At 38.8% G+C, this 64,078-nt stretch overlaps 1 protein-coding gene across 1 annotated transcript; it reads right to left on the minus strand.

The window, feature by feature from the left end:
* Positions 1–17,591: 17,591 nt before the first annotated feature.
* On the minus strand, positions 17,592–60,513 carry LOC141946822 (vitellogenin-1-like). Its single transcript, XM_074877203.1, has 35 exons — positions 60,474–60,513; positions 60,141–60,161; positions 59,766–59,917; positions 57,079–57,330; positions 54,743–54,904; positions 53,906–54,057; positions 51,026–51,176; positions 50,769–50,926; positions 50,504–50,669; positions 49,317–49,439; positions 47,524–47,742; positions 45,215–45,432; positions 45,032–45,129; positions 40,786–40,910; positions 40,598–40,699; positions 40,392–40,511; positions 39,943–40,132; positions 39,761–39,854; positions 39,465–39,650; positions 34,307–34,448; positions 32,500–32,716; positions 31,452–31,618; positions 30,031–30,783; positions 29,891–29,947; positions 28,802–29,035; positions 27,546–27,752; positions 26,347–26,489; positions 25,693–25,831; positions 24,362–24,497; positions 23,460–23,646; positions 22,935–23,032; positions 22,275–22,369; positions 22,014–22,173; positions 20,669–20,830; positions 17,592–17,710 (listed from the first exon to the last, which is right to left on the minus strand). The coding sequence occupies exons 1-35, from the start codon at positions 60,511–60,513 to the stop codon at positions 17,592–17,594; spliced, it is 5,745 nt and encodes a 1,914-aa protein (XP_074733304.1).
* Positions 60,514–64,078: the final 3,565 nt, after the last annotated feature.

Here is a 64,078-nt window from a genome sequence, read left to right on the forward strand (position 1 = left end):
CCAAACTGCTTCAATAAAAGAGAAAAAAGTATGCCTGCACTGTGTCATGTACAGAGACACATACCTCGTGGCATTCAAGCTGCTGCAGAACTGAAATAATATAGTTGCATCAGCACATTGCAAATAAGGTCTGCCAAGAGGACTGGCATCATTACCTAACCTAGTGATTATGGAGCTTGGCCAAGAGTGATGTATTCTTGGTCCCACTCTCTATGTCCTTGATTATTTCTGGCTTGTATTTGTTTTTTAATCCAGATGCCATCTAATGTTAGATGTTTGAACATCCCACAGAGCAGAAACTGGGTCCCAGATCTCTTCCACTTGGATCTAGGTTTGTGCTTCTTTGTAGGCTCTGCCTGGCCCAGTCCCTCCTGCGTTTTCCTGCAGGAGGTGGAAGCCGTAGTGTCAGCCCTCCTCAGCAGGGAAAAGCCTGGAATCCAGGTCTACCACTTCCTAAGCAAATACTCTACTCGGGTATTATGCAAAGTGCCGTGGCTGTGAATAAAAACTTGGCATGCATTAAGACTGCTCAAAGCATACCAAATAAATCAGACTCTTCAGGAGGGACAGCTAGTTTGTAAATCCCAAACAGCCTTTGTTGACAGAGAAGTGCTTAGAATGTCAGCTCAGCTTGGATTTTTCAGAAATCTAGTGCAAAATCCCTTTGTGTCTCCAGTTTTCATTACCCCCTGAGCTGTGAGGCAGAGTATTCGTGTTTGGCATTCAGGATGAGGTGCATTTCAGCTCTTTGCCTGTCCTGTGCACCTATAGCAGCTGAGCCCCAGAGCCCCATTTCTGTAAAAGGTTTTGTGCCCAGAAAGCAGGACTGGACTGAGAGCAGGAGTCACACTAGTACTGTTAGAGGACACAAGCCTGGCAGTGTGCAGGACCCAGTGAATCAGGATTCAGCACAGGAGGCTGGTGAATGTTTCAACAGGGAAAGCACAAACAGATTCCTAGTCTGCTTGCGTGTTCAAAAGCTGCTTCTGAAACAAAAGGCGAAGAAAGGTTATAGATAAAATAAAGAAGTTAGTTTTAAAAGAACTGTATGAGCACAAATGGGTGGTCTGAATTCAGCTCTGAAAGGAAATAGCCTTTTAATACATACTTGAGCAGTTAAGGTCTGAACCTTACTAGTTTCCCGAAAAGTGATGCTTATTGCTTGCAAAACGAGTGCTCAGAGCAACTGTCCAGGGGCTGTGGCCTATACCTAAGCAGCCAGATAACTTAATAAAAGCAACAGCAAGTTCGTTTGTGCAGCTATGCTGCATTTGTCTAACTGCTCAGGATGTCCTGGAAAATGATGTCTAATATCAACAGCATAGGTGAGACATTTGTGTCTTGGTTCTTGTTCAGAAATGTGAAATTAGAAAGCTTGACATGGCTGTCCTGGGTACTGTTCACCTCATGCTACTAAGAAACTTCTTACTATGCTGGCATATCTTTTCCTGGACAGTATGTATTCTCCAGTTGAGCTACACAATGGCTTACATATGCTAAATCTATTTATGTGTTCACAGTATAAAGCTTGCCAGGCCTTATTTGCATTTGTGGTTTATAAAACCTGAACATGATTTCCTGAATGCATGACGGTGCCATATATCGTCCTGATATGCTCTGAAAACCAACCTCCTAATGACTTTTAGCCTATTCCTAAGGCTGCTTACATTATTGTAATGTTGTTGAGTTACCTCTAACAGAGCCAGCATCTCACTATAGAGATTTCATTCCCTTATGAGATGGCAAAGCAACTCTTTTTCTCAGCTGCATTAGTTGTCTCACTGCGGATAACTCGGCCCAGATTTGCATAGGTGTTGACTGTCACAACTGCATGTCCCAGTGGCTGCAAAAGACACTGGGGAGTGCTCAGTGCTTTCTGAAAAATGAGACTATTCAGATTTCAAATTTACCACTGCAAATTAGAGGAGTGGAAAGTATGAGGCAATGAAGGATGGGATTTATTTGCGTTCTCCTGATTCCAGTGTACTGGTGTGACTACTAAATATATTTTGAGATCTCCTGAGTCTTTGAGAGCATGTAATATTTTTGTCTTAACAAGGAAAAGAAGAAAATGATGGATGAAATCGGATCGTACAAATTTTATTTAAACATGCTGTCATTGATTTGCATTTGATTTCTTGGTCCAACTGGAGCAGGAAAATCCTGCTTTTTCAGCTCTGCAAGTTCTATGATTACATGAGAACCCCCTAAAGAGCTGATAAAACAAGTGTGACAACTCAAGATAAGTAATTGCTTCTGGCTAATTGTTTCCAAACTACAGATGCAGTCATATAGTCAAAAATCATCATGGCCAGCTCATGGAACAGCTGTTTCATATAGAAATGCTGTGATTCATTTTGTATTCCTGTCCATTATGTGCTTTTGGTGAATTTAGTGCAATTACATGTAGAAAAAGGTCATTGCTGTTTTTGAGGAAGGCATTGGAAGCTGCCATTTTTCAACAGTGTATTTCTGTGTTGCATTATTCCCCCTGACAAAAAGCAGTCAGAAAGGTGTGTCAGAAAGACAGATTATCTTCAAAAACATATGAAAGGTGGCAGTCTGGTTTCAACACAGTTCTGTGTAATTTATATTTTTTTTTGTGTCACGTTGTTAATTGTCCTGTTTGGTAAAGGTGCATGTTAGTAGGAAAAAAATCCAAATGAGAAGCAACAGGATATTCTGAAGAAAATTGCTTGAGAGAAATTTTGCTGGGGTGTTCCTTCTATAGCCACAAATAAATAAAATACCACACCAGCAGAAGAGATTCTGCCCAAATTTGGCTCTCCACCCATGGGAATGGATGTGGATCTGCAGCTGCACTGATCCTGGCTGTTAATTTTCCTGGGTGTTTGCTCTGTTATCTCACTTTTCTCCCTATAAAATGGGATATTAATCCCTCCTTCTTTCAGAGATTTAGTTAGGTTTTGTACAGTCCTTTGGCACTATTAATAAAGGATTTCCTCTGCAATTTAAGTTGCCTCTCCCCCTTTGCAGAGATACTCCCGGCCACACCAGGAACCTTTCTCTGCAGTCAGATTCTCTGTTTTGCATTAGGAGCTGATGAATATAAAGCTGAGATTTTCCCTGAGAATCTGGAAGAGAAGCTGAAATCACTTCAGTGAAAAGTGAGCCAGCGTGGTGAGTTTTATATCCCTAAATTAGCACTGAAAAGAAGGATAAAACTTAAGAAGTAATTTCACAGTAAAGCCTCAGTATGCTGTTGAGTAGGAAAATAAAATATTCTTCATCCATGAATCATGCTCATTCCTGGGGAGGAGAGATAGATACTTATTGCTCCTGCCATTTACCCTCTAGCCAGCTGTCTGAAGAAGTGTCATGCACCTCTAGCCACATGTTGAAAGAATCTTCTCTGCTCTCTCAAGTTGTTATAATGGTTAGAACAGAGAGGAATTTTGAAGGACTTCATTATTCTCACCATTTAATTTTGCAGGATGCCCTTTGGTGCTTCTGCTCTGCGGTGCAGCACAGTCATTGTGATTGATGTATACATCTGGTGGACACCAAAATAAGGCTACCACTGCTAAGAAATACTGACTTTGATGTCATGAATTACAAAAAAAAAAAAAAAAAGCCACTAAGACCATTTTGGAAATATGAAGTAGCAATGCTTATTTATTTAGCAGCTATAGCACAGAAAGAGAACACCAAAAAGCAAATAAAAAAACCCTAAAGTATGGGAATCTAGTGCTAGCAAGCACCAGTTCAGTCTTTTCTCCTATGGATACAGTTGGATGCAGCAGCAGGAGTGTTATTTTCTCCCTGCATGATATGAGTCACTTCCACAGGAGACAATATGCAATCCTAAGAGCTAAGCACTAGGTGTTTCATATTTGCTGAATCTCTTGCTTTGAGTCATTGATTTCTTCACATCGAATCTCATCTCTGGCCCAGTTAGTGAGCCATTAAGTGAGGAGTCTACTGTGTTGATGAAATAATAATTCTGTTTACAGAGCGCCTTCTCACCAAGGCACTGTAGGTGCAGCAGAGTATCTGCTTAATTCACACTCTTTAATAATTAAAGCTTTTCTACCTAATGCCTTTGTGAAAAACTGAATTCTTGTGCTGTCTTCAACCAGAAGCAATTGCAGAGAGACTGCTTGGGGAGCAGTTCCTAGAAGGTTGCCCATTTGTTTGGCACTGGAACATCCTTTTCTATAGAATGAAGAAAACATTTCCTTCTTTTGAGGAAGCACATCAGCTGAGAAGCAGAATGCAGTGGTACTCCATTTCTGCCATAATGTTGTCCCATTAGGGACCACCATACTCTGAAAATTCATGTGACACTTTGAAGTCTTTTTTCCCCTTCTAAAAATTTAAGATATGCTGAAATTATACATATCCCTTAAAGAATAAACTGGCTCATGATAACAGAGAAAGATACCAGAAATGTAGGAAAAAATAAGGACTAGGATGACTTGTTGCAACCAGTCCAATGCAGAATGGTGGGAGTTTGCCCACTCAGTTGAGAATTCCCCTAGAGGGGAGAAAATCTTGTTCATATAGTTTCAGACAATCACCTTCTACAGCACTCACCTTTTCATTTTTATTCTCGTGTCTAAGTAGGGAAAGAAGGAGAAAGGAAGGAACTAAGGTGTGCTGGCTAAGCAGCCAATGTGCTGTCTCATCCCCTAATACTTGCACACTGCTGGCTTAACAATGAACAGTTCCTCTGTGCTCTGCTTAAGAATCCACAGGGGCACTTGCAAAACCTGTCCAGAGATTTGCTTCCCTGGTCCACCAAAGCACATTTCTGTATGCTTAGTGAATCAGTTCAGGAGAGAATAAAGGTTAGTTACAAAAGCAAAAAAAATCCCTTTAACCATAAAGGCTTGGTTCTCCTTTTTTTTCCCTCTGTGAACATTCACGAAATTTTTGTAAAAAGACACATTAGGTTCCTGTACATACTTTGTGTAGGTGTAAAAATGACAAAAAAAAGGATCAGATGTCATAATCCTAAAGTGCTATCATTAGTGATATGCATCTGTAGATCTGCTCTAGGGCTAATACAACATAATTAATTAGTTATATTGTCTAGATACACCTCTGAAGTGACCATCTGCAGTGGGATGTGAAAAATCAACCTGAGGAACCAGCTATGAAACGTGGTGACTCTCATACCTGGCTGACATGACTTCCCTTTACCTGTGGGAAGGGCTCCTGGAAGCTAGAGTTCTTGTAGCAGAGTTTAGGCTTTAGGTCACAGTACTGCTTGTGTTTGAAATGTGCTTTGAGCAAGAAGAAAGACTAGCAGGGAAAAGATGGTACTCCATGTTGGCAGGAATGAATTAATTCACCTCTTGTGCCCATTTGAACACTGGCTTCCAGAAGAGGTGTCCATTCCCACTGCCATGGCATGTCCCTTGATTGCCATGTCACGGGACTGCCAGCTTACTCGATACATTGCACTGGTTAAGCTGAAACATCTTGAAAGTGTCCAGCTTTCTCTTAATGTTCTTGTATTTCTGTGCCCTCCCTTCCTATGTTTGAAGGGTCCCTGACTAAGGAAGGGTGTAGAGATAGACAGTCATTTCAATTCACATTGCATCATCTCAAAGACTTTTTCTGAAGGTAATAAGCTGTAGTAATAGGTGAATAGTTCTGGTGGCATTAGCCCACGTCTGAGTAGTCTCTTTCCTGAAAGCCATTGTGTGTCATGGTGCCTGGGTGCTGACAGAGGCCTGGAGCTCATGGGGGAAGGTTCACTAGACCCCTGGGAGAGGTGGTGGCTGAGAGCAAACTGTCATTGGCTAAACTGCACTCAAGTAGCACTATTGCTGGTGTGAAGGCATGGGAACAACTAAAACTTACAATCTCCTCAAACAATGTCTTTGAAAATATTTTCCTAAGATTTTTACTTTGCTTCTGTCACAAAAAGCAAGACTGGAAAATAGTTTGAGAGCTCTTTTAAGATAAATCCTTTTGTGCCTTTCCTACAGATGCAGGTAATTGCAGAGAGATTTGGGATCTGTCTAAGTCAGATCCTGCCCATTAAAAAATATATCTCAGGGCTGGATTTGACATGCAGTGTTGACATCCTTCTTTCTATAGTAAGGCAGATGATATGTTTAGCAGACAGCTACTTTGACAACTTCCCTTCTCAGGAGCTGAAGGAAAATGCTGAAAATTTCCTGTGGCTTTTGATATTTTATGTGCTTGCTGGGCTAATCTTTATAAAATCCTGATGCTGGAGGGGTCACACTTACTGCTACCAGAGGCAGATGCAACTCCAGAGACATCAGTGGAATTGCATCTCATTGCAGTTATGAAGCTGGACCTCCTTTTGAAGAAAAATATTGCCTTGCTTACGTTAAGGGGAGAATGGACTTGCTAGATTCTGAGCTTTGATACCAATTCTGCAGGCTTGTATGACTGCAGGATCTTTCCAAACCTATAATTTCTTTCCATTAGGAAAATCACCTGCACAAACCTTTCAAGAAATTATCAAATAATATTATTTCCTCCTCCTACTTTGAATTACATCTTGAGTTATTCCCCAGGCATTGTGTGTCATTTTTACTTTCTTCCTTTCACTTTGTTACACTAGAAACTACCTTCTGTATACTAATGTTGAATAGCTAAATGCCCATATTATGTGATAGTGACTAACACCAGAAGCAGACCCTGAAGCCATTATAAAGAGCTATTGGACGATACTTGAACTGCCAAAATGCTCATTCAGAATGAGGTGAAAGCCAGACAAGTGTCTTGTAGAGGAAGTCAGTCTAGATGTTTCCTTGTATCACCTCCTTCTTTAATAGGAGATTCCCAGAGTGAGATCTCAACAGTTTTCTGGAAACCTTCCGACTGGTTACTGTGAATATATTTTTCAAAATAATTATTTTCCACAAGGTGAAATGTATCTAGTTTGTTTTCACTTGTATTGATTTGAATCATATCAAGATGTATACCAGATTTTTACTTGAATATTTGAGAAGACTGTTTGACCTGCATATTTATACAGTTTTTAAGGACATATGTAATGAAGTGGCAATGTGTTTGGCACAGTTGCAACTGTGAATACTTTTAGTGTGTTTGATATTGGTGTGTCTGGTAAAAGATGTAATTACTGTATCTTTTCTGAAAGTACAGTTAGACAAAGAGGCTTCTTCTCACACAATAAGCCATAATTAAAATTAATTATATACTAATGTAGAGAGATATTTCCTTTGTTAAATGGCTTGGTCACGTTTGCCCTCTAGTGGCAGCGAGTTTGCAAACGACGGACCCCCAGGAGCCAGACAAGAAGGGCCCTCTACAGAGAACATAGCTAATGGGTTTTTATTTAACTCTGTGGTTTGATTTATGGATCAGCCTATTTATCAGCCTCTACTGTGAGCATATAACTGTACAAGGAAGGCTTCTTCTCATCTAAAAGTCAGGGTGAAGTGTGAGTAAGCCTGCTTTCCCGCTGCTCCATTCCCGCAAAGGCAAGGCCATAAAGGAGCTCACCAAGTCTCTTGCCTAGAAGATAAGCACAGCAGCAGCTGGTAGGAGTGGAGGGGGCTCCAGTTAGATTTCCTGGGGGTTTGCTGTAGGAATCTGTTCAGCTTGTTGAGACACACTTGATTATGTAGCGCTTTCATTATGACCCTGCTTTCTGCCTAACAAGGGAAAAATAAGCCCTACAAATAGCATAATGAAGTATTCAGGCAAAGAGAAGAACTTAAAGTAGGAAGGGTCTTTTCATATGAAGGAAATCTTTTGGGGAAGGAAGGGGGTAATGAAAGCCAGTAGCTGTGAAATTGCTGTGTGATAACCAAATAAGCAACCTCTCAGTCTGTCATTCAGAAAAAAATATTGCAGTTTTCAGACTTGAGTCGCTGGAATAGTATGGCAGACTATGACACATATTTTATTTCTCATACACTGTTTTAAAAGATCTACCAACGTATTTGCAGCACAAGGAACTTTGTTTTTTCCTAGAGTGAATGTGGATGTGGAAGGAAACAGAGAGGTTCAATGGTTTCAGTGCTATTAGTGTAACTATTGAGGAAATGGTTGAAATTCAAGGATGATGTAATGTGGAAATTATCAGGTATCTTCCTGAGGGGGCCAACCCTGGGTGATCCCACATCATTTTGTATTCCAAACACCCCCTGCTTGAGTTTGTTGGTTTTAAAAAAGTACTATTTTTTACCATCTTGATTGCCTTAGGATGAAGTACTTGTAGAATGGTGGAAGTGTAATGACAGCCTTATTGGATGAAGGATTTTCTGTGTTAAGATATGAGTTTTGGCAGCTTGGCTAAACATACATTTACAGCTAGCAGTGGTGAAAATCTCACATTGTCTACAGCACAGAAATTATTGGAGGTTATGCAAATGTAAGCTGTTGTGGTAGTGTAATGCTTATCTCTTGTGCTCAATATAGAGCTGCAGTTAAAAGGGGACTTGACGACTGGAACAATGGTGAAGGGGTGGACACGATTACAGGAAATATTTATATTTCTGTTATACATGGAGCAGTTCAGGTATACAGTCCTGATCACCTAATCTCAAAACAAATCAGCTGCATATATAAATAATTGAAAAAAAACATTTAAATGAGACTTTTAAGGAAGGAGTATTGTCCAAAAGGATGCTAAAGATAAGGCAAGGATTCAAGAGGAGCAAAAACTTATACATTTCAACCACTCCTCAGTGCCATGCTGAAAAAGTGCAGCAGTTGAGTGAAGGTGACATTCAAATGTTTGTACCATAAAGAATTTAACCTTAGAATTGGTGGTGAAAGCTTTGAAAGATATGAGAAATCCTTCTTAATTGTATTTTTATTTATATTGACGTGATATAAATCAATACTATAGTCTGAGCTATGACTCTGCCTTGGCCAGGCCAGGATTCTCTCTGTAGGTGTTTGTTCATGTAAAGCTACAGATTTGGTAGGACTGAGTAGCACACAAAGCACAGAGCTTTGCCTGTGTCAGTAACCTAAACCTTGGCCTTTAATTCAGCTAGTCTGTGCCTACCCACCAAGAGAAAGTTGGAATGGGATGCCAAATGATGTACAAAAATTTAGTGCTTTGGGCTTCAGATCCTTTCAAAAATATAAATGAAATAACCTCATCATAGCACACCTGAAAAGCTCCTCCATCCCCTGCACAAGTGAAGAAAATGAGGCAGAGAGCAGCCCGTATGCACTGCGAAAAGGAACTGCGTCTCAGGGGAGTTTCAGGCTGTCACATTGCGTCTCACTCTGCACAAGAGGGAGGGGTCAGCATCCCAACATTTCTCATGAGTGGAGCAATCCATTTTGTCGATCCACCAGCTGGCCAAAAAGTGGGGGGAGTGCCAGGTTCCCTGTCTGCCTGGTGCTAACCAGCTGGCCCTGGGCACGCTTTGGAGCCTGCAGAGCCAAGCTGAAGGCAGGAGGCAGCACGGGGGAGCTGGCTGGTTGCTGGACCTGGAGCTGGCAACCTTACCTGGCCCAGGAAGCTGTGTAATCTGTATGGCTGCAGCTGGGGATCTGAGGACTTGGCAAAGGGGGCAACCTGTCTGCCAGATTTATTCTGGTCTGTCAGGCAAGGTCACCAATTAATTTCTCTGGAGCATTTCAGTTTGGTTGCATCAGGATTTTCCAATGTGAAGCTATAGCATTGTAGAGACTGATGTCCAGCTTCACAGAGGAAAGTAAAAGACATAGATAAAATGTAGGTTCTTATACTCAAGACTGAAATCCTTAATACTCCCTTCTATGCCTTTAAATAGCAAAGTCTATTGGTGCCTAATTTTCACAATCTGTGCAGCTCTCCAGCATCCTAAAGAACAGCCTTGCTTCTGCTCAGAAGTGCTGGAAAAGCCATAGGGCTCAGCCCCTTCTCACATGTAAGAATGAAAAGCCTCACACAAGACGTTTTTTCCTCTACACCCCTTAATCCTATCACTGAGCCCCACAAAAGCACAGTATCTGTGATTATGCTCATTCAGTGATACAACTGTGGTTCCCACCTATTTTCATACAATGATTTAATGGGCTGAACAGTCACCTGAGATGTGAGACTTCTCCCCCTCCCCACCATCCCCCAGCTATGTTTCAGAAGGGGCAAGGTAGCTGCCAGAACCCAGAAGATGATTTCAGGTACAGAAACCTGTTGCCAGGGAGCCTAGGGCCTTGGGGAATGGGATGTGTATGATGACCTCTTCAGCATTTCCTATTGAATAGTCTAGGTAGCTATCAGACTGGATGGGGAAGATACCTTAGATCCTACCTAAAGTGCTTAACTCTCCTTAATATATGGAATTTAATACATCACTCTAGGGAGAAGATTGTACTCTGGCTTCAGACACATGAAAGTCAGGTCTGGTAATACAGTGAATCGTAATATCAGAGACAATAAGGGCACTATGGATGATGGTGTAGAGACGTCCAAGTTAGTATCAAATGGAAGTGGTATAGCCACCTTTCACAAAGGTGGAATGACATTCAGGGATACCGGTGTATCTGCATTGAGTCTGAAGTAATGTAAACAGGTTAGTGTCGCGATGAGATAAACATTTGACTGCCAGTTCTAGCCTCAGCCTGAGCCTGCATCAATCTCTCATGCCAATATTGAATCTACTGTATATACCATCCCCCAAGTGTCATGGTCATGGACAGATCTTGAATATTAATAGTCTTGTTTTGACCACATAAGCAGGAATCTAAGTAGAATTCTAGCATGTTAGCTTATTCAGCCCGAATTCTTGGCTTTATTTCTTTTACTATAATTATCGTTTTAACGGCTGGCAAGAAAAGAAAGCATCAAAGCAGCTCTAGCTAGAGTAAATTCTCAATCGCATGAGAGACAGATATGACCACTATTAAACAAGGCACTTAAATATTGTTTCATATAATTATGAAAAATGTTGAGTTACTTGTACCTGCAAAGGTTAAGATGATACATGGAGGAAGTAATGTAAAAATATAATAGGGATAAGTTTGAGGGGAGCTAGTCACAACATTTCATGCATTTGTCACCACTTACTATGTTTTGAAATTCATTTCATTACTGAGAAGAAGATTTTAAGAGTCATGAAAGTGCCCTGAAGCTTCAGAATGAAAAGAGACTGATCCTTTTTCCCAGTGAGACAAAATAAAGATGTGGCAAAAGCCTGAGGATTGTTATTTCAGCACTGTGGTTTACCACTATATTTTAGTGACCCTTGAAGAGTTCATGGAGGACTTGGGGTTTGATGGTGCAAATCTCCAATTAGTATTTTTCTCCAAAGCACTTACAATTTACCTAGAGACAAAGTGCATCAAAGATGATGGAGAATGTGGCTATCCAGTAACTGGATCCAAGTTTATTTGAACTATTTGAACCAACAGTATGCACAACCTAAAGAATAGCTGCTATGGTAAAGATTTTGATTTAATTTTGCCTCTATTATGCAGATGGAAATTGGAGTATGCCAGGATAATCCACAAAGGTCTTGGATGTTCAAACTCCTTCTGGGCCCTGAACTCCAACCTTGCCTAACATCAACAACTCACCTTTACAACAACTACTGTGTCACACGTGTCCCTGTCCCTTAGCCTGTTTGTAATCATAGATGAGTGAAAGATACTGCAGAAATAAAGCACAGAGAGAAGAGTGAGCACAAGTTTGTAAAGCTCCAAAACCTTCATCAGGCTGATGTTTTAACATGGGGTGCAATGTGAATTTTGAAGCTGCCTGAATAGCTTCTAGATGGGGCGTGGTGCACAGCTGCACGGCTGCCTGCTCCCCCCAGGAACTGGGTGAAGGTGTGCTGTTGTGTCACATTTGTCCTGCTAAGAGAAGCTGAACAAGCCAGTGGACACAGATAAATAGGGAAGGGAAACTGGGACGTCAGGAAGAAACAGGCTATAGATAATGAAGAGAAGTGCTGTGATCAGATCTGTCTATATATAATTCCTGCTTCCCCAAACCCATCTGAAAGTAAACTTAATAATATTAGGACATGTAAGTGTTCAATGTGAATTACAGTTAAGTGAACTGCAAGGGAAAAAAGAGGGAAAAACAGGTATTTTTTTGTACATTAAAGCATTTTCAGGTACCAAAATAACAACCTTCTCAGACTGATTGAAGAAGAACCATAAGTGCTATTTTCGAACAGCTTTGGATTTTCTTACTAAACTGTTCTCCCAGCCCTGCTTGCAATGTAATTACTGCCTATCCGGCAATAACAGAAATGAGAATGTCTTAGGCAATGTCTTTTTCCTCCAGAGACAATGTGAAATGGTGTTCAGAAAGGTACAGAATTGTAATGTACTTACAGGAAAAAAACACATAGTAATCAAGTGTGGAGGTTAGGGGGAAAAAAACACCCCAAACCTTGATTAGAATTTATATAAAACTGCCTGGAATGTATCAGACCTATAAATAAACCTGGAGAAAAAAGATTTAAACCATTGTTAGTAAACAAAGCCGCCAGTAGGTGGCATGAGAGACCTTGAGATTCAACATAAAGCTCAGATGGCCCTAATAGCTACTCTCTTCTTCAACCTTCTGTGCTGTCTCTGGTTTTAGCCCCAACTACTGAATTTGCTAGATTCCCGAGGTTTCTTATTCATCAGCTGCACTTAGATCCACACAGTACATTTATTTTTAGGGACAACTAAAGTTCATTTAATAACTCATTCAAACATGCTGAGTAAAAGCCTAGCTCTGTTGAGTTTAACCATTGACTTCAGTGGGGTTAGAATTGTACATGTTATTTTTTTCAATGCTCGTGCTGTGGAGCAGGCATTTCATTTCCAGGAGGGGTCTGATATTAACAGTTTTCTCCTTTCCTATCATGCTGCAGCTCCTTTCTCTGGAGCAGAATGACCATGCTTTCCTGAAAGTCACTGTGTCATTTAAAATTAGTGAATCAAAAGAGTCAAGTCTGATGGACAAAAGGTTTGTTGTCTTTGTCTAGGATACAAAATTGCCTTTTGTCTATCCCACTGTAATAGCAGGATCCAATTCTAGGATTTTATGAATAATCCACTAAGGTTTAACCAAAGTTGACCATGAACAAATTAAGTACATTGTTTTGATTTTTTCCAAACGTATACTTATTTTACAGTTGGATGAATTTGAAAATGAAAACCTTCAACTTAGCAATAAAATATACTCATGTGGTTAGGAGGTCTAGTGGAAAAATTTACTCTTCATCTCTAGAATCACTGAAGAACTTACAAAAGACATACGGGACTATAAATTCATAGGCATTTCTGACTCCATCAACTAGGTGAGTAGTCATATCCTTCTGATGCAGAAAATGAGGCACAGAAATCCCCAGACTCATGTAAAACCACATTACAGAGCTGCAAAGGCAGGATTAGGACTCAAGCCTGGCTGATGCTTAGGCCTGCATCTTTTTGCTGACACTCATTTTTTTTAAACAATACTGGAGTACTATAATTGCAAGGTCATATTCCTTGATTACTACAGTAAAATTCAGAGTTCATTAATTCATATCATTGAAAAGCACTAAGAATGAAAAGTAGAGTGCATAAAACCTCAGCTTGCGAAGTACACAATACTCCGTAGGCTATATAACTTTGGTTTGCTTTATAAGATAGGACAGGCATGATTTCCAAATGAGGTTTAAATCTGGACTGCAGATATCCTCCCAGATGGGTTGGAAATGTCTGTGTGGTGCATTAGAAACTCCAGAAGGGCTTTTTCACACTTGTACTGCTAATGCTCTTAATTCCTTTGGCAAAATGAGCTGGTTCTAAGTGTTTTGCTTTGCTGTGCCCACTGCCAACCTCAGGCTTTACTAACTTTCATTATATTTGGATTTTACAGCTGCAACATCAGTGGAGTCTTTCAGTCAGTCAAAGGCATTCAGCTGTCTCAGCAAGAGGGCACTAATGAACATGAACTGGACAGAAATGAAAGCTGCCCCTTTGAAATGGAAATAATAAGAGCCATGTCTCACCCATGCCCTGTGCAGAGCAGTGAAAGCAATGTGCCTGGGTGTTGCTAGTGATGGTTTTCCCCTCTGGCTGAGCCTGGACCCTAGCCTGGTCTGCGTTATTGGTAGGGTGATGGTGAGCGAATCCCCTGGCTGTGCTCTGACATTGTGGGGCATTTTTACCTTTCTTTCCTTGTGTCTGGGACAGTACGTGAGCTAGGAGTTTCTTTAGGACTTCTGGGATCAAGCCATCACATGCAACATTTTGCTGTTGGGACCTCTGTTGTCCATGAACACCACAGATAGTGGAAAGTGCTAACCAAGGCGCTTCTGCTAGGGAAAGGCACACGTGTATGGTTTTAGCATGGGTAGAATACCTTTTTCCAGGCATGACAATTCAGCAGAAAGAGATGCGTAGCTGTTCTGGTGGCTCCCTTTAATTGGGGAACTGGAAGTACCTTCTCGTTGGTGCAGGATCCGAAGTGGGGCTTCATCAGGGAGAGGCCTGACCTGACACACTTACTGTTTTTTAATGCTGTACATTATGTAGTATTATTATATATCATCACTGTAGAATAAACTAATTTAGGACTGCTGAACAGTCACTGCCTTCAAGTTTTTTCCAGTGACTTTAACAGTCTGTAAATTGTTTCTGGGAGAAGGCATTTGCCTTTATGAGCTGCTTGTATTTTTTGTACTGTACATCCCAGCTTGATCATTGTTAATTAGTGTCATGCTTCTGTGTAGATGACTGTGTTTTACTGCCAGCAGAATTACTTCTCTTACTAATGGCTCTTTGCTGTTACTAAATTCCCGTTCTAGTAGTTGAGCATGAAAGTTCATTTTTCTTCTCTCACTACATCTCTTTGCTACCTTTGTCTTATCTGAAGTGGTTGACTCGCAAAAGTTTCTCTTTTGTAAACAGTGGATTAAAGAGAAAGGTGTTGTTTTAAAGATGACAGTCTGATCCTATGAAAGTCAATGGCAAATCTCCCATAAGCCACAGGGAAAAAAATACGTTAAAGAAAAGTGGAATGCAATGGTCTTCATCTCCCCTCTTGTCTGGGGCTACCCTTTTTTGCAGTGTAGCACTTCTGATGAGTTAGCAAAACACAGCTTTTGTACAGGGAATTTGTGAATGCTTTATTACAAATAAAAACATAGCACAAGAACTCATGTTACTGGCTTTAGTTTGAACATACTGTTGAATAGAGCACTGGCTAACTGCATATAGACCCAGTACACACAAAGGTTCGCAAATACAACATATAGACTAAATTAAGGTTGGGGAAGGGAAAGAGGTGGGTAATCCCCTTTTGTTCTCTGTAGGTGTATGGGGTTTGTGTGTGGTGAGGTTTTAGTAGCAGGGGAGGGGCTACAGAGGTGGTTCCTGTGAGAAGCTGCTAGAAGCTGCCCCAACTCTGACCTCTGGCCAAGGCCGAGCCAATTAGTGACAGCAGCTGCACCTCTGTAATAGCATATTTGAGAAGGGGAAACTGAGAGGAGGAAGAGCTGTGAGAGAAATACCTATGCAAACACTGAGGTCAGTTGAAGAAAGAAGGAGCAGGAGGGGGAGGTGTGCCAGACATCCTGCAGCCCCTGGTGAGAGGGCAGGCTGTCCTCTGCCACCTATGGAGGTCACCAGTGGAGCAGAGATCTGCCTGCAGCCCACGGAGGAACCCACGCTGGAGCAGTTCATGAAGAGCTGCAGCCCATGGGAAGGACTCACGTCAGAGAAGTTCATGGAGGACTAGCTCCCATGGGAGGGACCCCACGCTGGGGTAGGGGAAGAGTGTGAGGAGTTCTCCGAGGAGGAGGAAGGAGCAGCAGAAACAACAGGTGATGAACTGACCGTAACCCCCATTCCCTGCACCCCTGGTGGGGAGGAGGTAGAGAAATTGGGAGCAAAGCTGAGCCCTGGAAGAAGGGAGGGGTGGGGGGAAGGAATCTGAAGATGTTGTGTTTCTCGCTGTCCTACTCTGATTTGATCGGTAAATTGGTGGTGGTGTTCAAATTAAATTGATGTTCTTTCTTCCCAAGTCGAGTCTGCTTTTTGCCTGTGACCATAATTGATGAGTGAGCCCTCCTTGTCCTTGTCTCGATCCCCAAGCCTTTTGGTGTATTTTCTCTTCTTCATCCCATCGGGGGTGTGGAGGATTGCGAGGTGGGGTGAGGAGTGAGCAAGCAGCTGCATGGGGGTCGGTTGCCCTCTGGGCTTAACCCACAACATTAGGTTATCCTCAGGAGAGAGGCTTAGGGCCAGAGGCAAACATGGTACCACAGCGTACGCACCAGGCATCAGGGCTCAGCCCACTGAGCCCTGGTTTGAACAAACTCATAATAATTTACTTCCTTCTGGAATTAAGGAAGTAAGTGCAGTACACAGATTAAAACTGGGTCTTTTCTAATTTCTAGTTGGTGTCAAGCTGCAACTTGAGAGAGACCGAGAGGAGTACTATACATTACTCATATTTCTGCTCTTGAAAGAAAAGCACTGAGAAATGTTATTCTGTAATTGTTCAGCTATTTAGTCTTCAATCATCTTTCTGATAGCTCAGTTTTTAGTAGAAAGAAAAGTATTTTCTTTAATGACAGTTTCCTGACAGCATTTGGGTTCTGCGGTACCTCGCCCAGGCTGAGGCTTCTCTTGGAAGAGCATGCTGGCTGCTATTGACTGTTACAGAAAACATATCATGGTTCACTGCATGGCTGATTCATGTACAAGGTGAAGAGATATTCTGCCGTTGCACAGGGTTTGAAGGTGCCACCTATTTCTGGTACCCTGGGGTGGGAGGGAATTGCCTTCCTGTATAGGCCTAGTGAAAGCTAGTAGATTGACACTCCCCTGGTTAAACACAGTCTAACTGTCTTGCTTGTACTTTATTTTAGCTTTATGATGTTATTGATCTTATATAGTTTTCTACATACTACTTTTTTGGAGTATTTGGAATGCTACCTGATGTATTACTGTTCCCTGAAGTTTTTTAAGGCATCATTTTCATAGATATACAATAGGAGATGGTAAACCATAAAAAAAAGTTCCTATTCATACTTTTAGCTCATGAAGCAACAGCGCATCCATTGAAATTTAAATGAAAATGGGGACTGTGTCACACACTATAGCTCTCTGGAAAGCTACAGTGGGAGTCTAGCAGTCCAATTCATTCCTTTGTAGAATGTACTAAGGCTAATGGTCTTGCTGGGAGTAAAATGTATTTTTTTGCAGAACAGTTCCAAGAACAGACTTTGCTCTTTACCAGAAAACATAAAAGAAAACAAATGCTTACTGTGTCTTTAGTATGCTAAATATGAAATTCTTTGCACAATGGAATGTTAGCAGTAGCTGTAATCATGTTTTTCTTTCATCACCTAGTGAACATAATTTTAAGAGAGGACTGCTGTAATTATATTTCAGATAAAAGGAAGCAGAATTTCTGGATAATATTATAGTTGGTCTGATTGTTGTGTTGATAGGGAAAAATAAAGAGAGAGACCACATGAATACTTATTTAATGAACAACATATTTATTAAGCAGTGCAGACTGTACATAATGCATTTGACTTTGGATGCAATGCAGTAGGCTTATTTTCTTCAAGCACATTTCTTAATATTTTACTACAGCTATTACGTTCCCTTCTTATCTGTCCAGCTATTCAATTATTCATATAGTATGTCTATAGCACAACACTAAAGCGTTTAGCTTAACTACAGTCACCAGTGCAGGTACAATCAATGTCAGCATCCACAGACTCCACAACATCCTCAGATGCAGATTTCTTATCGCTGCTTCTCTGCCATTCCAGCAGGCTTACAGCAGTATCTGTCAGAAGAGCAAAGCCATTGTTAACTAACATGAAGCAAATTAACACATTTCAAGGAAATACTGTTTTGATGGCTGCCAACTCCCTCATCAAGTAAAGAATAAAATCCTGCCCCCACAACTGACATCTAACTGACTCATTGACTTAGAGCAGGATTTTCATCCATGATATAATTACTATAATACTTCCCTAAAAGCAAAATGAATAACATTTCATGAAGCACAAAGACAACAGGCAGGAGGCTGTAAAAGTACTGAAAGTAGCCACCGTCAATGTAAGACCACCACGTACCAATACACATCAGCAATCCCTTTTTATGTTAGTGCTGCATATCACTGCGTATTTCAGCTGACTATTTGTCGAAGTTCATTCTGAAGGATAAGCCCTTTGGAGAATTTTCAGAGGTTCATAAACTTCTAATTAAAGTTTCCCATATATTGTGAAATCTGGCAGAGCATTGTCAGTTGCAGTATTAACCTTACCACACTGCTTTATCAACAGCAGCTTGAATAAGCCATATCCCTTAATGCTGAAATAATCTAAATAGAATAATGATATTCATCCTCCCAATAAATATTCTTAGCTAGTTGGAGGTTTATCATTGCATCTGGAACAATATTAGGACATTCATTTAGATTAAGTTTGTATAATGAGAATGGGTAAAGCTTTCATAATTTTACCTCCATTTGTTTTATCCCTTAGTTGGACAATACATATATAACATGCCATCTCTCATCACAGAGAAACCTGGAGACCGCTGTATGAGTTCAGGTTATATCAGTCGCTTATCTCCTGAAATGCTAGCACTCTCCCTTGGCTAAATTACTGTACAACCTGAGCGCAGGTTTTGCATAATATACTGGATAATAAATATTTCCTAGAAAGTTGCTGGAGATGCTTTTTAAAAATATATAATATTTTCAAGCTGTGAAATGAGAAATTCTACAAAATGTCTGAGTTCTGTTTTTTATGTACATTAATTCTTGTTATGTTTCTTACTCTTGGGCACAGTGTGGGTCTGATCACATTCACATCCATGTAGGAAATAGTTTCCTCAGCAAACTGGATCATGGCTGAGTAACTACAGTCCCTATGGGTAGGGCTTGTGGCATGTTTGAAATGTAAACCAATATGTGGACTTAAACTTGGAGCAATGTCTGCCTCAGTCAAGATCCTAAGACTACAGTCTCACTGATTTGAGCACAACAGGGGAAATTCTGCATCCCTGTACTTCATTTTATCCTTGCTCCACTGGTGACAGTGATGGAGTCCCTTCTTTTGAAACAGCAGACTATCAGGTCTGAGTTTTCATATAAAGAGATGAGAAAATGTCTTTGTCCAGTGTATGCAAATACATGTTCTCAGCTTGAGAAAGACGAGGATTTTGCTTCTGCTGCTTCTCCAAGTCATCAAAGAAAGAAAGAAAAAGAACTATTTTTAAGGGCTTGCCTTGTATTCCTATTGATCCTTAATGTGAAGAAAAGCAATCATATTGCTAAAAATTGCAAATGGCATCTTTTTCCTTCCTCCTCCTCCTCCCCCTTCTCCTCCTTCTTGTCAGGATAAATAAATAAAAAAAGCCCTTGATTAGGAGTGCTGCTAGCAGACTTCCCCGTCTCTGGTTCAGTAAATGAACCAGGAAAGCCTGAAGATGCTGTAAAAGCAGCAATGGCTGCGACAACTAATATATCTTTTTTTTTTTCTTTCTGATTTTCCTCTTTTCTCACACATTTTTGTGGGAGAATGAGACAGCTTTATTATAGCCTAATATTCTGAGGCAGTGAGTGGCCTGGGGTGATGACATTTCAGAGATACAGATTGGACACACAAAAGAAATCTGTGAAACATGGATATGACAAGATTTTGGAAGGTTTTTTGTTGAGGGTGGGTTTTTCTTTTCATAAAATGATGCATCTATTCACATCTCAGGGAGCTGTCAGAAAACTATTATCACTCTCTCTGTGCTACTTGTTGAATAGACTGTTGGAGATGGTTGACTATTATAGAAAGATACTCATTGCTTTCATGGGCTGATTCAGCACGTTGCCGATATTAGTAACACAAGCAAAGTGCAAAGTTCTACAGAGATGTTGTTTAAAATCAGACATAAAATACTCTGTTCCTCCCCAGTATTACTCAACACAGGGGTCCATTGGCTTCAGTGAAACTCACAGGATTTTCCCAGCTATCCCAGTGGATTTGGCCAACAATGGTTAACACACAGAACAGATCACTTCTGTAGATACTCCCTAATGGTAGGTAATTCATTACAAGATTTGGGAAGGGATGCACCAGAAATATCTGTAGGTGCCAGGCTGGATTCTCCTCTCATGCTTATATAACTTCAGTGTGGACCTGTATTAGATAATGCATCACATCCATGACAAATTGGTATAAGTGAAAGGAGAAAAAGGACCAGTATTTTTAAAAATCTGGGGCACGAGTGTGTGTGTATAAAATACCTTCAAAAACAAACCATTTTTTGGAACAATCTAGAGAACATTTCATCAATGTGTTTTTTGCTGATGTATTGCACAGTGGCATAGCATGGCAGCCTAAACACAGCAGTCATGTCACACTATTTGACTGACTTTCAATTGCCTTACTTGCCCTGGTCTACACAAAATTGCAGGCTGTACTGTGCATAAAAGGACTCAGTGTTGCTTATCTCAACTTTATGGAGATCCTGAAAATGTGAAAAAAAAATTATCGATCATTGCTGTCCCTTTTACCACCTCAAATGTTTTTCTCAGATGATGCTACCTGCCATCATCTAAACAAGCTTTTAGCTGGCCAGTACTGTCAGTGGTTATAGCAAACACTAATGGGATTAAAAACAGCAGCTCAGAGAGGAGCCAGAGCAATACAGGTCTGTACGTGGTTGTGCTGTGTTTTGTTCTTTTGAGTGCTCCAGCAGAGCTCCTACAGTACGTGACAGAGAGAGAAAAATATCATACCTTTTGGGAAACAGTGGAAGCCAACCTTAACTGAAGCTTTTTCGATTGGAGTACAGTCTTTCATACATTTCAGTACTGGGTCAACAGAGTAGCACGTAGATTCCTCTCCATCAATAGTAGGATTTCGATTCAGCTTCACATAACTGCGCTGCAGCTTGCACCCTAAGAGGAAAAGGAAAAGTAGTTAAAATTATAGAAATAAATCCCAATCGATCCTTGTAATAATAAAGGTCCATATTTTCTCTTCAGCTTTTATTAAAACACAGGTGCCTGACAAACCATTTTCACAGTAGCGAGGTTATCGAGATAGGATGATAATAAGTTGGGGGATAGAGGAAAGAGTCTGAAAGGGGAGCTATTTTTAAAATCTAATTGCACAATATAATCCAAATGGAATCATGTATACCCAGTTTTTTAGAACTACATAATACACAGAAAATAACCTCTCATGTCTGAAAGCTATTAAGAATAGATACTGCAAGCACAATGGCTACTTCATTGCATTAGGAAAAATGTCAACTGTAGTGAATGGATTAAAAAAAAAGGCAGCATTTATATAATAACATCAAGGATAATTTTTGTATTGGATGATTTTTATAATGCTGCAATTATCTCACTAGAAAGGTATAATGTAACTTAACAGGATCCCGGCTATGACTCCGTTTCCTGACACACAGATAAGCACAATTCTGCTGCCACAGAAGTCAAGGAGAAAACAACCATTAACTTCAATAAAGTTATCTCAGGTCCAAGGTAAATGGAGACCTACAGAACACAACTGTATTGATGTTATGGGACATCATCATTATTTTTCCAGATACATGTGAGAGGATGCTCTTTTACTTTAGGAGTATTTCTAAATATTTCCCTGAGATTGCACCATCAGATGGTGCAAAACAAAAATTAAATTTTGTGCACTCTGAAAATTTACATAAACTTAAGATCTGACTGATAGTCTGCAACTTCTTTGATTAAATTAAGTCTGCAGACAACAGCTGAAACTGCTTTCATTCAGTGGTCAAAATCACACTCATTTCAGTGGGAGCAAGATTAGGCCTGATTTTGATTCTCCAAGAAAAAAGCTACTCAGTGTAAGAAATTATAGTAGAATCAATTACTGAACTGCACATAAGACAAAGACTTTTGCTATAGTATATAGTGTCATTATTCGCAGGCAGTGTTTTAAACAGTCAGTGGTTAATGAAGTTAAAATGGATATATATTGCCATTATCTTTTCTAAGTAAAAGTTATCTGCTGCTTTAAATTTTTTTTTTTCTAGCTATCGGCAGAGGAAAAGTGAAATCGTATTCTCCCCAAGCATAAAGTGTTTTCAGATCTACTCACCACCGGAGCAAGTTTCTTCTAGCAATACCCATGAATGAACAAAAGCAGAACAGCTGTGTGCCAGCTTATGATTTGGCATTAGGAGTTCATTGTGCTTTTCTCTGTCATTATTTCCACAAACTCCACAGGTCTTTCCTCTCAACCATGAAGCAACGGTAACCTATAAAATAGCACAGCTTTGTAGTGAATACTGAAGTGTTGGTCTGTTACATTGCCAAGGTACAAAACAGAAAGAAAGTAGTAACCTTGAAAGCCCAATACCTTAAGGATCACGCCGTCAAAAGTCACATTCTTCAGTCCGTGCGTTGGAACTTCCACAATAACTGTTGTTCCATTTCTATAAATTTTAACACTGTCTGTAAAAAGATAGTGAATCATAAGGTGATCTGCTTAAATTCAAATTAATGGAGAAACTGAGTAGCATAAAATATACCATAATGTATTTTCCATCACGATAATTTTGCTGCTACAGTTGGATTTTTTTTTTTTGGTGGAGAGAGAAAGCAAAAATAGAAGAAATTATCTCTTTATCTGTAAAAATTTTGGTACTGGTGTTTCCTATAGTTGGAACTGACTTTTGTATTGAGTCTGCTAAGTCTTGAAATGATAATGATATTGGTGGTCCTCCAGCTAAATATCTGAACCAAAGCATCTAACTGTGACTACAAGAACTTTTTTTCTAAACAATCACCAACCTGGACATACAATTTATGCTGGAGGAAAGTAAGAGTGTATATACTGTAGGAAACAGGGATGTAAGTCAATACAAATCTTAAGAAAGTAAAGTCTCTATTTATTTATTTTTTTTTAATTAATCCCACTTGTGGTTTTTTTACATTGGGATTTTTCTGTGGAGTTTGTAAAAACTTCTTGATATTTAGTTTCCAGGTCAGTCCTGGAAAAGTGGGTATCACAGCTTACCTTTTGCATACTCAGAAACTCCATTGTGTGATAGAACTGGTTCTTCATTGCATGCCACAAGGAGAGATGAATTTGCGGCAGGACAGATTGTGATGTTCCTTCAGAAAAAGGAAAATATGAAGAAAATAGTGGTTAATTTCAAATGTGCAAAGTAGAGATATTTGTGACCAAAGCTAGCAGAGAACCAACTTGAATATCTGAATTTTGAATGAATGAATGAATGAGCTATTTTCTTTCCAAAGTACAAACTTCATTGGGACTTTGGGTTTTGAGATTCAAACTTTAAAGAAAAGAGAGCATGGGGACTTAATAAGCACATTATCAGATAACAGTGGCTGTGAAATTGAAGACAAGAGCAATTAAACCATAGATTTTCAGATGAGGATTCCTTCTGGAAATCCTGTCTTTCCCCTACTATCTGATTGCAAACCTGTTTCACCTAGGAGCTAGACATCTCCCATCCCCAGACTAACTCCCTGAAACTTTATACCTAATTCCTGAGCCCTCAGGATAAACCACACTTACACTGAGGTTGTATTTATGTGAACCTCTCTTGAGAAAGACTGAGGATCAACCTTTCTTGTAGTAATGATGAATTTTGGGTGTTCAGTACAGTCTTGGACCACTATCAGGTTGCAGCTTTTATTGAAAGAATATGTATGGCTCACGTGATCGAATGTTTTGAAATCTCCCTCGCTGACTTCACATGTGGCTGCAAAACAAAACCAGAAAAGAAATGGCAGATGTGACAATGGCATATGTGTTTCTGCAAAGTATTGAAAGCCACCTCTATGAGACTGAACTACCCAGTGAAGAGGAAGAAAACTTCATTATCTCCTTGGCAGAAGCATTCAACGCTGCCAGAGTCTGTAAGGACAGGATAGCACTACAGAATAACTACCAGATATAGCCTATACTAGTATTGATTTTGATTACATGCTAAACACAGAACTCAAGCTAACAGGGTCTAAAATGTACCAAATTATTGAGAAACTAAAAATAGCAACTAACCATGATAAAAAGTAGTTTGCATTTCCCACAGAAGTGCTAGGCACCAACCAAGACTCACATGACTCCTTTTTGAAGAAAATAAACAGGGCAGAAAATACATGATCTATCTTGTACCCATCATCTGATGCCTCTCAATGCAGAGATGGCACCTTCTTAGAAGGCGCAAAGGACAACCTTTAGTCCTTGCAGACAGGAGGGATTCCTGAACTCTGAATTTTTACATCAGTCTGATGTCTCTTCATTCACCTGCCAACAAACATGCTTTTAAGTGAAGGAATGAGCTGTTGAGGAAGCAGGGTTAGAGATGCTATGCTTCCCTAGAAGACCACTACAAGGAAGGGCAAGGCCCAGTCATGGCAGAGGACAGATCTACAAGCATTGATTATTCATGAGACAAGCATATAAGTAATATTTACATTGATCTTCTTGTGCTATTTGCGAAGCTATTTCAGGAAATAAATTCCAGGCAGTGATATCTCTAGTCTTGTAAGTTGGAGATGGGCCTAAGGGCAGAGTGAATGGCATTCGGAGTGCCTGATAGTAAAGTGTTATCTGAAAAAGCAGAAATGAAAATACATTATGATAAATTGAACCATATTGCTCAAGATATGACTGCAAACAAAAAAAGACTCCTATCTTGAAAAACAAATCTTGAAGGTGCATTTATACAATTGCAGTTGTGTTAGTCTCTCCAGGATGTACCCAAACCTTAAGCTTTTGTGAGGAATAATTGTCTTCTCTTCTAGTCATACTTCTTGCCTTTTTGAGACATTGTTAAGGATATTGGAAAGTAATCGACATATATGAAGTTTAAGTGATAATTAAGCGACTTCTTAAAAAATAGGGTAACAAGTTAAATAACTGACTAAGTTGATGGATGTGTCTGGAAAAGTGAACAGCATCCATTACAGGCTGAAAACTGGCATGATGAGCATTGGGGTAAGATCCCTCACTGTAGCTACAAATTACATTTACCAAGAGAATCAAATTAATGCCTAGTGTGCCTACTTCTTCATTATCATATATTAAAGAGCCTGCAATACTGAAGCACCATGGAAGGTTAAAGACACACTAATTTCTCTGTGTATGAATGGCTAGCTGTTATTAATTTGCCAGAGATCCATAGGGGAAATTTTTCAAAGCGGTGCATAGGGATTTGGTGGACAAGGACCAATTAATCAGTGGGATTCTGCAGATCCAGCCTGTGCAAGCTGTTCTGAGAGTGTAACTAACTGCTCCAGCTTGGTTAAGGCAGAGTTGTTTTTGTGGCTGTCATAACTTGCTCTGCCCTGCCCCATCAAGCATGGTTACTGCAGATGTGGGACCTGGGTGACAACAAAGATAGATGCCATACATGGTTGCAATGGAGTGCAAGGTGTTCTCAAGGCCTCCATTATCTGAGACCCCTATATATCCTCCTGAACTACTCACACTGGGTAACATGAATCAAGGTGTGAGTGCAGAGTAGTCATACTTGAGACAATTTGGGCCTAACTGCTGTTCTCAGCATGGAAATAAGGTATTTGACTAGAGTCTGATTTTCAACTTATTGCTACATTGCACCAAAGCAGCACAAAATCAAGAGTACTCTTGTATGTATTTCAAGTCCCATGTCATGTAGTCAGGTATATAGCAGCTTCTCTAAAAGGGAATGTTTTGCTTTTTATTCTTTACATTAGGTATCAAAATGTTATTAGTTGAAAATCTGTTCAAGGTAAGGAAAAGGAAAATAAAAATTGACACGTACCCCAGGAGCTTTAATTACTGTATCAATTGTTCGTGGAGAAGTTGCAGCTGCCCTTACTATAAATTCATGAGATGGATTTCTCTGATGTACTTCTGAGAAGCCCAACACGAGTGCTGCACCGGGAACGTATTGCATGAATCTAGAGATAAACAAGATGTGACAAACTCAGGTACATGAGCAAAAGCAGACAGGGGAGGATGAGGACTACTGGCAGTTCTGAAAAATAAGGGAAACAATGGAAGAATTGAAAAGTTAAAGAAATAATACTTTGGGTCAAATTAAATGGTTGATTTACCCAGAGGAAACACATTGGTTTTATTTTGCTCATTTTAAATGGGTATTTTTTGAGACTGAATAGAAGAACATTTCAAAACAAAAAAGACATTTTGAACTATCAAATTATTTAATATGGAAAATGAAATTAAGCATGTCAAGTTTTTAAATATTTGGGGGATATCTTTTAATATGAAACAAGTGAAGAAAGTAGAGCACATTCACAAAATACTTCTGCGCCACTGAACTTGTGTTTTCCATATAAAAAAACCCCAAACATGTTTGGATTGAAAAATTTCATCCAATTCTTTCAGTGCTTTTATAAAGTCCACTAGCATAATAAAGGCAAAATAACAATTTAGGAAAGAACGAATTACATACGCTGTGCTTGTCTTTTTTATCCAGGATGGAAGATCTCCCCATTGCACCTTCAGCTGCACAGCTGGCTTCCTTGCCAGTTGGCCCCTGGTAGCCATGGCCGCTATCCTGTAGTCCTGGCACTCTTTGCCCCACCTCAGTCTGGCCTTTACAAACAAGGAAACATTCACCCAAATTTCAGAAAAGAATCACAGAACCACCCTTGACTATTTCAAAACGCAAGTTTTTCTTCTTTGCTGAAACTTCACATTGATCCTTAATGTTTCCAAGTCTTTCTTTTGCTCTAAATAGGCTCACAGAGAAATTTTGACTACATCTGGAAAAATCTGAGGCATAGTAGAAAAAAAGTTTGCTAGGCTGTGCAGAACTACATGTACATGTCTTTGAGACATCTTCATATATCAAAGCAGCCCCTGAAACATTAGGTTTGTCATAATTTCCTGAGATTTCTTTAGACTTGGTAACTTCATAATCAATAGATTATGAGGAAGACTGTACTATAATTTCTATTAGTCTTCCCCAATACCTCTTGATTTGAACCCCACCCCACTTTTTTCTATACTGAAATATCATGCTGAATTTGTTAATCACAACTGCGAAAAGCAGAGTTTTGTAAATTGTTACACAAAGGTCTCTTGCATTAAAAGGCATGTGGGAAGCACAGCACAGGGAGACACAAAAAAGGAAAGACCTGTTTCTTTATTTATGATGCTTTCTCAGGCATCAACCCATTACCCAACTTTACTTTTTCCATCTTTTCATATAAATCCTAAGAATTACAACATTTCAAATGCATTTGAGTTATGAGTCTTGTAAAATGAATTATACAGAGAAAACCAGCCAGATTCCCAGACAAGCAAACTCAGAGGAGAGCAAACCATAAATAAGTAGTAATGAAGCAGTCGATTTTTCAAACATTTTTTATACTTCTACTGGTCATATTTTGATGTATCTTGAAAGTCAATATATTTTTTTGCTAGATTTTGAAGCAGCTGATTTTTTTTTGTATTATTTTTTATTTTTAATTCAATAGAATGGTGAAAGATAGCAACATTTTCTGAAATTTCACAAACATTGTGAAGCATTTCAAAATATGTATGTTTTTCCTGTTTAGTTCTGCTAATCAGCAGGTGCTCTGTGCTTATTAAAAAAACTCTGGGCTTTTTAGATGTCTCTCTAGGTGAAGCTGCCTGTGTGCTTACCTGTGCTTTCAGAGGCAGTATTACAGCATCAGCACACACTTTCCAATTGGTTTCAGCCAGCTGAACCACAACTAGTTGCACATCAACTTTGGCAGCATCAGGACGAACATATGCTGTAGCTTGATAACCTTGATTTCTGTTGTCACTCCTTACTGCCTGTGCCACAATCGTAACGCCAGGTGGAATTACGTCTCCCAGGAAGTTGCGCTGAAAGACAACCCCCAACCATCTGTGTATTTCTGTGTATTCACTGGAGAGTCTGCAGTCCAGTTTATGTGTACTGATAGCAGGAAGCAGCCCACATCCTTTGTCAATTTAGTTTGTGGTACATGTTTGTATATCCCCAATATTTAAGGATAAATTTTGTTGGAATCTTGATTATTTCATTACCACCAGGAATTTTCAAAGACGTGATTGTTTTGATGAGGGATCCAAGACTCTTCCAAACTATCTATGCATGTAGTAAGATTTTGTTCATTATTTCAATATTTCAAATAGCTGACTACAATATATACTAGATATCTTCATAGCATACACACATTCACAACATATTTTACTATACTACAGCTCCTTCAAGCCAATTGATTATTTTGAAATCCTTAGCAGCACAGTTTCCATAGACATTGCCTGCATTTGCAGAGCTATTTGTTGTATTATTATGTAGGTACCTTTACTTAGTACAAATATAGAATACTAAGTGTGTAATAAATATAGAGATTATCTGTGCTTAATGGAACCTTACATTTAGCAATCAGTAATGACAATGGAGAGTCTGATTTTAGTTATACTCTGCATGCACTCATGACCTCAGGTCTACATCTAAACCTAATTACGTTTAAAAAAATCTTTAAATAAAACCTATTTATTTCCTCCCCATTTTTACCTTAATGCAGTTTATTTTGCATTTTGGGCTTTCATAGGAAAAATAAAATTCTTTCTCCTTTAACTTACACCCCATTCCCTTCAATTTTTATAATTTCCAAATCCAGGCTTTCACTTACTGCAAAAATCTTTACAAATGAAGGAAAATACACCCAAGAAACCAGCAAACAAACCCCTGAAGCCGAGGGAATTTGGAAACATATTTTCATGGGGGAAAATATCTCAACAGATGTGACTTTCAATTTAAAAATTTGACTTGAGAGTACTTTCTGAGCTTAACCCCCTCAACCAGTTAGAGTGCCACCACAGCTACAGTTCCCGCTCTGCAGCCAGCAAAGCCCACCTGATCACTTGTACCACACGGACAGTAGTACCTCATGTGTCAGGCTGGAACCATAGCTGTGGTGGCTGCTGACTCCTCTGCTTACGGGGCTCCTCCTTGAGTTGTGGCCAGCATTTTCTCCATGGTGGTGACTGCTGCTGCTGCTGCTTCTGCTGCTCGGGTGACTGCTTCTGCTGCTGCTGCCACCACTGCTGCTGTTGTGGTGGCTGCTTCCCAACTCAGAGGAAGATGATGATGAGCTGCTTGATATCTTATGATCTGGATGCTATGAAGCAAAAATAGGTTAAAAAGTTATGACATGGCCTCTAGTTTTACAGTGTAGACATCAGAATCATAGCTATCAGCCTCCCTCTATAGGTAACAGACTTAAGACATATGTAGAATATTTTTTTTATTATCATATGCACACATGAAATACATCAGCTAGGAATGTGCCTTGGATCCATCTGGACCTCTCTGTCAATAGGAAGACCACATGCACAGTGATTGCAAATGGCAACATCACATTATCTAGGTCTAATGTTAGGGAAAATAAAACCTGACACTTAATAAGTGGTCGAATATATCCATATTTTTAGATATAAAAAAGAGATAACAATTTAATTAAAAACACTGTAAATCACCTTCCTCTTTCACAAGCAGGATACATAATAACTTTACAGGTAACACCTACAAATGCTGCTACATTGTCATCCTTCTAATACATACTTAAAACACCTCTGTGCCATAATGCATACTGAACCTGGTTTCTGATACAATCCACATACCTGATGATTATGCCATGATAGCCTAAAACCTGTGGACACAGCTATTCCCATTGGAAGATCCTGCTGTTTTATAATTCCCCCATGGTCTTTGTTAACTTAGCTTTGGTTGCATTGTACAGCATCTAGCCCAAAGGTGTCCTGACCCAAATTTGAGGATTGCAAGTGCTGCAACAACAGAAGGATGTAGTGTAATAGTCAGTATTTTAGTAATAAATCTGCTTATTTTGGCCATTGTCAATTGGACAGTATGGAATGCTCAAGTGAAGTAAACCAAACAAAGCCCTTCAGTAATATGCTTGATTCATATCAACTATAGCCACCATGTGGAATGTGCATTTGAATTAAGGACCTACCCAATAGACATGAGCGGATCTGAAGCGGAGCTGGTATACTTTTGGAAGGTGATATTCCTGCAAAATTCCAAAAGAAGTTATTACCTACAGCTCAGTAAGGATCACCTCCTAGCAGTAGCCAAAGCATCAGAAAATTTTACCCGTTCTGTAGAAATGTCGTGACTACTGTGACTGTTAAATTGGGACTTGATATTTTTCGTCTCAGCTTGTCTGTCATATTTGCTGTGGCGATAGGAAGCACTACTGCTTTCACTGCTGCTGTTGGTGCCACTGCTGGTGCTTCTGCTGCTGCTGCTGCTCTGTGTTTTATGCTTCTGCTCACGGACACTTCTCTCTCCTTCAGCAGCGCTCGCATATGAAAATGGTGTGGTCTTGGACTGCTGCTTAGCCTTATGCTTTATACTAGATGCTTTGCTACTGCTGCTGTTGATGCTACCTGTGCTGCTACTGCTTTTGCTACTGCTGCTGTCACTACTGCTACTGCTTTTGCTCTTACTACTACTGCTGCTACTACTACTGCTTTTGCTACTGCTGCTGTCACTACTGCTACTGCTTTTGCTCTTACTACTACTGCTGCTACTACTACTGCTTTTGCTACTGCTGCTGTCACTACTGCTACTGCTTTTGCTCTTACTACTACTGCTGCTACTACTACTGCTTTTGCTGCTACTGCTGCTGCCACCGCTACTGCTGCTACTGCTAATGCCGCTGTCCCCAAAGGGGTAGAATTTCCTTCCTTCGACTTTGGATCTTCTTGCTTTCAGATTTATCTGGGTGCCTCCCTGTGATGCTCTGTTGTCAGAGTCACTGCTGGAGGGACTGCTTGCTGTACTCTTGGCACTTCCACTGGTGCTGCTGGCACTGGACGATGAACTTCTGGATTTTCTTGTCCCCTAGTCAATGGTACCATTGGAAAAACAAAATTATTTTTCTGTGTTTCTGCAGAAGGCTGTAAGTAAAACCAAATACAGAAATGATACTACTGAGAGATACAGATACTATGAATCTCTCTGCTGCCTTAGAAGACAAGATGTACGCCTGATAGCATTCTTGCAATACATCACAATAAGGCAAATTCATAATAATGTGTTAAAACCACACAAAAGTAGAACAATACTCCAAACACTTTTGTGATAATGGAGATGTGTAGAAATTGTTGATCATAAAATTACACGTAACTAATGTTGGTAATTACAGTGCTGTAGCTGTGACTATCTCAGGGCAAATTGTGTAGGCAGGTGTCAGAGCTTTTTGCTACAGTTGCAGTAGCTGGAAAGAACAGACTACCTTTTGGGCACACAACAGCTATTTTGTGTCTTAGAAGAGGTTTTCAGAAAAATCTACAAAACCAACCTGCTCTTTCTAACGTCCTTCACCTGCAGAAGAGACGAATGAAAACAAAAGACCTGCAGAAAGACTTGTGTACCCAAAAGCCTGTCTTTTTTTTCCAAATTTTTGTATACTATCTAAACAAAGGAAGCTGCTTAGTAAAAGAAATATAAATAACTAAGCTTTTTAAAATGTCTCCCACAAATCTAGAGATGGATTTTTACAGCAGTACCTGGTCATCAGTATCATCAAGGATTTTCTTCACTCTTTTAACTGCTTTTCTGCGGGAAGATACTTGTGCCTCTGGATCTTCAAATGTTACTAAACGTACCATTTTTGTAGGAGCTTGGTCTCCTGCTTGAATTGTGACTTGTATTTTTTCAAGTGCTTCTGTGTAAACTGAAATTGCATGACAATTAGTATTGCTGTTAGCATTAGCAACTGAATAATAGAATAAGCCAATTTTTGCTATAATTTGTTTAGCCATTCTTCCTCAAATGAAAATTTAAATGCTCATAGATTATTTTTGGTATTGAGCAACTTTGTTAAAAAAAAATATGTAATAGGTAAATCACATACGGGCAATAGCCAAATTTTAAAATATTAGCATGCTACTGGATTCTTTTCAAGTCAATAAGCAGAATGATCAGCAGATTTAAGTCAAGTGAATTGGATTGATTAATTGGATAACAGTATGGTATAGCGAATTAGGCATCAGAGATGAATGGAGGCTCAACTCTTGAATTGTAAAGAATGGCCCAATAGTTAGGCCATTAGTTTGATACTTAGGAGACCTAGATTCAGTGGCCTGCTGTGCTTTTACTTCTTATGATCATGGATTAAGACATTAAGGACTAGATCCTGGCAGGGTTAATCCATAATTCCCTTTAAGAGTCTGCGTTTTTAGAGTGTAGCTACAGGACACTGCATCAGATCTGTTGCCCATGTCCAATTGCTCTGTGCTTGCATCCCAAATCCAATGATTCAGGATGCATCAGACACACTCTGCAGGCACAGATCAGCTCTGCTTGATGCTGGCCATGCTGAGTGGCATTGCTGGGAGAGCTGGGAAATTGCTGCTCAGATGAGGTGGGGAGAAACGGATTCCTGCTACAAGCATAGTCTGTTGCCAATACTGGTAGGGCTGATAGGTCTAATGGTAGTTTTAGTGGTACTTAAGATACAAAATATATATATGTACATGTACAAATATATATGGGTATATACACACACCCCTACCCACCCACCCATCACTTTCTTTTTTGTACAGTTGTATTTACCTGGCTTGAAGCTCATTCTAAGGGCATGCTCTCCAACTAGGTAATAAAGAGGCACGTTTTTGATAAATGCTGCATGTATGCTTTTCCTCTCAATGCACACTTGAACCCCAAATGTACTTGCATTGAAGCACAAGGACTGAACAAATGGCTCTTTTCTGGAAGAAGAGTGTCCAAAGTAAAAGGAATTTCCTGATGAAACATCTGCAGACTGTCTGTCCTATTAGATAATACACATGTCAAGTTAAACTGGACAACAGTAAGAGGAATAATTGCTTGTTATGAGTGCTGTTTCAGTAATAGTTACATGTAATCCGCAGGAGGAATTAACCAGTTTATTTGAGATAGCAAGGCCATGACATAAGACAACTTGGGTTTCAATTGGACAAAATTATCAACTGAATGGCTTGATTAGACTATCTAGTGTAAAAAGAGCTTCAGGCTATAACAATGGAAAATTGTATCACAAATTAATTCTAAATATTTTATATTGTTTTCCTGGAGTATTAGACACTCTTAACAGGTTCTTGATAAATCTGAGTGTGCTCTAGACTGACTGGAGTCCTTTCCTTTGATTTCTGATTGGGTCAAACAACAGAACCTTCACCTGTGTTCATGAAAATTCTGTCTCAGTTAAGGTCTAACATGAATGTGAGACTATATCAACTAGATGGTCAAAGCATATCAGATGTGAGAAATTTCCACTCAAAACTATGTAATATACATGTGATAAGCATTGCTTGCAGATGAACAAATTAAAATGAATTAAAATTAGAATCAAATCCATTAAATGAAAACTATGATTTCCTGGAGCGATGAAGCAAATAGCTAAAGACACATAATTGTAAGCTTTCAATTTCACATGTAATACAGGTTTGCAACTATTTTTGTACTCAGTTTATCCTGTCTCACAAGATTCCAAACTTGTATGAACCCCACTGAAAAACTGGAATTTTAATGCTAATATTTTCTTTCCAAAGGAAATTCTAATGATACTGTGAAATGTTCCAGTTAGTGCCATTTTTCAGTTGTTATTCATTTAAGAATAACTGTGGAGTGCTGAGTTTTCAGGAAGGGCAGCACAGAGACACAAAGCAGAAGGACTTTGCTTGTTCCAGAATATTGGAAACTGCTCTCACTGGCAGTATGTGTGCCTATTGACTTCTCCATAGGAAAGTGCTGTACTCATCCTCTGTTTGTCTCTTATTTTATCTGAAAACCCTTCAGAGTTGCAGGACAACAATGAAACCAGAACAGGACAGTGTATTCCTTACCTCTGTCAGTCTTTCACTGAGTGAATTATCATGGCGATGCCTTCACAACGCTGCCTACCATAGAAAGCCTGTACTGGCTTTTATAGAAAACTGTAGATCAGGAAGTCATTTGACTTGACACACAATCTGCCATCCATCCTTGAATCAGGATGCTTATAAGCATTAAATTTGGCTCTACAAATTGAGCAACAGAGTGTCTCGTGGAACATTTGTGGCTGCCCCAGGAATGTGATGCTTGCATAATGCTTGCAAAGTATTTTAAAGATTGTGGGCCTATCCTGTAGATGGCAGTGTAAAATTAATTACTAAAGAAAATGCTTTTGCTTTTGAAAAAGTGTTGCAAGTCTAATGTATTACACTCAAGATTTTAAAATACTGTTACTATAGGGCTATTTGTGTTATTAGATTGAACCTGACTTATTTTGAGCGAAGTAGCATTGGTCAGAGATGAAGTGTACATTTTCCTATGGAGAAAATAAATGGCCTCCCACTGATTAAAAGCCCCAAAAAGAATAGTCAGACACTACATCATTCACCCTGTTATCAGTCTCGTCTGACGGAGAATCTGAATCGAAGGACATCTTCATTATGTCAGGCACTGCTTCAGGTAGAAGAACTGGAGTCGTCTTACCAGCAGTCAAATCCCCAATATTTCGAGTAACAGCTAATGTCTTAGACCTGCAGAATAAACATTAGAGGAAACTGTATCGATAAAGCACCGCTGAGGAAAAGACCTGAATAATGTCTTGCAGCATGTACTCAGCAACAAGTATCATAACTTGCAAATTGCTTTACAGATATTTACAGCATCTTTCCCGTTAGTTGTATTTTCAAGGACTGCTAAGAGTGAATAAAGACAGGGACCAATCTCAGGGGCAGATAGCTCAGTTAGGTTTTTAGAATCATGTGTACAGGTTAAAAGCATTGCAGTTGATGTGATCTCCATATGCTTAACACCTTGAGGAACAGCCCACTTACTTAGAAGCCTGGCTGTGGATTACATATTTCTGAGTGTCCTATTTTGATCTTCTGACTTTTAAATTCTTAAACTCATCTTCTGTGTGTTCACTGCTAAACCTAGTTCTCATTTCCTTTCACAATATATTTGCGTAAATACTGTCGTAACTTCAAAAACAACCTAGGGACTGGTGGCTATTGTATGCTATTTCCTATGCAACTTTTGTTAAAGCAGAATTGAAGAAAGGAGCCTGAAATCATCCAGCTTGATCTAAATTGACTGGTACTCATGGCTTGGCAAGACATCATAGAGAGATACATAGGAAGGTTTAGAGCCTATTTACATAAATGTGTTCAGTACATAGTTTCCAGTGTTGTGGACTCTAAGAGTAGTCAGGATCTAGGATGAGTGATATAAGGTGCAGCATGAGACTGAGACTCTCATGGTTAAATATTCTGATCCCCTAGCTCCATACCCAACATTCTTTGTGGAAGTTGCTACAGTGCTGTGATAACTTATGAGTTTTGGTTTGGGTCAGAGAAACATCTTGAATGTTGAACACTTTTGAGACATGAAAACCTATTTCCCTCAGCTATTAACATGAACTCTACCTTATTAGCCATTTATCAGTGCTAACATCCAGCTCAAAATTACCCACGTGCTGTTTCTCAAGTATGAAGTTGATCTGCTTGTCCTGGGGCTATCGCGGTCTACTAATGGAGGTGGCCTTTGTGACAGTGAATGGAAAGATGGTCTGCAAAATGGTGTCTATTTTAATATGGTCCACACTGTAGTAGCCTGAGCAATTCCAATCTAACCTATCTGAAAGATGAATCTGTATTCATTTGATAGCCTCTCTTCCCTCTTGAAGGCTCCTACCGTGCTGTGTGCACTGTAAAGCACACAATTGCTCTTCATGTGGAACACCTCAATAAAACGTGTGTCACCTGTGGGCTTTGTTTTCTTTTGCATCTCTCTCTATTTTAGATAAGGACATGACAGCAACGCTCCATGCTGGGTGATAGGAGAACCTTGAAGAATGGAATCTGAAATAAAATATTCTCCCTAACAAGCTGAGGGGATAAAAGAAAATACAAATCAACTTGCATTTCAGATGGCTCATCTGGGTAAAGGGACAAAAAGGGAAATGGCTTTTATTTTAATCCCATTCAATAATTCAAATGACCACTGAACTGCAGGCTGGGTCTCCAAGCAGAAAGCCCTGGGGTTTCTTTTCCAATTTTTTTTAGTATTTTTTATGCCAATAGTCTACTCCTGCCACCTAATGAAAGTGGAAGATCGATTCCTCCCTGTTGAGCACAGAGAGCCAACAAATGTAGCTGCATCACAGGTGACACATGTCAATGTCTGCAGAATCACACGGCACAGTAAAAATAGGCTACAAGAGCGAGCTCTGGTGCTTTAACAAGAAAAACAGTCACAAAGAAGGCCTAAAGCTATGGTATGAAAGAATCTGTTCTCTCTGATCCCACACAAGGGAGAAAAAATAAAAAGGAGATTTTCCAATATGTATTAGTGTATTTTTTGGATAAGAGAAGAGCTGTGCTATAGTATAAGCCAAATTCACTGCAGGGGTAAGGGACAAGCAATTCAGCTGTGTTGGGCCTACTGATGTTTCAGTGAGTGTGGCCTTACATACATCCCTAACATGAGGACAGAAGAGCTCAATGTCTGTTTAAAACAAAAAAATCAATGAAAAACTATTTTCCCAGGTTTTAAAGCACAGCATGGCATTGTATCTAAATAAATGAGAAGCAAGAGACAATCCTCCAACCAGATCTTTATCTCTCTTTCTGTTGTGGTGAAATGAAAATTTCTGCCTTTCCTACACATCATCCTTCTGATCTTGGTGCAAAGGTGTTATAAAAACAGAGATTTGGAGCACCAGTCATTTCCCTTCTCTGTCCCCGAACACACTGCACTGCCTTGCGAGCTCACAGTATACGCTGGCTCTTCCGCATCTTCTGCTACACATGCTGGATACGTGTTGTACACAGTGTTGTAATTTCATAATTCATCTTTTAAATAAGATGCCCATGTGAAGCAATTTCTGCTTATCCTACAGTTAAAGCAAGAAAAAAGCCCTATGATACAAGCTCTATTCAAGCTTATGTATATACTTCAGTAGCCTGTCATTATGAATATGTGATATATTTTCAAAGTGCATTCTCTGGCAGCTCTCCATATTTATACTTTAATCACAGGGCTTTAATTTTCACTGAAATTTATTTGATTTTTACTTCTTCCTGTAAATTTTATTTAAAATTATGTTTAAGTAGCCATCTGTAGTATACTAAATATTTATGTTAAAAGAGCCTTAAAAATAACCATTATTTTTAATTAAATTTAAGTTTGATAGGACTGAATTGAAACACATGCTATATATTCTCTCCATGGTATGATTGATTATTTTGATCTGATTTTTGCTATAAAGAAAGTTGAGTCAGTAATGTGCGGATCTGTCTTGGGAATGGAATCTCTCTATCACTGAAGTTTTCATTATTTTTTTTCTTTAGAGTCTGTGATTGCTCACCTGAGTTTCTCTTCAGCTCCTGAAAATTTATATAAATCCCACAGCTGTGACAGGTTATAACCTGTATGGTGTGTAGGATATAACTGAACTTAATGCTATTGAAGACTGTTTGCTTCCTGCATCTGAATGTGAGAGATGAAGAGGAAAATAATATCGCATCCTGACTAGCTTTAATGACATGGTACCCCACTGACCATTAAGACAAAATACCCAATACTAAAATATTTTGAACAGAACTCACAAACAAATGAAAGAGCAATAGGTTTCTCGAACCATTTCTTTAAATGGGGAATTTAAAGCTAACAAGGGAAGGTGTCAGAATATCTCTAAAATATTGAATTCAGTAGGTTCTTTATTCTTTGATGGATCTATGCAAAAGGAAGAGAAAATCTTATGTTAAACTAAAATTTTTGAGTCATTCTATAAAGAATATATATGTGTCCTTTCTCTCTCTATCATGCCTGCTTATTTCTCTTCATACTTTTAACTTTACTTGGTCTTTGATATCCTCAGTGATGTGGTTCAGTGCTACATTCTCTAGTTATTGCTTTGCCTTCACTTGTACTCATTGCTGTTTCATTGCTCTGTGTGGTTTCCACTGACCATTTGTTTTGTAACAGTGAATGGGAATGCTTTTTGGAGAAAAATTGATGGTGCTAAAAGTTAGCTAGTGAGTATTAGCTTTCTCATATACTTGGTGTTATAGAGCTATTTCCAAGTGACTACTTCACTTTATAAATGATAATGCTGTAGGGTCTAGAGCAGGGCTTGGGCTGGAACTCATGGATTCCTCTGCTGTAATCCCTTGTGTCTGATACTGACTTGCTTTATGCTTTCTGGCAATGCATTTAACCCTTTTTGTGTCTGATTTATTTCCCCTTAAGTCAAAGGAGTCAAAATATTTTTTATGTTGCTTTGCAGGGAGAACCCTTCTGCTAACATTCGTAGCTCTGCTTGAGGCTCTAAACTCCATATCAGTGTTCAATATTCTCATTTCAGTTCAGCATCCTTACTGAGTTCATTAATATCCGCCTCACCCTCGCCAACAGTTAGAGCTAGTGAGAGCTGGTGCCTGCTGTCCCTGATGACCTTGGGAGCAGATTGTCCTGGTCTTCACAAGAAACTGAACAAAACTTTTGGGCTGTGGTGTCCCAGCAGCTTACACACAGCTAACTTTTGCTCTGTGAGCTGCCAAAACACTCCCTCCTCTGCACAGAGAACCTGTTTATAATCACATTTGATGGAATGGAGGAATCATTTTAGGGAGGAGGATGAGATGTCCAGATCCCCGTTGAAGGGCAAGGGAGAATAATGATTAGCCTAACTGGTGGCTAAACTGAGGAGACCTGCAGAGCTTCTCTGGGCCAGCAGCCATGAATGTTAATTGCAGCTGGATGAGGCAACTGAGCTCTTTTGTTACGGCTGTATTCCTAGAGCAGAAACTTGTTAACATTTCTGTTGATTGTATAATAGCTGATTTCTGTTGTCAGTGATGCTTTTTCCTTTGTGATGAATTTTTGGCTTGTCTTTCTCAGTATTTTTTTATGTGTGTGTGAAGGTTTTCTAAGCTTTGGTCTACTGCTTTGATTCCTTGGACATACTCTTTCTGTTTCCTCCCTCTCTTTGTGCTTGTATTTCCATCTGTTTTCATTTGTTTGGCATCTGGTTACAACAGTTTTCCAGAGTGTATTGTAATTGCATGCACTGATAATAAATCAAGTAGACCTAACAGGTAAGAAAACCAAATGGCAGCCACAGGGAAACAAGTTAAAACACAAGAAACACCAAATCCTCTACACTTCAAGGCATCAAATGCAAATATATATAGGTTATCCGCTATAACTAATAGGATTCAGCTGGTTTAAATCTTACCTAGTGTCTCCAGTCCAAATACACGTATTGGGATAGAAATTTGGTGCCATTTCTGTTTCAAATAGCTTATGGGTCTCAACAACTGAGAAATGGTCCTAAAGAAGATTTTCAGGTGAGGACCACATGAAGTAATGCATATTTTCAAGCAAAGCTTTGGTACATGTCACTTCATTTAAAAGAAATAAACTACACCAATCATCGCCAGTTACCCAAGCTGTCAGTCAAAGACAAGATCTCTAAACAAATGATCTGTTTTATTTGGAAAGAGTCTGCATTGCTGCATAGAAAGATAGTATGTGCTCTGTCTTACCTTACAGTAATTATGTTAGTCTCATCCTTACATGGTGGAATTTCAACTTTGATATTTTTTTCCTTCATATGGACAGTGGCAACAACATTCACAGGTACATGAGCATTCACTTCCGTGTGTGCTTCCAGCCCTGCCTGGACCATGTGTGTGTTGATGCCCATTACAAAGGTCATCTCCTTAGCCATGCTGAAAAGGTAGAATGAGGGTAAAATTATGTTCAGATAGCAAACAGCTGTTGAATTTTTCTGGCCTCTGTCACTTGGAAATATTACTCTTATTTTATACTAAATATTTACCTTAGACTCATTTTGGATCGCAGCCTAATGTTGGCATTTAGTAACTCAGGCAATCTGAAATCAGACTTTGGAGAAGGTGTAATCTGTGCTTGAACTATTACAAAGAAAGAAAAAAAAGCATTAAACATCGTCCCCAATCCTGACAAGCATGTTTGCATTGCTCAGGTCTTGAAATACGTTACCATTTCCTGTCACTTTCGTGACAGAAGAGTAATAGAAGCTGGTCTCTGTCGGGAACCCAGTGCAGGTGGGCACAATACGACGGATCTCAGAGGACAGTAAAGCCTTGGTCCACTGCTTCCCTACACCACTTTGAAGGCTACTGATTAGTCTCCTTATCGAAGGGATTTTTTCGTCAGGTCCATACCATGCCTGCAATTACAGAGTTCAACTTGTCTAAACAAGCAGAACTTAAATATCATGATCTGTGTCATTAACTATGCCTCAGGGGAAAGTCTGCCAGCAATGATTATAGCTAATCCTGATCAAAGCTTGACCTTATTTGCCTTGATTAATACTAAAGACAAAAAACCCTCTTGAATTAAAAAGTTAAAAAAAGGGAGAAAATGTGTGAAAGTAACACTGTTTTAAAGCTTTTGATGCTTGGGTGGTGGTGTTTTCAAAATGATACCTGCAATGCATTTTGGATGGCATTTTTATCGAGTCCACCGAAGAACAACTCTTGGCCAAACATCTTCAAGTAGCCCGATGCAAAAGGTTTGTCACTGGAGAATGCCTTCCAGTCAGAGAGCTGCATGAGAAGAGGAAGAAAGTCTGATTCTTTGTAACATTTGAGGAGGAAATAGCTTAGAGATTTTCTTTTCCCTGAGAATTTACCGTTTTTAGGATTTCCTTGAAGTCGTAGTCCGTCTCCCAGTCCCTGTCAGGAGAGTAACGTTTAGCAAACATCTCCTGCAGTCCTTCAACCACTATTCCCACCTGTGGGAAGAAGTAAAGTGTAAATGCCAATTGGATGATGGTCGTAAGAAGGGATAAGAGGGAAAACTGCAGATAAACCCAATTACCTCCAAGGGATCAGCCACTCTTCCAAGAAAATGTGTCCGCAGCTGGGACATTGCCATCGTTGGAATGAAACTGCCTGCATTATTCAATACCAAATATTTAGCTGCCAGTCCACTCATAAGGAACTCTGAAGAGAAATAGGCAGTAAAGGATGGCACAGTTAGTTTTTAAAGCCACGGTGTGAAGATTGTATCAATTTACTAATTGCATAATTCAACTGATATAGCATGATATGAGAAAGACCAGAAAACTCAGCTATAAAACTGATGTTATAAAACAGTCATAAACAGAATATTCTGCATTTTTAGACTATTAATGGGCAAAATTACAAGCCCCTTGCTCACTGCATGGTGCTTATGCTCTTTTTCCAATTGCTTCTGCTATATTATTTACATTTAGTCAGATTCCGTAACTTCAGCTTATGAAATGCTTTTGTGAGACATCATTTAGGGCAACTTGACAAAGGGGATCAGAAATGAAAACAGATTTGCTATCCTTTGCTAATAGTTTAGGGAAAGTGATATAGATGTCCTATAAGGACAGATGGTGAGGTGTAGATTTGTCTCTCAAATGATTCAAAGGCAATTTAATACATCTAGTGCCAAATGCTGTAATTTCTTACATGAAATGCACTAATTGTTAAGTAATTGTTAACTACTGAGTGAACTTTGAGCAAACATATTTTGTGTCTACTTATTTTCTCTACTTTAGATTTATAATCTATGATGTTCTTAGATACAGATAATCAGTGCAGAGCACAGTCATGTATTCTTCCCGACATTGGCACAGGTCTATGCAGTCCTGTTTTCTGAGTTACAGTAATCCCCAATGGTTTTCTAAGTTTCCTTTAGGTTTCAAGAGGAACCAGGATGACATGATATATAGGTATCCCTGTCATGCTTCTTTTCTTCCTCTCTCTTCTCTTCCTACACTAGTTGGAGGACAGGGAAGTATTTTAGGAGCCTCTACATTAAATTTCTGCCATCCTCATGTTAGACAAAGGCACCATATACTGATTAAATTGCAGCACCACCAGAAATCAGCTTTGGAAATCCAGTACAGCCCGGGAAGATCCAAACCAACAATTTTCATACCTGTATACAAATTATTGATGAATTGTAGGAAATATATTTTCAAACATTATGAGAGGGAGTCTTTGACCTCTTTCCAGAAAAGGAGTGCTTAAATTCTCAAAATTATTTAGCCAAAAGTTAAAGAAAATATTATTACTTGGTTCACAAATGTGGGCGTTATGAATACCCATGCCCATATTACTTCTTTAGTGCCACGTTCGGTGTTTCAGATAACATCTCACTTGTGAGTCAACATTTTCCCATTCTCTTCTGAATCTGTGCATGCAGACAGGGATCTTGATGGTCCCTTACCCTCATTTACTCCTCACGCTAAGTTTTTTCATACCAGATTGCTGGGACTAATTTTGATTTCTAATTTCTCAGGACAGAGTCCAACTTTTCATGTATTTGAGAAACAGTCTGTTGGAAAAGCAATCCACTTAGTCTACTAAATCTGTATGAACTGGCATTTCACTACATTACCTTCACTGTTTTGCTATATGAAGCTCATGTGCTACCCAAAGCGCTACGCACTATCTACCTACAACATATGTGGTTCAGTAACAGGTCCTACAATCAAAATACAGATATTTATGCAACCCCATTGGTGGCAGAGGAATCAGTGGAGAACCTTCAGCAGATAGCAAGGAAAGATGACAAAAACCCACATTTTAATGCTGATCCTATAGAAAAGAAAAAGCAAGTGATGCCACACTGGGAAATTACTAATAAGCTGCCCTGAGACTTGGAAATGTGAAGACTAGTTTTTCTCTGAATGAGCTTAGTGAGAATGTAAGTGTTACATGGACTGGACACTAGAATGAGGCATGGTACTTTTACTGAATTTGTTAAGGCTCTTTCTTGGTGTTCTAACTTACAAAAACCTTTAGTTAAAAAACCCCATGGTACTTATTGATACTTATTAAGAAGTGTTGCTCATAAATCATTAAATGATTGTACAGAATTCATTGACTTGAAGAGAGCAGGGATATTTTCCATACCTCAGGCATTACACAGTGCTAATGCTCTAAGAAAATATTTACCAATGGAAAATTCTACTGACACAGTCAGATGATGCACTGTAGCCACTCCACTGTTAGAGTGTGATGGCACCTGCATATATCTGACTAAATGTCTTGCACCAAAGAAGAGGGAAAGAAAAATCAGTGATCAAAGAAAGCAGTCTTTGGTACCTATGAACATTAGTACACATATTTAACTAGATGAATCTGTGCATATTGAGAGTCCTCACACTGAGCGGAACCTGGGTCATACCTTTGATTTCCATAGCAATGTGTAGAGCCATGTGTAACAGGTTCCAGATTAGTGATAGATTCATCTGACAGTATTGCCTGTCATTAAAAATTCAGCATTAGCACCACAAAGATCTGTGATGCTGAGGGCACATTTTTGTTTTTAGCAAGGAAACAGGTACTGCCTTACAGCCGTCACTATGGTAACTCCTCTATAATGGACTCACTGCAACACATTTCACCTGTGGCTAGTGGTAACAAATCAAATCAGAAAGCTGGAGGATGGATCCTCCTCCCACACCAATGTAATAGAGGATTGACTTTAGCTGAGTTCTCCAAGTCTAAGATTAGCATGTGTGAGAAAAGGATCTTGTTCCTATTCTTCAGGATGAGAGGTTTAAATATTACATATGCATGGTAACCAAATTTCTGACAGTGGTCTTCACCAAGAATTAACAGCAATTCTCTAATGTGCTGCATTTCCAGGCTACAGCCAGAACAAAATAATTCACTTCACATAGCCCTCTGCCAGCTACCCTCATGTGTACTGCACCCTTTTTTCTCACTGCGAAAATTCAGATAGCTTCATTTTAAAAGCAAAAATAAAGAGGAGAAAATAAGTACCTAAAACTAGAAACATATATCTGTGTATTACTGGAAAATGTATCTCTCCTTGAATCCATTTTAAATGGTACAAAAGTTCACACAGTCTGTATTAGTGACTATTTCTTTGGGCACTCTCTGTGTCTACCTCTGAGGCAGCAAGCATGTGTGTCATATATTACTGTGGTTGCTGTGGTATGTATTACATTTATTTTTATTATAGAGCGGATTAAATGGTCATGCAAAAACCATGCAACAGGGGCACAGAAACAATAAGATCTACAAAAGTCTTTCAAACCACTCTCCCCCTCCAAAAAGAAGGCAAAAGTACACTTAGAACTGTGGATTTCAGATGTTTCAGAATCTCTTTTTCTATTTATTACATTGAAAAGAATCTTTACATGTACCAGTGAATAACAAAAGTGCTAAAAACATCCAAGTCCTCCTAGATAAACAGCATGCGTAAGGAAACTGTGTTTGTAGATATAATCTCCCTAGTCTGCCAGCTACGTATGCCAAATCACTGAGGCTGTCATGGTCATTTTCATAGGGGAGTTGCTTAAAAAATCTCTACTGAGAAAAATAACATACATGGAAAATAGAAATAGCAACAATTTGGCCCAGCAAGACCTGTTTTCTAATCTGGTCATCCCCGCTCTGACTACATTTTTGTGTGCAACTCTCATTGATATAACTGGCCAGCCTTCAGATCCCATGTGTGGATCTGCTCATTCTAGTAAAGAATTCTGTTAGGAAGATACAAGAAAAATCTTTATACAATAAGCCTGAATTAGTTGCTTATGGGTGCAATGAATTGTCACATCTGAATGTTTTCAGAGTTTACTGTTTCACGGGTCACTACTGTTGGGGTGAAGTGTATTTAGCATCACATTTGAATTCAGCAAGAGTTGTAGGTGTTGAGCACCAGTAGAAATTAATCCACTTCAGCAGTAATTTAGGTCCCTTCTGTTTGTTTGGTGCTGAACAATGGTATGAAATTGTTAAGCACCACTGAGACTACAGCATTTGATACAGGAGCATGTGCTTCACCAACTAATGAAAATGGAGGGTTAGAGCCCCACAAGCCCTCTGGTAATTTCATGCTGGCAGTGTAAAATGCAAAACACACAGGGACCTAAACACTCTCCAAATGGAGAGCCTGAGATTTTTTTTTTTTTTCTTTTTCACTGAACATAGGAGAATATGGAGCTAACATGAAGCTAACCAGCTGGCTAGGAGAATTGGGTTCTCATACTGAACAATTTTTTTTTCACACATTGACCTGTATATATTCCTCTACAAAATCTTCTGAATCTTACCTTTAAACATACTGAAGCGGAAAACCTTGCTGAACTGATATCCAGATTTGTCAAATTTGGGACTTAATACTCTGATAGCCATTCTGCAAGCAGAAGCCCTGAAAAAATTTGGTGAGCACATTAACACCTCAATTAGTTTGCAACAAGTTTTTTATCTAGGGAAGGGATCCATATTTTCCTTACATCACTTGAAGATCTGGAGCTGTGCTTCTACCCAGGGCTCTCAGGTAGGAGTAGATGAAACTTGCCACTTGCATGCTAGGTTCCTTCAGCACAGCATCAGCTAGTGTCATCACTATTGGAAGACCTGGCTTGGTTTCAAGCAAAACCACTGCAGCTAACATTCGGATCCGAGGATTAATTTTGCGATTCAGGAAAATCTCAAGGGTAATAGCCTGGACCTGAGAATAATAGATACATTCAAATTTACAGGATGTTTGAACACTTTGCTAATAACCATTCATCACCGATGAATGATCTCTTCATCACTAGTACGGTAAAAATTTGTATTATTTAATTATTATGGCAACAGGTTCCTGGTTTCATAGACTGAGGGCTGGAAGGGGCATTATCGTAATGTAGTCTGACTTCCTACACAATCAAAGTGAAGGAACTTCACTGGATAACTTCTATATCAAGTCTATTATCCTTTTTTGAGCTATAGCAAAATATATCTGCAGCATAACCACTCTAGGTGAAAGATTTCATGGATCCATTACATACCTAAGAAGTGGTTTCAGTGACCACTTATCCCTACCCATACAGGTATGCCTTATTTCTAATCATTTGATCTCCTGGGACCCTTTCTGCTAAATAATAAAATAAAAATGAAATCTGGTTTACTACCAGAAATCTCTATGCCACTGTAGACAACTTAAAACCAAAAGTTTATGCAACAGATGTAATTTCCACAGTACTACTTGTGACCGATGTGTTTGACCTCAGCAATTCAGTATCAACACCAATTTTGTACTGGAACCTTTGCGGTTTCCGTGAGCTGCACTGAAGCCTTTGACCCCAACTTCAAAATGGATGTGAATGGTGCAACACCATTCTGGCAGCCCCTCTGCACAGTCCTGTCCTGTTTGGGACAGTGCACATCCACACTCTCTAATGAAAAAACTGATCCAGAAAACTTCAATAAACTTTGGAAACACCCTGATTAGTTTTATTAATATGAACATGTTGATTGTCAAATACCAAGCTAAAAGTGGTGAAAAGGATGCAGTGGTTTCTTTCTAAATGCAACTACCTTTTCAAATTGAACAATAAAAAAGACAGATCATGTATTAAGCCTGTTTAATGCAAATATGGGCGCATAGCTATCTGCAAGCCAGGCATTAAACTAGTTTTTGAACAATGAAAAATCCAGTCACAGTCATTAAAGTGCTTCAGATCAATTTTCCCCAAAGAAAATGCATAAAAAAATGGAACTAAACAGTGGTCTGGGTCACATGTAGAAAGCCAGGCCAAAGGGCAATCAGAGACGCAGCACTGTTTTCAAAAACTAAATTGGCTTTTTTTCTTCCCCAGCAAATACCCTAACTCCTACCTTTGCTATTCTCTCTTCCTGCCCTGATTTTCCCCATCTAGCTCCTGCATTCTAGTAAATTGTTTCTTTATTCTTTTGCTTAAAAGCATATCGCAGCATACTATTGTCTGTGGATCAATAAGTGCACTCAAACTGGGAGTCATATGCAAAAAGTGAGTATAATGGAAAAACTGATACAGATTAGTAAGAGAATAGTTAACGAAAGCTTTTATTTTACTTTTTGTATTAAGAATAGACTTATATAAATAAAAAATTTCAATATTGGGAAAAAAAATCTTGAAAATGGAAGGTTTCTTTTTAGAAGCAGATTGATCTAAGATGAAAATGATTGTAGTGATGTTTGTGGTGGATGAGAGTATGCCTGTGTAACCATTGTATGAGATATGTAATCATTATCTTGTTCAGGGACAAAAGTCACATTTAGTAAATGTTCTGTTTATGACTTAAACCCACACAATGTCTGTAAATTTGTAATTAGGATGCAAACCTCTAGTATCTATTTACAATAAGATCTGGTCTTGAATTACGATTAGATGTGACACTTAGTATTAAATGTCAATTCTCTGAAAACCTTGTTTTGTGGTTCTCTCACATACCAAAGTTGAAGTAGCACTAAACACATTTTGGTCAATAATTTAGCTTTCTGTCTAATGTCCTTGGAAAAATAAATGTTTGCAATGGAAATACTGATTTACCTTCGACAACAGGGTAATGAATATATCCTTTTAATGGGATTTTTGTTGCAGTCTCAAATACTAGAGGTTAATGTCAAAAGGAATAAGACATGCCAACTAAGGAACGGTTAAGTATTTTTAAAACAAAACCCATATTACAGCTATATTTGAAAAAAAAGGTTTGCTTTCCCCTCATCACCCATCATCAATTAGCAGCCTTGTGTTGGGTTATCACAAGTGCAAAGGAAGCAGCTTTGTCTCCTTACCATTTTTGGGTCTTTCATGCCTATGTTTTTCAGGGCCATCACAGCAGTTGCATGGACCTTGAGTGGCAAATCTGAAGCACCAGCTGCATATCCTGGCAAAAATTTCTTGATGTGCTTGATGCTGGCTGGATGTCCTACATTCCCAAGGGCTTTCAAAGCCAGGAAAATTTCTTCTGTGTTAGACTTGCTCAATGCTTCTCCTGCAAAGCCATGAAGTAGCTGAAAAAACAAAACAAATCCGTTGAGTTCAATTCCAGCTCTTATCTATATCCCATCCCCCAGCCTATTCTGAGGTTTGACTTTGATAATTTCAGTTTGTTCAATTCACTTATTTTAAATATTTTCAAATTCTTTTTGTCCTCATGAATAGGACATTTTATTCATAGAACAAGCATAGCCAAGAAAGCTGCAATGAAAAGCTTTCTCATCACTATACCTTACAGTTATCAAGTAAGATTTTTAAAGGAAAAAATAATGGCTAGCAGCTAGTTCCTACTGCCTTTCAGGGTGAGTCGGCAACCCTGCAATAATGCTGTTTGAATATCTCTGTCTCATGGTTGAAGGCACGTGCAAAAATGCAGATACAGTTAAATTCTTCAGGCCCTTAAATAAGATTCCTGAAGATATGGTTAGTGGTGGTGCCCTTAACTTCAGCTATGACAGCCACTTTTTAGTGTGGATTAATAGCTGCCAATGCAATCATCAGGTCATTTTACAGCCTTCATCATAAGCAACTGGGTCACACTTATGTCATGTGGTGAGATTAGAAGTAGTTGTCTGAAGGCTGAATATGAGAAAATAACTAAATCCTAATAGGTAACTGTTTTCAGTGCTAACAAATGGCTCTAAAAAAAAGAAACTGATATGTTATGGAATAATTTCAATACAGTTCCCGTGCTTTAAAATATCACTTTTGAGATCCATTGTTGATGCAGAAACAGTCTATTTGATATTACTAATCAAATGAATGGACATTTGAAATGCACTGAATAAGCTTATACAATCACTTGTTTTGGGAAAGAATTTTCTTTCCCTGGCACTGGGCTTCTCAGATTTAATTAGCCCAAGAGCATTGGCGGCAATCATAACACAGGAGATGTGGGCCATGTCTGTGTACTACAGGAAAAAAATCATGGCAGGCACACAACGTATTGTGAACCCCCTGCTCTTACTGGGGATGGTGAACTGACCAGTGTCTAAGACTGAAAGCACCTATTTCTCTTTTCCTCTCTATCACTGTGATAGACTGATCACTATCAGAGTGGCTGACCTCTGTAAACCGTGACATGCATCTCTACAACTAGGAAATGTTATTTACTGCCTATTTAAATTGTTTTCAGGCCCACTGATTAAAAGCAGTGCAGAACAGTGAGGGTATTACTATTATTAAAAGCTTATAGTCTATGTGGATGACTGGGCTCTGCTTCTGGCTGAGAAATGGCTGGGCTACATGACTTTGGGCAAAAACCTGAGCTTTTGTGTCACTTAGTTTATTTATAAGTGTATATAAGTACCTATATTTAAAGTATTTTAGAGCAGTGCCATGGGACTTCATTAATAATTGGCAATAAAGCACTCAGAGACACTCAGATAGAAAGTGCTATGAGTTATATGCTTCTTCCTCTCACTCTCTTTCGTGTGTTAATCTAAAGATAAAAATGCTGCATTTAACCAACTGGGGTTCCTTTCCCCAAAGGAAACACTGTAGAGAAGTGAAATACAGGTTTCTGAATAATGAAGAAAGAATTCAAGGCTTAATTTTCCTTTTAAACGATAAATAACAATGTGGTTACCTGGAGACATTCAGAGCAGGAGTCTGATGAAGAGCACTGTTTGTGGCACAATGACGCATAGCTGAGATGGCAAACCTTTCCAAGTACAGTACTTGAGTGTGGGCAATGTTTTTTCATGATGAGCTGGTGAGAAAGCAGTTGCTTGTTACCACCATTAATGAAGAGAAACAATATGTTTCTGCCAAATGCAAGACAAAAGCAGGCTTTTGATATTTTTGTATCAATGGATTTATAGTTAATCAGTGGATATTACTGTATTTGACAATGTAATCATAAAGTAATTCCAAGTAACATCTGGAAGGCAGATCCGTTGCTTTTATAGTGTTTCAGATTTAAATTTGGCATAGGTTATAATCCAAAGGGAGGAAATCACCTAGTTATGGAATGGAAAACCACACATTATTCAAGAAATATTCATCATTGTTTTATAATTGCCTCAGCTATAGGTACAAAATACTTTAGATAAATTGTGAATGGACCTCAGTGCTTTGGGCAGACAGGAATATTTCGTATAAACATTGGAGCTGACAGGAGGCACCAGCCCACTGCTTCCTTCAGTGGGAAGCAGAGCATTACCATACAGTTAACAGCTGAGATGTCACGGCTTTTACAGGGGGCAAAACTGAGATTTGTGGTCTCTACCTAGGGTAGGCAGAGATAAGTTCCTGCATCTGAGACTAGAATTAGATGCTGCAGAAGAGAAAAAAATTGTAAAAATCATTAGACTTTCTCCTACGTGGTCTCCACATTGGCACAATTCCCTTGATTTTGATAGATCTGCACTGATTTATACCCATCCTGCTAGGTCAATCAGGACAAATACACGGATACAACAAATACGTATTTCTTACTCCCTAGTCTTTGTAGATACTCAGTTAGAGATCTAATCTGATGTAACTATAAAGTCTGTTTGGACAAAGGGAGACTAGAAACCACTGTTTGCAGAAATACCCTCTGTCCCTGAGAGGTATTTTACTCTTTCTTTCCTATTTTATTCTGGATACATTTTTGCCCTTTGATTTGCATTCTCCTCCCCTTAAGATAGTCAGGAAATAAACTCCTTTTAGCCCCACTAGAGGATATAAAACCTTTATATTTTCAAAGCCTTTGCCATCTTGTCAAAGGAATAAATACAACAGATGCTAAAATCAGTAAGAAGCAATTTGAGAGTGTTTAGAGAATCCTACCGTTGCTTCCTCCATCACGTCCCGAGTTGGTGTGCTTGAGTGCAGAGCCACAAGTACTGTCTGAGCTGCTTCCCAGTTGGTGAGTTCTTGCCTTTCCATTCTATGTCTCAGGAACCTGAGTGCACGGTGACTGGAAACTGCAGGAATTATATCCAAAATGTAGCGCCTATAATTGGAAAGGCAAGGACCATTTTCCAGATCTGCATTCCAGACGGTGTCCAACAGAGTTCATCAGCAGAAGAATCACCACTTGTATTGCTTATACCTGTATGCTGGCCGACTTGAGAGCTGCTTCCACACTGACTCATAATTCTCCTCATTTGCTACCCGGAGGAGGTGCAAAATCTTGAGGGCTTTTGCTGGTGCATCGCTGGGAAGCTGTTCAGATGTGGTCTCTACTAGGTCTTGCAGGCTTTCCTCTATCTGCAGGAAGATTAAAATGCAGGAAGCTCACATGCACTGTTTCCCACATGTACAGATTCCAACCTCCAACAAAGAGCCTATCCAGTGGCTGAACTTTACCTGGCTTTCCACATTTTTTATTCTGAATAAATGGACAGGAAGTTGAAGCAATTCACTGCCAAACTGGTACTGAAGTGACCCACGATTCTGGAATTCTTTTGGTGGGACCTCTGCCATGTGCTTCTGCACATCAGTCAAAACAAGTTTCTGCCTGGAATGGAGAAACCCAGGGAGATAACATCACAAGATGTAGGGTACAAACTAAAAAGAAAACAGCAATTCTGCCTCCCTGCATTGCAATGCAACTACAGCTGTTTCAAAAGGGTTTTGTTATTGAGGGGCAAAGATACTTACAAACAGATATATTTGGACATGATGCTCAGAACTGTACTCTGAGAAGGTATGCACTTACACAGCTGGGCTTAGATCAGAGGCAGCCTTTGCCTTCCTTTGGGAATAACGTGGCTTGAGAATTTAAGGAAGAAGTGGGAGGTGAGGAGCTGTGGCCTAAAGATCACAGGAACGGTGTGTTGTGTGTTAAGGAGTAAATTAAGGATTATAGAAAAATAACTGATGGGAAACTTTGTCAGAAATTATCACTTAAAAATTTTAAGAAGTTCATAAAAGCTTTTAAATGTTTGTGCCTCCTGGAAGCTTCAAAAGGAATTGAAAGTTGTTAGATGTAATAAGAAATGCTACAATCTTTTTACATGTACTATTACAATTCCCTTCCCATTTTGCCTGGCAAGCTGAATGTCCTGGGGACTGCAGAAGATAAAAGGTTCTCATGAAGTTTCAAATTGGATTTCCCAAACAAAAAGGGCCAAATAAATTCAGGATTAGCCTTTGGAAAAGTACTCAAGTTTTTGGTAATTTTTCAACAGGCACCTTGAAATCATCCTTTGTTATTAAGAATAATTCCAATGAGAGATTGTCTTTGTAAACATTTGCTGTCTTTGCTACATATTCAGATAAAGGGATACATCCTATTCCACCAATTATGTTTAAAATAGGTCATTTAGGACATTATAATAAAGTTAGGCATTTGTACCGAACAACTGAAAACATTCTAAAAGCAATATTGCTGTATACACAGTATCTCAAAATCTCTGTAGAAAATTGGTGTGTTTATTTTGGAATCTCTGTGATGATCTTCTGTATCATTTCTATCCACTCCTTCCATATGGATTGCAGAGAACTGCTGCAGAAAATAGCATATAACTGCTTTTGCAGACAAGCCACTGGAATTTGAATAGAAATCGCTACAGAATCAGCAGAGATTTTACTCTCTCGAAATTTTATACAATATTATTGAAAGGGCATTTGGGTCAGAAAGTATAATGTCAGGTACACTTGGACAGATTTAACTCCTCCTTCCAGAACATGATGAATCTATTATGTCTTCATCTTCATCATTTTGGGAAGAGATATATCTGCCTAGAATAGATGGGAAAATGTTATATTCTGAAGAGAAGAGCAAATCAATATAAAGATAGGATTAAAATGGTGAAACAATAGGTGCTGCAAGAGGCTTATGATGAACAGGTCTGAAATCTCAGCTCCAAATGTTTTAAGTCCTTGATGTTAGATTTTTGTTTTCTTTTTTTAACACAGTGCATTATAGAAATAACTTCTGAAGAATTAGGTGACATATCCACATCTTCCCACTTATCATATTTGGCCCCTTCTGTTGGGCAATGCAAAAGAACCAGAGAACATGGGAAAAGTAAAGGCAGTAGCCTTTCTGGGGGCTCAATACCTGAGGAAGAACAGTAAGGAAGACAGGCTATGTGGGCTTGCAGAAGGAGAGTTTAAATCAGCAAAAGTCCATTGGCTCCAGACTAATGCTCACTCACAACAATCTATAATTTGATAAAACAGAGCAGTTGTATCTATCTTCACCTTGATTGCATGACATAGTAAAGCCACTTTCACCTTTACTGTTCTTTTATTTGTTTTTGGTCAGCCAAACTGAACATGTTCCTCATATTAATGATGTTAATTAGTGATTTATTGACATGAACTTTCTGATGTTGCAGTTTCCAAAACTGTATATTATACCAATAGATTCCTGTAGAAGCTAATGGAGCAACGCAAGATTACAGCAGTTGAAGAGTAAGACTGAAGTATATCTTCTGTACAGCAAATTTTATGCTAAAAGCTTCCTTCTTCATTAGGGTACTCCTGTCCACAGAGTCTATCACTAAAGCAGGTAACTAAAATTTGTTTCAATAGATCATTTTGATGCAGATGAAAAACTTATCAAACACTGAAATTTTGGGGGCTTGAGCTAAAAATGAGCTGGGGTATAATTTCTTAGACAACCATATTCTCATTTTGCCCCAAACCTGTTTAAGAAATATGCAAAATTTGCTGTGGAAAAGCAAAATACATCAAATACATTTTATATGCTTTGTGCCCAATCTTTTTGCAATAAACCCCAATTTCCTACCACGAAAAAGTTTTGATGGGAGATTTTCAAGCAGCCCAGTGTACTTAGGAAGTATATTGGAATCCAAAGTCCTATCTAGGTTTCTTGTGAACTAGTCTCCAGGGTCTCTTACTGCATTATTATTTTCCAGGGAACTCTCTTTCAGAGAGTAACTGTCTTTCAAAGTATTTTACTGCAAATATATTAGTTCGCAATTTTTCAGATGGAATTACATTTGTTTTGGCTTTTATGACATAAATCAAATATCCCTGAGAAATAAAATAGTCAAACCCTGCCAAGTTTAGCTAACAAAATTTGGATAGTGATGTGCATGTTTCAGATTTACAACTAACAGTGAAGGTTGTTTTTATGAACTGTTTGGGATTTTATGTAATTAAATACTGGCAAACAATAGGCTGTGGAAGTAAAGGATTTATTTCAGTTATGGAGTTTGACCAGATTACTGAGATGCTGAGTTAGTTGCTGAATTAAAGGCATATGTACAATACCTTGCTTCTACTATAGCATTTCCTCCTGTTATCTCATTGAAGGGTGCAAACTGGTGGATTTCCTCAACATCAGCTTGTGTAATTACAGCTTCATTACGTGTATATTTAATTTTATAATTGTAAGTAGCAGTTGTCCGGGAATTCTTGTTTCTCTTTATAATATAAAAAAAGCAAAGAAACAAAGAAAATAGAAAGTCATTGAACTTCTAAAGTCTGTGACTAGAAGCTATTACATCACCCACTTCAACCCACTTATTTTCCAGGGCCTTTTTTGTTCACTGGCCACATGAGCGGTTTATGTGAATTCTGTGTACACACTTCCATGGGAGAGGTCAGGCACACTGCCTGGCTCCATTACTTTTACTGCTAAGAAGTGTTAGCTGGTTTTTCCCTTTCCCAAATATAAGTAATTGGTTATTCCCTTGAGAAGGAGACATGTTTTCTGAGCAGAGCAGCAGTATAAGCCACATGATTTCTTATTTCAAAGACGGGATTATAATAAGATGCATCAGTACCTATCTTGAATAGCAGAAACTGGACATCATGACTATCTTTTTTACTCAACAGAGCAGGTGAATTAACTCATGCTGACAATTAATGGTTTCCAAGCCAGCTAGTTTGAGCTAGCTGAAGTGTGCCTGCAGTACATGACAGTCTGCAGCACAGACCTCTGCTACTCTGTGGATCTGATTTTCATACAGAAGGAAAGCGTTGATAACTAGATACAGCAGATCTGACTCTTCTCTCATTCTAAGTGTTACAAAGCAAGAGATAGCATGGATGCCAAATGGCTTTCTGTATAAGAATATAAAATACATATACATAATACCCCTCTACCTGCTGGCAGGTCTGGCATGGATGAGTGTATGCTGAACCTGTGACCATTTGAACTTTCTCTTCACAACTGTTCAGGTCCTTGGATTTGGTCACATAGACTAGGCTTGCTTTCTTGTTTTCCTGAATTGCATACGTTGTGTTACAAATACCTCCAATCCCAGCCTGGCAAAAATGAGAACATTATCAGAGAAGTTCACTCTTATGCAAATCTTCATCAGTTCCCCACATAGACTTTCCTGTTTAATTATGTATTTTCAAAATTTCTGATAGAAATGAATGGGTTTTTATTCATGGTATTGTCCAGAAGCAAAATCAGGATGATCATTACTTTCACCTCTTTTTTACATGTACAGGTTTCCAGTAAGCCAAATCAGAGTTTCACTGAAAGAACTAAAATTCTTGAGTTTCACTGAGACAAGATTTGGAGTCTCAGAAAAGGTGAGTAACAATTTCCAGTTAGAGCTGTCGATTATGGAATAGGATTTGAGGAATATTAATAAAAAGTGCCAAAATAATTTGGTCAGTCAAAATAAAATCTCAACAGCAAAGTATTTTAAGGCTGGAGATGACATTCTGCCCTTAAAATTTGCTTTTATAGACAGCTTATAAATGCCTATGGAACAGGCCTTGCAATATCAGATGATCTGTCACAATATGAAGAGCAATAATTAAAAAGAATTTCAGGATAGCAGAGTTGGTTTTCTTGAGTTTGCAGTTTTAGCTCAGATCTTCAATAATATTTCAAGCATATATATTTATAAGAGCTCTTAAATTTCCTCAGTCAGTGAGGAGATTTTGGAGAGGAAAATATTTGATTGCATTTTAGGAGGAAGGGTTATTTTCATGATTTTTTTATTATTATTGATAGCATAGTCATTCCAGAGAGCAGCTCTGGGCTATGTCAGAACAGTGAAATGGTCATGTGGTGGTTAGGAGGCAAGACATACTCACTTCATCTTCATCTTAACAGTATTCCTGAAGACACTGTGTCTTCGGTAAGGGCTAGAAATAAAAATTGCCCAAGCTTTCTGAAAGACCTGTACACTGCAAATATGGGTGTGGGGCTCCTCTGCAGACTGCAGGGTGTGGTAGAGACATCTAGACTTTAAATGGGAAAGTCCAGCCCACCGGGCTCAGTGGGATGAAGTAGCCTCCTGCCTAGCTGTACTTTCTAGCTGCGTGCAGGTCACAGCTAGCTTGGATACCCTTACTCTGCACCCTGCAGGATGTGATGTAGACTTTCCCAGGTTAGTCCTTTAAACCTCTCTGTAGCTCAAATTTTAGGACTAGTAACGCTTAACTTCCTTTACAGAGTGACTCGAGATTGCCAGGCAAAGGTGCCAACGCTCATTAATCAGTTGCTATCTGAGAAAAGCAAAGAAAACTTGGAAATGATTTGAAGAGGTGAAGTCACATATACTGCTCAGCAGTGAGAGCAGGACATATTGCTAAACTGAATTAGAAAGAATGAAGATGTAAAACTAGATATGAGAAAATAGCACTGCAGAATATGCGACACCACCACCCAGGTTTTTATGTGCAACAAGCAGCATGAAAATATTAAATCATGTAGTTCCTTTTCCAGAAACAACTCTACTTACATAAAAATAAACTTTTTAAAAATTCAGGTTACTCCAGTCTGCATTTTCAATAAAAATAACATGAAAGTATAATAATTTCAAGGTTTTTGCTGATCTCTGAATTGAATGTAGTCTAATCAATGTAAATATGGTTTCACAAAAACGAAACACATTGTAATTTCTGTGGTGAATAGTAATATCAGATGATTTACCTTGACTAAGATATTAAAACCTGAAAAACAGTGGAAATTCCAACAGAGCATCACTGCAACTGTCAAAGCTATTACAGTAATGTCATGGCATATATACTGTTTTCCTCCTAAAAGAGGAGCTAGAAGAGATTAAAGTGTATATGATTGGTAAAAAAGTCAAATTACTGTTATTTTAGCTTTAATCTTGTGCCGTATGTTTAAGCTTGTTTTAATACAGTATTCAAATTTTATGTAGGCTTCAGCTTTCACAGGAGTTTAGTTTCTCTTGAATCACAAGCCAGATTTTTTAAGGGTCTAATACTGCAAATGTGTTTTCTGAAATACTTTGATCAACTAGATTAAAAATCTGCTATTCTGTTGTCCTGTTTAGCTACAGCTCCATCAAATGTCCCATAAGAACAATTTAATCATGATTTCCCAAGCTTAGGGGTTTCTTGATAGGGAAGTTTATGTCAAGGATGAATTCAGAAAATGCAGTAGAAGTATCTGAAGAGAAGGTTTATTTATTTACAAAGCGACCACAATATCCAAAACAAAAGCTCACCTCCTGTAAGCTGTATGAATGCTGCATCTTCTTTATACTTAGCTCCAGCACATTCAGAATCCCTCTGTAGATGTTCAGGCCATCATCTGAGACAGAATCAGGAGCCATAAGGTTTCCAACATGGCCACTGCTATACTCAAACTTGATGGGATTACTAAGTTGCCCAGTTAGTACCTGGGTCAGTTTCAGTGATCGAGAGAATGAGCTTGTAGGCCAGACACCATTGTACTCTGCTGCTTCAATTGAGTGTATCTAGAACAAAGGGGGAATATGATTCCTCTTTAATTTTTTCAGTTAACTTTTTTAATGCACATAAGCAACTAGAGCTTTACTCATGTCACACTTAAGTAAGACAAACCCTCTTCAAACGGAAATCTTAAAAGTTGTCATTTAACATAGATAGTATCAATATACATATTGTCACATATAAAAGGAAAGAGTAATGCAAATGACTGTGATATTTCCACAGTCACTGCACTCTGTTTCATAGATAACCCATATTGCCAAAGGTTGACTTGTATGAAGAAATGAGCCCGAGAAGAGCTGCATGAAGCAGGTTGCTCCCCAAAAGTAGCAGGGAAGATCTGTAGGAAATTGCAGGAGAAAGTTAATGTTGCATAAAGTATCATTAACTCCTGTTGTGAACTCCATCGTCTCCTTCGTTGGGGTCACAGAGCACAGACAGCAGTCAGAAACTAATAAAAACATGGCTGCTGGGCCAGTCAGATAGTCATAATTAGTTTGAGCAGTGGAGAGCTGATTACAAAAATTGTCCTTCTCTACATGTTTTGCTGCGGACCCTAAGGCTCAGGCACTGGCCTCAACCCTGCTCTGCACTTCACACTCCAGCCTCAACGTGGGGCTCATCCAGGCAAGCAGAAAGTTGTGCTAAACTTGTGCATAACTCAAATGATTTCTACTCTATGGGAATGGGGCATGTTTAGCTTAGTTTCTCAGAGGACTCTTCCCTTCAATATATTTTGACAATTTAGAGAGACTTTTCTCTGACACCTCAGGCTGGAGATGTGATGCAAGACGCGGATTAATTTCTCAAAAAGCCACACAAACTAAATCCTCATACAGCAAATCACTGGAGACTGCACTTTCATATTTATTTTTGTTATTGTTGGTGGAGATCACTGCCAACCCCAGTAACTGAAGCTTACAGAGGAGGCTGTTACGCAGAAAATCCCTCATGCTGCCTCTTGGACATGCTTCTGGCATATTGCATACGGTCAGGTTTGGGACTGTTCTGCAGGGTCAGGGTAAGGTAGTTTTCCCCAGCCCTTGGAGCCCAGTCAGGACTTATGCTGTCTGCTAGGTTTTCAACACAGCTGGCAATTCTTACAATGAAAAAATTGTCAGCTGGGAACGGCCCAGGGAACACAGCTTTTTGCTTGGGCTGAACGTGAACTAGTAGGCTACAGATGAAAGATTAATTCCCTGAACCATCCCTCCAAACTGTCTAATTTAAATATAACAGCAGCAAAATAAACTTTTCCCAGAGCAGAAGGGAATAAATGTATTGTTACCTTTAGCTTAGAACTTGCCCCAAAATCTCTTGATTTTTTTCTTTTCTCTTCTTTTTCTTGCCTGCAATGATTTCTGTATTTATTTTTGAAACAGAAACTTTTTCCTAAAGGCACTAGGGCAGTTGAAATGGTGTTGGAAGGTTTTAGGGAACAGGAGTCACATTTGGTGAAGACTTACCCTGGGACATCAAGAGTTTTGGCGTGTTTTGGCAGGAATGGGGGAGGATGTGGGGTGAGGACAAGACTGCTTTTGCCTCCTTTCTGCCAGGGAAGCCTTCTTCCCACCAGTGCCGATATGTTTCTCTTATTTCCTTAGTTTTTTTTGCAAAAAAATCCAGCTATTTGCAAAGGTCATGGAAAAGCAATGTTTCCCATCTATATCTATTATAATTTGAACTTACAAAAATACCTAGTAACAGAAGGCTAATTCAGGCTGGAAGGCTACAGCATTTGCAAGCATTTATCAGACAGTCACCAGTCTTTTTAATCTGCAGTTTTCAATTTGCCAAATAAAAGCTTTCAAAAAGATCATTTTTCTTTCACATATAAAGAAGACTAAGTGGAGTTTGTGTAAAGCAATTGAGGGGTGCGTTTCAATACATGCATTAGAAACACGTATAGGCTTCTGTTAAAGGCAAAAGTGTTTTTCACATAATCAAAACTCTTAGTAATTACTCAGCATGCAGTAAAAATATACAATTGAGGATGACAAAGAATGTCATTTGGGACCCTGCAGAAAAAGAAGCCACCAGATGACAATTATGCTAAATATTGAATCACATCCAGCTACTGTAGCAAGTTTTATTGCCTTTCGTTTGCTGGTTATGAAATCAGTTGATTAAATAATCCTAGGTTGTACTGTTTGGAACAATTGGATTGATCCAGTAATAAATTATTGTGCATTTCAAATTACATTCCATTGTCTCCCTGACCACAAAGCAGAAGAAATCGTTCAGGCCCAAGGTTGGCTTGAGCTGAGAATTACCTGGCAAAGTGCAAATAGAATTTAGGGCACTGCATAAAAAATAATAGTGTTAGTTACATTCTCCCCGAGTAAGCACAACACATGATGAAACTTGATTACTTCCCAAAAGCTTAAAAAAGAAGTCAAGTATGAAGAGAATTTTATGTTTCAAATTGAATACATTATCTTACCCTAATAAGACAAAGTTTGGGCCCAATACCACTAATTTCCACTTTACTTTTTATTCTTATTCCAGCTCGTGCAAGTCCTTTCTCTGGAAGTCCACTGAGAAGCACACTTTCATAATTAAATGTATAAACCTTGTTTTCACTGAAATCGGGTTCTGCAAAGAAATGGTTCCCATAAAACATTATAGAGACTCTACAGAACATATTAAAGTACCTGTATGAGAATGTATGGAACAAAAAAGATGAATTTGCTCATTTTGTATTGCACCTGAACAAAATTAGCTGTTGTAAAATTATATTAAACATTGATATACTTTTCAGATTCTATTTTGAATTTCACTCGTTATAATTATATTAGGTGATAGGAAAATTACTTACGGTAATTAAGATGCTGGCTCCCTGAAAGAGAAGGAGAAAAAAAAAAGGGTAATGAAATGACAAAGAAAAAAATCCACCCCAAAATGTTAATGTATTTTAGTATGAAAGGCTATATCTCATCTTGTACATATGGCATAACTCTTTCTAATTAACTTTACTTCTAGTTCAGCACATAGCCAAAAGCCTTTTTTCCCTAAACAACAAAAAAAAGTCAGAAAATAATTTTTTCTATAAAATGCTAAAGTTCATGTTTTTAAGTGAACTATATTTACATTCTGAAACCTTTTCCTGAATCTATTATTTTAAATTCATCAAAGCAGTTAAGTTACTTACCCACAAGGGTTAAAACCAGGGGTAATATCAAACCCCTCATGATGGGGATAAAGTAAAGGTGAACATACCAGGTTCTCTTTTATAAAGGCACGTGTTATCACATGTTTCTTTTGGTATGTTAGTTTGACAAATAAGCGTATTTTAGAATGCGTATTGATCAATCAAAAAATAAACATTTCTGAGGTCATGAAGGCTGAAAACTTCAAATCATCTCATGATTTCAACTGACTTACTTTCTATGTGAAACAGTTATTTTCAAAATACCTTGCTTGCTATTTTTTCCCCAATTTCTCCACATCATAGTTATCTAGTAAAACAATAATTAAAATGAAATAAAAATAGTTCCTCAATCATAACTGAAATAATTTAGCTTTTCTCCAATGATGTCTTCAGCCTCCTGATAATTCGTTCTTGCTGAGGGTCACAGTTTTGGAGACACACCTTGCTCTGTCACATTCAAACTCTACTTTTAGAGGAGAATTTGTGATTGATTGTGTAGATTTAGGATTGAGATACCTTAGAGCTCATAGACGTGCAATGAGAAACTGTCTTTCCATGATATCTACCATGGTTGTCTTTGCAAGCATACTTTGTTACCCACACCTGGGAAGACACATCTTGTCAGTATGACCTTCACATTATCTTCTGGCTAATGGTCAAAGTTTATGCTATGAAAATAGGAGGGAAACTAATTTGTTTGTTTATAGGAAGAATCTAATAAAAAACCAAGTTACATTTCCAGAAGGACCTCAGCAAGCTGGGAGTGTTGGGTCCTTCTCAGTGGGTTCTCACAGGGCTTTGGCTGCTACTACTCTTAGGAAAATACATCCAGAATTTCCCACTTTTAGGAATAACATTTAGACCAATCCTTAGCAAAACTAAGTCAGGAGGGAGTTTGCTCCCTAACCTCAGTTAAACACCTACAAAAAAAATATGTATAATATTTACTTTGAATTTAAGCTTGTCTTTTGGTCAAATGGTAAATTAAATATCATGTAAAAAAACACTTGGGTACAAGGGTTACTGAGGGGGTGGGAAGGAGAGCTCAGGAATGCATATTTCCTTGAGGCTGTGAAAGGTACAACATACCTGCAAGTAATGCACATAGTCAGGCAGTTAGACTCTATCCTCTGGGAAGAAAACAAGGTTTTCTCGGCTGTTGCTGTTCATCAGGGAGGAGAAGGGTGAAACCAGAGCACAGGTCCTGAGACCTCCACCATTGGGCCTGAGAATATATTTACTGCAGGCCCCATCAAACAGTCCCTTTGCACAATTACTTCATTTACTTGGAGAGATGCCACCTGACTAAGGAATAATGAAGTTTATTATTGTGGTGCCAGTGCACCTGAGCTGGAGTCAGGGATGCAGCCGCATGGCCTCTCCGCTCTGCTGCTGCTTCCCACAGCTGTGCTAGCCAGACAGACAGGGGAAAGGCAGAAGTCAAATACAGGCTGTCTTGTTTTGGCATCTCCAGAAATCTTGAGAATTTTAATATTGCTGCTTTCTTTCATGAAGGGAAAGATACAGAATTGGATGAGCAGTCAGACCTTCATTGAAATGAAATGTGTGTCTAGTAAAATATTTTAAAATATATGATAGACATATAAACTGTTACAAGACATTAATAATTGGGTTGTTGTTTCAGTGTGGGTTCAGATGGCAAAAAATGGATTTTTCCTGATGTTTTCTTCTAGGGTGCTATCTTGTGTGAGATACGCACCACCCTGGTGGACCCTGTGAAATTCAGCAGCATACCTTGTCTGGCATGTATGTGCTGTCAAATGTAGTTAGAAATGCCTTAAAAACAGTCGCATTTTTTTCAGCCAGAATGGAAATAAATGCACAGCAGCAGTATAATACTGTAAGTGGTAACATGCAAAACTCTCCTGCTTCGGTCTCCCTGCTTTTATGACACTGCTCATCAGTGCCACAGCTTGACCTCTGTAGTAATATTGTGCTATTGTGCTTAACTAGCCACAATTCCACAGGACAAAATGTATAAGAAACTATATATATTATATACAGAACTATATAAGTGAGACTATTAATTTAAGCACTGTTATTAACAGCATATTGAAATAATGTCTAAGGGACACATACACATTAAAATGGAGCTACAACATTTTTCAAGTTTAATAAAAGGCTTTATAATAAAGGTGTAACATGAATAGATTTGTTCTAACTGGGTAGTGAAAATACTGAATTTCTTTTTTTAATGAGGAACACTCAGTCTAAGCTCACAACCAGCATGTAGACACCTGATTACTAGACAGTTAGCTAAAATAACTAAGGTTGTGCAAGCTGCTGTGTTCTCTTCATCTGCAGCATGTCCTCTCTCTTTTTAATAAGTCCTCTCTACCCAGCCTTGTTTTCTTGGGGGTGAGGAGAAAGTGATCTCAGAATTGTTGTACCCATTATTACTTTAAAGGGACAACCTAATAAATTCAGTAAATGGAGAGGAGACACAGCTAGAGTTTGAGGGTCACAGCACTGGGCTCTAATCCTTTCTCCAAAGCAGACATGTCCTTCCAGCTAGCTCTGAGGGAATAAACAGGCAATCTATCACTTTAAGGAAATGGATAAAAGGAGGAAAGTTGAGAGCCACACTTTTTAAAGCCAATATGATTTTTCTTAAACAGTCAACATGCCATGTTAGTGAGCAAGAAAATACATGAAAGATAAATAAAATGCAATTAAACAGGCCCTCCACAAACAACTTCTAAGTGCCTAATTTTGTTGCAGAGGAAGGAACTTTAATGTGGGCTTTATACACAACCTTTATCTTTTCCTTGTTTTCTTCTTTTTAGCCATAAAGAATGAAGAAACGGAATTCTTAAAAAGCAACAGGAAATATCTTGTGATTTTTTTTCTTTTCAGGAAGAAAATATATGGTGTTGAGTGTTACAGTGAGCATGATGGCTGTATAAGGAGTTCAATAAGATGAGGTAGACTGCTTTGAATTTACAGGCCACTTGCACCATAAATGAAACATGAATACGGCCTAATTAACCTGATTAGAGCTATTGCTTCTACACTGCAATTGTCTTTACATAACACATTCTGCTTGAGTAACAGAGTCTTATTATCTGCTGTTGTACTGCCGCCGATAGCTCTGCACTCTCCTTGTTCTGTATTCACATTGCTGAATTATGGTGCAGGGATGCCATTTCCATCCTGATAATATATAGCCTAACAACAAAGCAGGGATTAGCAAAACAGCTCCCAAGCAACCATACCAGGTTAAAATAGATATAATCAGTTGGCTAAGCTAAGTGATTTTTAGCTTTCAGTTTTCCTTGTTTCTAAAGATGAAGAAATATTACTTTAAAAATTATTAAAAAATATTTTCACACCTATTTCATATTTATCATTCACTCCTTGAATTTTTTTTCTCAAAATATTCAGCATTTACTATTGCAGTAGAGCCTCGAAGATAATGTTTGATATTCTCTCCAGAGACTCTGGACGTTGTCTAATGAATAAGAATGTGTTCTGGGTTGGGCTAAATTGCCATATGCTGATTCCAGTACATTCACAAAGGGATTTTGTTACATTAGCTTGTTTTAAAAGGTGCTTTCTGTTTTTTTGTGACTTCCATTCCTTTT

Source organism: Strix uralensis, chromosome 8 (genome assembly GCF_047716275.1).
Source record: "Strix uralensis isolate ZFMK-TIS-50842 chromosome 8, bStrUra1, whole genome shotgun sequence".
Classification (NCBI taxonomy): Eukaryota; Metazoa; Chordata; class Aves; order Strigiformes; family Strigidae; genus Strix; species Strix uralensis.

Bases quoted from the DNA above. Each gene is read 5' to 3' on its own strand.
- LOC141946822 (XM_074877203.1), bottom strand. From the start codon at position 60,513: ATGAGGGGTTTGATATTACCCCTGGTTTTAACCCTTGTGG. The intron at 59,918-60,140 runs GTAAGTAATTTT...ATTTCTTTGCAG, and splicing joins GAGCCAGCATCTTAATTACC to AACCCGATTTCAGTGAAAAC. The intron at 29,036-29,890 runs GTAGGTCCTTAA...TTTGCTTCATAG, and splicing joins GATCCGCTCATGTCTATTGG to CATCCAGATCATAAGATATC.